General features: G+C 36.4%; 1 protein-coding gene across 1 annotated transcript; it reads left to right on the plus strand.

The window, feature by feature from the left end:
* The first annotated feature begins 50,307 nt into the window (after positions 1-50,307).
* Positions 50,308-51,389, plus strand: LOC110565323 (coiled-coil domain-containing protein 70-like). Its single transcript, XM_021662980.2, has one exon. It carries the CDS (start codon positions 50,429-50,431, stop codon positions 51,221-51,223), a length of 795 nt encoding a protein of 264 aa, XP_021518655.2. The 5' UTR covers positions 50,308-50,428; the 3' UTR covers positions 51,224-51,389.
* Positions 51,390-72,089: the final 20,700 nt, after the last annotated feature.

The following is a 72,089-nucleotide window of genomic DNA, read 5'->3' on the forward strand; positions in this document are numbered from 1 at the left end:
CTCTCCACCATGCCCCTTTCCAAGTCCACTGATAGGGAGTGACCTCCTCCCCATTCATCTGACCCTGTTTTATCAGGTATCTTCAGGACTGGCTGCAAAGCCCTCCTCTGTGGCCTAACAGGACTGCTCCTCCCTTGGGGGGTGGAGAGGCCAAAGAGCCAGTCATTGAGTTCCTGTTAGAAATAGTCCTTGTTCCCCTCACTTTGGGAAACCAATTGGTTACTGAGCTACCACAGGCTACATCTGAGCGGAGGTTCTAGGTTATATCCATACATGGTCCTTGGTTGAATGTCAGTCTCAGAAAAGACCCTGTGCCCAGATATATTTGGTCCTTGTGGAGCCCCTATCCTTTCCCCATCAGACTAACTCCCCTTCTTTCATATGATTCCCTGTACTCTGCCAAAGGTTTGGTTATGAGTCTTTGTATCTACTTTGAAAACACTGTTAGTTAGAGTCTTTCAGATGCCTTCAGTAGACTCCTGTCATATGTTCAATGCACATCCCATCTGTCCTTCTAAACGAGGATTAATCATTTTACCCCCCCTCCACTCTCTTGATTATCTTTTTTATGTGTATACATTTCATTACGTTTATAATATCGTATAGGTCTATATGAGCGAGTATATACCGTGTTTGTCTTTCTCCTACTGGGATATCTCACTCAGAATGATCTTTTCTAGATCCCACCATTTGCCTGCAAATTTCATGATTTCCTCCTTTTTGATTGCTGAGTAGTATTCCATTATGTAAAAAATACCACAATTTCTGTATCCATTTCTCCACTGATGGACATCTGGGTTGTTTCCAGGTTCTGGCTATTACAAATAGAGCTGCTATAAACATGGTTGAGCAAGTATCCCTTTTGTGTACTTGAGCAAAGTTTGGGTATATACTTAGCAGTGGTATAGCTGGGCCTTGAGGAAGCACTATTCCTAATTGTCTGAGAAAGCACCAGATAGATTTCCAAAGTGGTTGTACAAGTTTACATTCCCACCAGCAGTGGAGGAGGGTTCCCCTGTCTCCACAACCTCTCCAGCATGTGTTGTCACTTGAGTTTTTCATCTTGACCATTCTGATGGGTGTAAGGTAAAATCTCAGGGTTGTTTTGATTTGCATTTCCCTGATGGCAAATGAGGATGAGCATTTCTTTAAGTGTTTCTCTGCCATTCGATATTCCTCTACAGATAATTCTCTGTTTAACTCTGTTCCCCATTTTTTAAGTGGATTACTTGGTTTGCTGCTTTTTAGATTCTTTAGTTCTTTATATATACTGGATATTAATCCCCTGTCAGATAAAGGGTTAGTGAAGATTCTTTCCCAATCTGTAGGCAGTCGTTTTGTTTTGATGACGGTGTCCTTTGCTTTACAGAAGCTTTTCAATTTCATGAGGTCCCATTAATTGATTGTTGCTCTTAGAGCCTGTGCTGTTGGTGTTCTGTTCAATAAGTTGTCTCCTGTGCCAATGAGTTCTAGGCTGTTCCCCACTTTTTCTTCTAACAGTTTTAGAGTATCTGGTTTTATGTTGAGGTCTTTGATCCACTTAGACTTTAGTTTTGTGCAGGGTGATAAATATGGATCTATTTTCATTTTTCTGCATGTAGACATCCAGTTGGACCAGCACCATTTGTTATAGATGCTGTCTTTTTTCCATTGCATGGTTTTGGCTTTTTTTGTCAAAAATTGAGTATTCATAGGTGTGTGGGTTTATTTCTGGGTCTTCTATTCAGTTCCATTGATCCTCCTTTCTGTTTTTATGCCAATACCATGCAGTTTTTATTACTATTGCTCTGTAGTACAGCTTGAGATCGGGGATGGACATATCTCCAGCTGATCTGTTGTCGTACAGGATCGTTTTGGAGATTCTGGGTTTTTTGTTTCTCCATATGAAGGTGAGAATCATTTTTTCAAGGTCTGTAAGGAATTGAGTTGGTATTTTGATAGGAATTGCATTGAATCTGTAGATTGCTTTTGGCAGGATGGCCATTTTCACAATGTTAATCCTACCAATCCATGAGCACAGGAGATCTTTCCATCTTCTGATATCTTCTTCAGTTTCTTTCTTCAGAGACTTGAAGTTTTTCTCAAAAAGGTCTTTCACTTGCTTGGTTAGTGTCACCCCAAGGTACTTTATGTTATTAGTGGCTATTGTGAAGGGTGTTGTTTCCCTAATTTTTTTTCTTATTCCCTTTGTCTTTGGTATACAGGAGGGCTTCTGATTTTTTTAGTTGATTTTGTATCCTGCCACTTTGCTGAAGGTGTTTATGAGCTGGAGGAGTTGTCTGGTTGAATTTTGGGGGTTGCTGAGCAGGAATTCTATGTCTTCTCCATGCATGGTTGTTGGTTGGAGTATCGGTTTCTACAGGCCCCTGTGCCCAGGATTTTTGTCTCTTTTTGTCTCCTTTTAGCACTTTTGTCCCCTCCAGTTCTTTCTAACTCCCCCTTTTTTCATAACATTCAATGTGCTCTGCTCAAATTTTGGCTATGACTCTCAGCATCTGCTTAGATATCCTATGGGTAAAATCAAAACCTCAAGGGATGACACATGCAAGAGATGTTGTGGAAAAGGGGCAACAATAGCCTTCTACAGGGACCTCTGAAAGTATGTAGCATTTTCAAAGTTCTTCAGTGTTACTTATTCTTCAATGTACTCTGTTCTCTGCTAGCATTCTCATGAGAGAGAATAAGTAACATTTATTTGGGGGTCTTGGTTTACCTCACACAGAATGAGTTTTTTCCAATCTAAATTATCTGCTTATTATTTCCATAATACTATTCTTTTAAAATATTTCTTTTATTTTTGAGATAATATATTATTACATCATTTTCCCTCATTTTCTTCTCTCCAAACCCTTCTATATAGCACACTTGTTTTTTTGCCATTCATAGCCTCTTTCTCTATTAGTTTTTATGATTCATGTGTGTGTGTATGTGTGTGTAAATATTTCAGCATACTTAGTGTATATAATAATATTTGTTTATACTTGTTTTCAGGGATGATCCTTTAGATTTGGATAATGAGTTGGTGAGATTTTGTCTAGGGAAGATTATTTCTCCCGCTCTCCCAATTCCTTGATTGCCTGTAGTTCTGTGTGTATGGAGAAACAAGGGCTCACGGGCTTTTCCTGTCCACATTATCTTGTCAGCCCTTAATATTGTAGTTCTTTGAACACTCGTGTTCAAGAGACTTTATGGATGATATTCTTAGCAGGTTGTCTCACTGCAAACACACCTGTGAAATCTTTCTACCCCCACTTCCATAATGAACCCATTGCCTTAGATGCCGGTGTTGTGTTGTAGATGTATAAGCTCCACTTCTCTGCGTTTTGATTGGTTTTACATTTCTTGTAATACTCTATGTCTGTTGCAAAGGGAAGTTTCCTTGATGAGGCATGAGGACTACACCTACCCATGGGCATAAAAACAAATATTTCGGAATGAAGTTAGGCCTTATGCTACCTTGTTAAAGTGCTTGAAGGCTCCCTTTCAATATCCATGATCTCAGTAGCCATGTGAATTTGGCTTAGCATGCACTACAAAAATAATCTCCCAAGGATTGAGGGGAACCTAAGTCCAAGTATTCAGCTATTTGTTCCCACCAAGGTACATATGCTGCTATTGCATGATATCATGGTCATTGTAATTCTCAGATGTCACAGCTGAATAGAGCTCTTGGTTACTTCACTTTGAAAGTTTGCATGGTGTGTTTTAGTACAATGAAACTTAGTCCTTAGAGAAGAAGCATTCAATTGACTTTCAACTCAGATTGCCTCCAGGCCCTGCCACTGAAGTTTATGGTGTCTTTCATTTCTTGTGGAACAAAGGGCAACAGTAAGCCTAGAATGTTCTGGGAGTCTCTTTGGCAACGCTGCCCAACAATTCAAAAGTGTACTTGTCATGCCTAGTTTTGTGTTTGTTGTTGTTTATGGCGTTTGGAAGAAGTATTGTCCAACATGAAATTTATTTTTTGTTAAAAAATATAGTTTCTTTATAAAGTATCTTCAATACTTTATATATATTCGTTTTAAATATATATCTTAAACAAAAATTTTCATCTGATATATACATATTTGTAGGTATATATATATATACATAATATATTATACATACAAAATGCATACATGATAGTTCGTAAATTTGTGATATACTTAGACATAAATTTACATAGTATTATGATTTTTTAGGTAGATATTTAATACATTCTTTATTTTTACCTTTTTATTTTCTGTAGTTTTCACCCTTCGATTCCTAACTAATGCTTTTTTTTTCTATCTCTCTGATGAGATTATTTGTACCATGAAACCCCATATCTGTTGCTCCTTACCCCTAATCTCTGCAATGATCTCTTTTAATTTCCTGGTTTCTTCAGTTATTCAGATTATAACTCACATTTAAAGATAGTTTCTAGGAGCCTCTGGTAAGAGAGAACACATGGCATTTGTCTTCATGTGTTGTGGGTTACCTCACTCAATATGATCTTTCCTGGCTCCATACATTGACCTGCAAATTTCTCCACTTTCACGTTAGCAATTTTCACTATCGGTTGTTCTACTTGCTACTATTATTAGTAGTAATAGCATTTATTCTGACTAGGTCAGAAGAAATCTCAAAGTAGTTTTAATTTGAATTTTCCTGATAGTAATCTTGTTGCATATTTTGTAAATATTTCTGAATCATTTGTATATCTTATGAAAATTATCTCTTCAATTTGTAATTGAGTTGTGTTTAGGACTTTATGTTTAGTATTTTTATTCACATATATAGGAATATATATATATGAGTATATACACATATATGTATAACTTCATTTAAATTAGTGTCTTTTGTTTACAGAAATTTAAAAATTTTGCCATCATGTTTTATCTTTATTGGTCTTTTATCCTTTTGCTACTCATGGTCCTGATCAGAAAGTTATTTTGTATGCCTTATATTAAAGCATATTTCTTGCATTTTCTGCTGTCATATTCAGAAGGTCATGTCATATGGACATTTTTTGATAGATTTGGAGTTTAGTTTTGTTCAGCTGGAGAGTAATTTACTCTTCAACATATAACTATCTTATTTAGATAGCACCATTTATTGTAGAAGCTGTCTTCCCTCCTGTATGGACATTTTCTCAAAATCCACATAATTATAGGTATGTGACCTGCATTGTGGTTCTCAGTTATGTGATGTCTCAACACATACTCATCATTTTCATTTTAATACTTTAAGTTGAGAACATAAGTAGAAAACTTTTCCAGACAACACCCCAGATACTGAGTGCTTTGTAAAAAAAACTAATACCACTCCATGCCCTACTTCCCTACCCCATCTTCTTCCCTGACGCTCCCTGCACTCTGTCCAAAGTTTGGCTGTGAGTCTCAGTATCTGCTTTGATCCCAAGGGGACAGGAGCCCCACAAGGAAACCAACAAAGCTAAATAATCTGAGCCCAGGGGTTCCTGCAGAGACTGATGCACCAACCAAGGACCATAGATGGAGAGGACCTAGAGCTCCTGCTCAGATGTAGCCTATTGACAGTCCAGGCTCCATGTGTATGTTCAAGTAAGGGCAGCAGGGGCTTCCTCTGTCATTAACTCTTTAATCACTGCCTGCTCTTTCATCACTTGCCTCTGGCAATGCCACAGAGAAGGACAATGCAGCCTATCCTGATGAGACCCAATAAGCTAGGGTCAGATAGAAGGGGAGGAGGACCTCCCCTATCAGTGGACTTGGAGAGGGGAATGGGAGGAGATGAGAAAGGTAGGGTAGGATTCGGAGGGAATGAGGAAGGGAACTACAGCTGAGATAAAAAGTGAAGATAGCTTTTTATAAATAGATAGATATTCAATAGACACCATTACAAAAAAAATGTCTCAACTCTGCAGGCGTTTTAAATATTAGCAAAAAAAATATATATTTATCTAGGCAAGTGACATTGTGGAGGAAAAATCAAACATAAAACATGAAATACTAAGATTTGTGGTAAAGCTTGAAAAAATGTCAAACAAAAAACATCCCCAGTGATAAAGAATTGCCAGCTAACACTTTTGCAGGTGAGATTAGAGAACATAAGCCCCAGTTGTAAACTATTGATGCGACAACAAATATGTGGATGTTCGGGTTGCTCTAGGAGTCGGGAATAAGCTGTGGTGTTCCAATTCAATGTAAACAGCCCCAGCACGGAAAGCAGGGATAGAGAACACCACAGAGCAAGTAAAAGAAATCGATTCTACTCCCACAATCCAAACGCATGGGTTTATTTTGAAATCCTAACCGGAACAGAACACAGATTAGTCTCAAAATCCTATAGCTAGGAAATAGCATTTGTTTCACAGAGCGAAATGAAAAGGGAGAATATATATTCAGTTTCACCCAAAAACATTTTTATCTTTTAATACAACCACAGTTAAATTGTACTACAGGGTGATTTGTATCTCAGCATTAGAGCTATTGCCTTGTTCGTGTGAAGCTTTGAGGATCATGTTTAACACAACAACAAATTTCAAATAATAAATACGACTCCTTTACATTTTGTTACAAAAGGAAAACAATTTATATTTTGACCATGAGACCGTTGAGGTGAAAATTCCCAGTTCCAAAAGAAAATACAGCAGTTAAACCACAGAACCATTTTTTTCCCTATATTTAAAGGAACACGACTTCTGTTATAGATTACATTTTTTATTGTTATTTTTTAAACTGTAAGAGTTAGTAGGGGGTTAAATAATCAACTGATATATACTTAGTTTTTTAAAAATGCCATTGACATTTTATAATAAATCTGTTTGATTTTATGTTAACAAAAGATGCGAACGAAGTGCATAAAATATTCTCCTTTTGAGTCAGTTCAGTTACATTACTGAAGGGATTATAATTTCTCAGAAAAGGCATTTCCTTTTGCACACACACTAGTTATGGAGGTAAACAATCTTTCCTCCTAGGGCTTTTCATTCCTATGATCCCATGGTGATCTAATATCACCCTAGCCATTGTATGTGGCACCCAACATTTACTGCCATTCCTATAATACATTTTTTTGCAGTTTGTTGTATCTTTCCAAGTATGCTAAATTACTGACAATCTACTTTTTTTTCTTCTTAATATTTTTTATTTAACTTTATTACACTTTATTCACTTTGTATCCCCCCATAAGCCCCTCCAGATCCCACCCTCCCTCTTTTTCACACATGCCCCTCCCCAAGTCCACTGATAGGGGAGGTCCTCCTCCCCTTCTTTCTGATCTTAGTCTATCAGTTCTCATCAGAAGTGGCTGCATTGTCATCTTCTGTGGCCTGGTAAGGCTGCTCCCCCCTTGGGGGGAGGTGATCAAAGAGAAGGCCAATCATTTTATGTCAGAGGCAGTCCCTCTTCCCATTACTATGGAACCCACTTGGACACTGAATTGCCATGGGCTACATCTGTGCAGGGATTCTAGGTTATCTCTATAAATAGTCCTTGGTTGGAGTATGAGTCTCTGGAAAGTTCCCTGTGTTCAAATTTTCTTGTTCTGTTCCATTCCATTCTGCCCAACAGTTGGCCATCAGGCTCAGCATCTGCTTTGATAGTCTGCAGGGCAGACGCTTTCAGAGGCCATTCTGTGGCAGGTTTCTAGGTTTTTTCCTGTTTTCTTCTTCTTCTGATGTCCATCCTCTTTGCCTTTTGGGATGAGGATTGAGCGTTTTAGACAGGGTCCTCTCTCTTGCTTAGTTTCCTTAGATGTACAGATTTTAGTGGGTTTATCCTATGTTGTATGTCTATATGAGTGAGTATATACCATGTGTGTCTTTTTGCCTCTGGGACAAATCACTCAGGATGATCCTTTCCAGGTCCCACCATTTACCTGCAAATTTCATGATTTCCTTATTTTTCATTGCTGAGTAATACTCCATTGTATAGATGTACCACAATTTCTGCATCCATTCTTCAGTTGAGGGGCATCTGGGCTGTTTCCAGATTCTGGCTATTACAAATAAAGCTGCTACAAACATGGTTGAGCAAATGTCCTTATTGTGTACTTGAGCCTCTTTTGGATATATGCCTAGGAGTGGTATGGCTGGATCTTGAGGAAGTGCTATTCCTAGTTGTCTGAGAAAGCGCCAGATTGCTTTCCAGAGTGGTTGTACAAGTTTACATTCCCACCAGCAGTAGAGAAGGGTTCCCCTTTCTCCACAACCTCTCCAGCATGTATTGTCACTTGAGTTTTTGATCTTGGCCATTCTGATGGGTGTAAGGTGAAATCTCAGGGTTGTTTTGATTTGCATTTCCCTAATGGCTAATGATGTTGAGCATTTCTTTAAGTGTTTCTCTGCCATTTGATATTCCTCTACAGAGAGTTCTCTGTTTAGCTCTGTTCCCCATTTTTTAAGTGGATTACTTGGTTTGCTGCTTTTCAGCTTCTTTAGTTCTTTATATATACTGGACACTCTACTTCTTATCATTGCTTGACCATCAGGTAGTATTCTTCTTTTTTAATTTTAATTTTATTTTTATTAATTACAGATTATTCACTTTGTACCCCAGCTGTAGTCCCTTCCCAATCCTACCCTCCCTCCCTCTTCTTCTCCTATGCTCCTCCCTCAGTCCAATGATAGGGAAGGTCTTCCTCACCTTCCATCTGACCCTAGTCTATCAGGTCTCATCAGGACTAGCTTCTTTGTCTTCCTCTGTGGAGTGGTAAGACTGCTCCCCAGTCAGGTTGGGGTGATCAAAGAGCCAGCCACTGAGTTCTGTCAGAGACAGTCCCTGTTCCTATTACTGGGGAGCCCTCTTGGACACTGAGCTGCTAAGGGCTACATCTGTGCAGGAGTTCTAATTTATCTCCATGCATGGTCCTTGGTTGGAATATCAGTCTCACAAAAGACCCCTGTGACCAGATATTTTGGTTTTGTCGCTCTCCTTGTGGAGCTTCTGTCCCCTTCAGGTCTTCCTATCTCCCCCTCCTTTCCTAGGATTCCCTGCACTATTTCCAAAGTTTGGCGATGAGTCTCAGCATGTTTTGATGCCTTTCTGTGTAGAGTCTTTCACAGGCCCTCTGTGGTAGGCTCCTGACCTATTCCGTGTTTCCCTTCTTCCAATGTCTGTACTGTTTGCCTTTCTGAATGAAGACTGAGCATCTTACCCAGGGTCCTCCTTCTTGATTAGCTTCTTTAGGTGTACAGATTTTAGTAAATATTCTTTCTATACAGTAATTTTAAATACTTTTCCTGTCTATCTTGTTCAAGCTTCTCATTCATATGTCAAATCAAGGCAATGTGACTTTTAAATTTACTATTAAATTATCATCTTTTTCATTGCAACTAATTATTTTGCTTGTTGTTTGTGTAAATTTTAATCTCTGAAAATTTATAAAATTACAAAATTAACTATTCAAGAAATTTTACATGTTGCTTTTATGCTAACACAAGTTTTCTTTTTAAAAATATTTTTTCATTAAAGAATTGTTCTTGACTTTAGGCTTCAAATTTTCTAGATCTATAAAAACAGAGTATATACCACTGAGTCATTTACAATAAGATTTTGATCAATTTATTCTAGAGTATACAATTTTTATATACTATATAACTTTTACAATTTTTATATACTATAAAGCTTAACTCTCTTGTGCAAGGAATTTTTCTACATTTTTTACATGAGATCTGTTGACATGTTTCATAAATAAAAAGAAACAGGTTACGTTTAATTCAGTGAATTTGGACAAATGTATCCGTCTATCCAACTTACACAGTAAATAAAATTGTGCACTATGACCTTCAAACAAAACATTCCCTGCCTTAACTTTGTTAGCCTTCAATTCTTCCATACCCAGGCTATCCTGATCTGATAACTGTCATGAAAGATTAGTTTTGCCTGCCCCACCGCTTCATAATATTGAAATAACACAGTTTATACACTTTGCTTCTATCACTGCTCACAAAGCACAATTCACCCTGAGTCATTTTCAGTAGCAGCCTTCCCTTGTGTCAGTGATGTATGCCCATGGATCACAAGTTATTCACAAAATGTTGTAAACATACATTTTCACTTTTCTATGATAAATACCAGGTTTTAATTATTGGCTGTAGGTCAAATGACTACTGTGAAATTAACTAGATGTTTGGAATCACTGTACTTAGTTTCTTGGGCTCCCTTTTCCTTGCTTTCTTTTGTTCTTGCTCTCACTCTTTCTCCTGTTATGAACTATTTCTAGGATTTGTTACATTTTTGCTGAGTTTTCTTTATATAACACATGTTGTTAATACAATCCCATAGCTTTTTTGTTGTTTTTAACTATCTCATAACACAGCTAATAACAAAAATAACAGACAAGATTTTAATGTAGCGTCTAGCACATACATAAGTCTATATCCCATATTAGAATGTTTAAGCTTTATCCCAGAAGAGAAGGAATCCTACTGCATTCATTGTGTACAGAGAAAAGTCAAAAGTAATTAAAGATATTTCGGTGAACTACAAATTGTTTGAGTATAGATGCTCTAAAGCTAAATCTTGTATTTAGATTAACACTACATATGTTTTTCTCCATATCTTCCATAATATTTATCAGTATTTTTTTAAATATCATATTTATGAAAAACAAGATTGATGTGGTAAGAAAAACAGAAATTAATTATCTTCATTAATATTATGTAAAAACAATTTTCCATAGGTATTAAAAATGTTTTCAAATAGAACATAATATGTTAAATTTTAAAAATAATTCGAGTTCTTATTATTATGGAATAAGTTTCATAAAAATACATATATACATGACATTTAATAATTGCGTATACATTGATATTCTTTTCTCAAGTCCCATAACCGCCACCATTCACAAACCTATGACCCCTTTATAATTTCCTTGTTACTATGGTTACTCCATTATACATACTAACATCTGAAGATTTAGAGCTTGGAATTACATATGGGAGGGATTAAGCTGTGTGCCTTTCTAGGGCCATGTTACCTACTCAATACAACGTTTCTTTACACAGTTAAAAGGGAGTATGACACTTGAGCTGAAAATGCTCTCTGCAAGAACAACTTACACCAAATCCCAGGAACATTCATTCACAAGGAAATTTATTTTGAAAGACTAATTGCAGTAGCTCAAGTGACTCTCAGAAATATATATAGTATTGATGTAGCCCTGGGTTACTCCTCAGAGTTTAAAGGTAAGCTCCTACTCCTCACCTCACACTTAGGATGCATAAGCACATAATATCATCAGGATCTAGCCTGAAAGCCTATGAGCTATCTTTAACTGTAAACAGAAAATACTACACAAGCTGCTACAGGAGTCAAAAAAAGAAATCATCTCTAACACCTATGAACCATAACAATGGTTGGCACCAAAGGCATGGTATCTGTAAAGACACGGTACAACGCTCCCATGCTTGTGGTGACCAACAGCCTAGCTGTTTTTAAGACACATTAAGAGGAGAGAAATCATGCATGGTACTAGAAACCTAGCCAATTTCATTGGGACTAGTGATGTCATGGGCCTTGGAAAAACATATTAACACCACTTTGCTAGACCAGTGTAATTACTAATTACGTTCTAAATCTTATCCTTACACCCAGAGATAAGTGCAGCTATACCTCTAATTTAAAATAAAACTTCCCTTACTGTATATCACAGAAAAGACAAAACTGTACAGAATGCAGAGATCAGTGGTGGCGAGCCCAGACCCAGGGGAGACATCTATGCTACAGTGTCTGCATCAATAGCTCAGGAAACATCAAGGAAGAGGGCATCAGCAGATTCTCCAAGCAGAAAATCTTTAGAAGGAGCCACAGGCACACGTCAGGAAAAGTACTCACAAAAGATTTTACTTCTACCAAAACTAGGTGTAAGCATATGTATTATAAATTTAAAACAAACTTAGATTTAAAACTTAGGGAATACTCTCACTGTTAAAATAAGGTCATGCTTATATAACTGTTAGGCCAAGATGGGAAGGCTGATGATGGTGAAGACTCTTGGAAAGTAGTAGAAGAGAAAATCGAAAATGGGAGAAAAGATAAAAGTGAAGAAATATAAATTAGTAGGTAGAGATTTTATCTCTCTAGTAGCCCCTTCTTTGTCCTAGTTTAATGTCATTTAAGTAACTCATATTTTGTATTTTGAAAATCGGAAAAAAATCTAGGACCCAGTGACTTGTGATATGAAGATAATAAAGCATCCTTATAATTGCACAAATAGCTTATTCCCTATGCTACTTTCAGTATCCTAAAATAATCCCAAATCACCCATTCATTCCTTTCCAATAATTAAGAAATTACTTATAAGAAAAGATGTGTGACTTCCCTTAAACAATTATGAAGACTATTCATAGAAATGTAGTCCTGGGACTGATAAAATCTGACTCTAGATCATCATGGGAATAAAATAAAAAGAAGTTGAAAGAGCTCCAGATGAAGTCATTTCTGAAGCACTAAACAGTTAAGCCAACATAAAGATGCTGTTTATAACTCTAAGTGTGACTTCCTTATGTACCAGGTGAGGATTACTTTGAAATTTCCAATGCTTAAGATTCTGGCTGCCAGATCCCACCATTTACCTGCAAATTTCATGATTTCCTTGTTTTTTATTGCTGAGTAATATTCCATTGTGTAGATATACCACAATTTGTGCATCCATTCCTCCACTGAGGGGCATCTGGGCTGTTTCCAGCTTCTAGCTATTACAAATAAGGCTGCTACAAACATGGTTGAGCAAATGTCCTTATTGTGTACTTGAGAATCTTTTGGATATATGCCCAGGAGTGGTACGGCTGGATCTTGAGGAAGCGCTATTCCTAGTTGTCTGAGAAAGCACTAGATTGCTTTCCAGAGTGGTTGTACAAATTTACATTCCCACCAGCAGTGCAGTGGAGGAGGGTTCTCCTTTCTCCACAACCTCTCCAGCATGTATTGTCACTTGAGTTTTTGATCTTGGCCATTCTGATGGGTGTGAGGTGAAATCTCAGGGTTGTTTGAGTTTTTGATCTTGGCCATTCGGATGGGTGTGAGGTGAAATCTCAGGGTTGTTTTGATTTGTATTTCCCTGATGGCTAATGAAGTTGAGCATTTCTTTAAGTGCTTCTCTGCCATTCAGTATTCCTCTATTGAGAATTCTCTGTTTAGCTCTGTACTCCATTTTTTAATTGGATTACTTGATTTTTTTTTGCCATTTAACTTCTTTAGTTCTTTATATATACTGGATATTAGTCCTCTGTCAGATATAGGGTTGGTGAAGATCCTTTCCCAATTTGTCAGCTGTCGTTTTGTTCTGATGACAGTGTCCTTTGCTTTACAGAAGCTTTTCAGTTTCATGAGGTCCCATTTATTGATTGTTGCTCTTAGAGCCGGTGCTGTTGGTGTTCTGTTCAGGAAGTTGTCTCCTGTGCCAATGAGTTCAAGGCTCTTCCCCACTTTTTCTTCTAAGTGGTTTAGTGTGTCTGGTTTTATGTTGAGGTCTTTGATCCACTTGGATCTGTAAAAGATCATCCTGAGTGAGCTATCCCAGAAGCAGAAAGATGCACATGGTATATACTCACTCATATAGACATATAATATAGGATAAACCTACTAATATCTGTACACCTAAATAAACTAATCAAGAAGGAGGACTCTTGCTAAAATGTTCAATACCTATCCAGAAAGGCAAAGAGGATGGACATCAGAAGAAGGAGAAAAGAGGGAACAAGTCAGGAGCCTGACACAGAAGACCTCTGAAAGGCTCTGCCCTGCAGACTATCAATGTAGATGCTGAGACTTATGGGCAACCTTTGGGAAGAGTGCAGGGAATCTTATGAAAGAAGTGGGAAACAGTAAGATATGGAGAGGACAGAAACTCCACAAGAAGAGCAACAGAACCAAAATATCTGAGCACAGAGGTCTTTCCTGAGACTGATACTCCAACCAAGGACCATGCATGGAGATAACCTAAGACTCCTGCACAGATGTAGCCCATGGCAGTTCAGTATCCAAGTGGGTTCCATTGTCATATGAACAGGGACTGTCTCTGACATGAACTGATTGGCCTGCTCTTTAATTACCTCCCCCTGAGGGGGAAGCAGCATTACCAGGCCACAGAAGAAGACAGTGAAGCCACTCATGAAGAGACCTAATTGACTAAGATCAGAAAGAATGAAAGAAGTCCTCCCTATCAGTGGACTTGGGGAGGGGCATGCATGCAGAGGGTGGAGGAAGGGAGGGATTGGGATGGTAGGAGGGAGAGAATCACAGGGGGCATACAAAGTGAATAAAGTGTAATTAATAAAGAACTTTAAAAAAAGATTCTGGCTGCCTTCCTTGAAGGTGTGCTATACAAGAACGAAAAGCCTTCAAGAACACAATTCATGTATCATATTTTTTTATTTTTTATTTTTCTTTATTATTTTTATGTTAATTACAGTTTATTCACCTTGTATCCCAGCTGTATCTCCCTCTCTCATTTCCTCCCATTCCCACCCTCCTTCCCTCATATACGTTTATACCAATGAAAAAATGAAATAATTTTGCATTTCTAAGCAAATAGGACTGAGACTAATTCTTTTTAACCCCAGACAAAATAACAGAATCATTATCCAGAAATTCACTTCTCCTTTTCTTGATAACATTTTATTAAAGCAAGCAAAAATTGTTTGAAATTGTCACCAAAAAACTCACAGGGTGAGAATAACTCATAGTACGACATTATCAGAAATGATGTTAGGGTAGGCTGAAGCCGTTCAATGGCCCAAATCATTATGCAGTATCTGTGTTCCAAAAACTGCTGCCAAAGAAACTGTCGAGAGACTACGCTGCCTGTGACTTTGCCAGCCCTCTAGCTGCACCTCCATGTTGCTGTGGCTGCTGCTTTGGCTTCCCACACAGGCTCTCTCCCCCTAGATCTCCCCTTGCTACAAGCAACTCCGGTTACCGATTCAAAGTCTACCGCGAGTTCACCTAAACGGTATACGGTAAAATAAGAGTAAAATCTACTGGGGACTGGAAAAGAAAAGCTGCAAATAAGCTTTTAATGAATTGTAAAAACATTCCTGCCCTGGGTCAGACTGGCAGACAGGTGAGACCCTCTGCCCCTGAGCAGAAAACATCATTCCCCGGAGGTCACACAGTGGCTCCAAAGTCCCTCCCCCACTGTCCTTGTCCGATTACTGCTTTCAAAACATCTGACTTTCCTTTGCCCATAAATTCCTTACTCCTCACGCTTAGTTGTTGTGGCAAATAATAAAAACTGATCTGTTTAACTATATCGGTGTTCATTATTAGCTCTGTGATTATCACGGGGGTATTATTTAACAACAAATAATAATTGCAAATAATAATCTACCACAAATAATAATCTATCACAAATAATAAGACACAGACAAGGCCTACAGTTGGGATACCAAGTAAATAAATAATAAATAAAAAAAATTAAAAAAAGACACAGACACCTGTTAGATTTTATTATTGCCTTATTTACCTTGGGCTGGGCAGATATTTTTACCTACACTGCCTCAATATTCTCATCATCCATCTCCCAGACCCCATCCAATGCCATCGTCAACCATCCTATAATCTTATCCATAATCTTATAAATACTTGCTTTTATTCTTCATATGGGGTTTTTCACACTATTATTGGAGTCCTTCCTCTAGGCCCCATAAGTTTGTTTTTTTTTCTTTTCTTTTTTTTTTTTTTTTTTTTTTTTTTGCTTCAGGCTAACCCATTACGATGTCTTCCTCCTTCCTCTCTTCCTGTCCATCTACCCTTCCCATGATTCCTCTTGGGGAACCTTAGCCACACCTACCCTGTACCTGTGTAGGTATAGGCTGTTTGATTAGCCAATCAAGTATAACGACTTAGGCAACTTTATACAGAGGGCCAGTAATTAGCGTAAGACCAACCTCTGCCTCAGAGCCAATACCTGAAGTTTCCATGGGATCCTAATATTCTCAGAACAAGAGCCCACACTTTGTAAAAGATGCTCACTTCTTCTGAATAGCTGAGTCGGATCACTCAGTAATCTTTATTATCCTGTCTTGGCATAAGTCCATAAATACAATTTTATGGGATACCAGGTTGTTCCTGCTTTTCTTGGGCTGACTAGACTTAGCTCTGAGTCAGCCAGTGTTTTCAAGGAAGGGAGGTGAGGCGTTCCCGTTCTTTCCTATGTTTTCCTGTTTGTATATCAGAGCAAGGATTTGTATTTTTCAGAAGACTCATGGAGTACAGAGTGTTGTGAAGAGAGTATTGCCTACAGAGTACAATTCACAAAAGAGTACAAACTCCGTGCTTGTCTATCAGTATCCATTTCTGATTTTCCAACTTCAGTAGCACATTTTCTTACTTTCCATACTAATCCCGCACATTTATTGTGTTATTCATAGTATGAGATAACATCTCAGTTAGTTTGGTGTCTGCTGCAATTCATTCATGCCACACTAGCTCAACTTTCAACAAAAAGTGAGGAATGAATGAACCACAGGCTGAATCTGACAGGTTTTATTGGCTTTCTTAACTACAGTTTTCATGACCTTGCTTAGCCATTTATAAGTTTGCCTTTATAATAGAAAAGTATGTGTTTTTATAAAGGAAAACTTTCATAACATTGGGTGCTGAATAAAGTCTCAAAAGAACTCAAAAAAGAGGGTAATTCTCACTATCAGAAATTTGCTACTTAATTCTCTGGTTACATTTGACATTTTATAAAGATGAACTAGTTAATCTAAAAGAATGTTCCTAATACATTTGTACTAAGTATTTACTAAACAGATAAGGCTAATTAATTTTTAAGTTTAATTAGGTCTTGAATGAAATAATGAAGATTTTTCCTTTTACTCTGGGTTAGTAACTTGAATCTTTGGAACACAGTATTTCTCTTTCATCGCTGAAGATAAACAACTCAAAGTTGAGTATGTTTGTTTCACATCTCCTCCCAAGGAAAATCTATGGCTTAAATTAATTAATTGGTTACAAACACATTTATTGAAGTTATTTAAAAAATATTATATATAATTGAATAACAAATACATAGTTCTCATTATAAAAGAAAGAAACCAAATTTTTGTTTTATTTCTGAAAATAACTTTTAAGCGTTTAGTGTACTGTATCAGATTGTAGTGATCTATACTTAAAACGCAGATTTTTAGTTTAGGATTTTAGGTTACATAACATTGTTTTATAGTAGGGTGCTGGCTAGTGCGTGGGCTACAATATTACAATGTGTATGACAGGCAGTGCAGGGTTTAGTTAGATCGAGTTAAGATGGACTGGTCAGGGAGATATTTACTAGTACATGAACAAAAACCAATGTGTTTGTTGTTGACTCCTTTGTTAAATTTATTTTGTATATGGAGCTGTCAAAGTAAAAAGTGAAAAAGAAAATATGATCTAGACTGCTGAAGTCGGCAAAATGATAAAGACAAGACCTTCGAGCTGAGTTAATGGTTTTATGATGTTTGTCCTTAGTTGTCACCTTCATGGGGTGGCGAATCTAGCAGGACATATGAAAGATGGCGGTGGGAAGGTATTTAATGGATGACTTGCTGAAGGGAAAAGTCTTCCTGAAAATGGCCTGCTCCTTCTAGCAGCAGGCAGAGGAGGTCCAAGGGGAAATCTGCTATTATTGCACACTTATGGCTACGACTAGCAAGTGTTCTACGTTATTGTTGCTGCTGCCACACTCCTTTGCTCACATCAGAGCCAAATTTCCTTGGGGTTTACTAGTTTCCCACATAACACATTGGTTCTGTTGAGTCATCCAGTGGCAGGTTCTAGGAAGGTCGCAAATTCTTAACCTCAATCGTACAGACAAATACAATCGGCCTACCTAGCTCACATTGTGTAAGGTAATCTTACTTGTCCTTTTCATATAAACCCTACAGAGTCCTCACTATGGTAACCAGTCTAGACAATCACTGCCTAATTACATGATGACAATCCAAGGTTATTCCAAGTTTTCTCAAAACTTGGCTGAATTTCAGAAAGGCTTCATTTTGTTTCTAGGCTCTTGACTTTCCCTTCAGGAGAATATATCTTTAAATGAACACCTATAAATTCTTTCTCTATCACTCAGACATGTAAGGAGATTCTTTAAGAAAGCAAATACAAGAAACAAAGGACAAAAAAAATAGATCTCTTCTTTACTTAATAGCACAGCAATATCTTCCATGAAACTTGAAGTCATCTTTGAAATTCAGTTAGTAGATAAAACGTTTGTGGGAGAATCAATGGGGAGCAATCAACAAGCACAAATATTCTATTAACTAATAGAAACTTTTAAAAATTCAAATATTTTTAATCTTTTCTATTTAGGAACTTTGCCACAATCTCTTCTTTACTTATTTCACTAGGTGACACAATACTTAGAAATTTACCTGTGCTCATTGTTTCAGAAGAATTGTCTACATGCTTAGTTCTGGTCTCTCAGCTTTATTTTAATCAGTTTACAAAAATAAGTCTTTCTAGCTTGTTTAATGTTATCCAGATCAATTCTGATATGACATAAGAAAGGTTGAAAAAAAAACAACAACCTTGTTTAATTTGACCACCGGTGACAAAAAAGAAAAATGTTCCTTTACCTACTAACTACCATTGCACTGGATACAGTAATTCCTTATGCTAGTATGGACAGCTAACTCTGTCCTCTGGTACTAGTGCTAGAAATAAAAATTCAGAACAATATTGAAATAGGAACATTATCTAGTCTATGGCAGTTCTTTAATCACCTCAGTTACTATGTCCTTTTCTTGATTTAACAACTATATGATTAGGGTGTGGGCTGCATTTTTAGCTCTATAGTATAAAGAAATAACCTTATTTTTTAATTATTTATGGATTGATTGATATTTATTCACTTTCTATCGCAGCTGTAACCCCCTCCTTCGTCTCCTCCCAGTCCCACCCAGCATCCCTCTTCTCCTCCTATGCCCCTCCCCTAGTACACCTATAAAGGAGGTCCTACTCCCCTTCTATCTGACCCTAGCTTATCAGGTCTCATGAGGGATGGCTGCATCATCTTCCTCTGTGGCCTGGCAAGGCTGCATGCCCTAGGTGGAAGTGATCAAAGAGCTGGCCACTGCATTCATGTCAGAGACAAACCCTGCCCCCCTTACTAGAGAACCCACTTGGAAAATGAGCAGCCTATGGGCTTTCTATGAACAGGGGGTCTAGGTCCTCTCTATGCATGTTACTTAGTTGGAGTATGGGTCTCTGCAGCCCTCTTCCCCTCCCACCAGGGCCCAAGAGTTTTAGAGCTGTTGGTCTCCTTGTGGAGTTCCTGTACCCTCTTGGTCTTTCTACCTCTTTCTTCTTCCATAAGGTTGCCTGTATTCTGCCCAAATTTTGCTTATGAGTCTCAATATCTCCTTTAAGACTCTGATGGCTAGAGTCTTTCAGAGGCCCTTGTGGAAGGCTCCTGCCTGTTTCTTGTCTTCTCCTACTTCTGATCTCTATCCTATTTGCCCTTCTGAGTGAGGTTTCAGTCTCTTCTAGGGTCCTCCTTGTTGTTTAGATTCTTTAAGACTATTGACTTTAATATGTTTATTTTATATTCCATGGCTAATATCCACTTATAATTAAGTATATACCACGTGTCTTTCTGCTTCCGGGTTACTTCACTCAGCATGATCTTTTCTAGTTCCCACCATTTGCCTGTAAATTTCATAAATTCTTTGGTTTTAATTGCTGAGTAGAATTCCATTGTGTAAATGAACCACAGTTTATGTATCCATTCCTCAGTTGAGTGACATCTAGGATGTTTCCAGATTCTGGCTATTATGAATAACACTGCCATGAAAATAGTTGTGCAAATGTCCTTGTATGGTTGAACATCTTTTGGATATATGCCCAGGAGTGGTATAGCTGGATCTTGAGGTAGCACTATTCCTAATTTTCTGAGGTGCCAGATTGATTTCCAAAGTGCTTGTACAAGTTTACTTTCCCACCAGAAATGGAGGAGGGTTCCTCTTTCTCCACAACCTCTCCAGTTAGTGTCATCCCTTGAGTTTTTATCTTAGCCATTCTGATAGTTGTAAGATGGAATCTCATAGTCATTTTGATTTGCATTTCTCATATGACTACAGACTGGTGGGTCAAAGGAATTGAACTGAAGACCCAGAAATAAACCCACACCAACCCTACATCTTCACCAACCCTTCATCTGACAGAGGGCTAATAACCAGAACATATAAAGAACTGAAAATGTTCAACACCAACAAACAAAGTAATCCAATTAAAAAATTTGGTACAGAGCTAAAGAGAGAATTTTCAACTGAAGGATATCAAATGGCAGAGAAACACTTAAAGAAATGCTCAAAGTCCTTAGTCATCTGAGAAATAAACTTATAATTACCTTGTGTTCTGTCTTTTCCCCTAGATAACATGATAGACAGTTATCTTTAATCTGATAGATACAAGATGCTTATTTGAATATTTAAGTTCATAAGTTAGCTGCAATAGAAAATTAAAACTCCATATCAAACCTTCCACTTGATACATATATACATGCTATATAATATTAAACATTTTACATATTTTTCAAAGTTGATATACTTAAAATGACATTAGTTTTGAGTCTTGCAAATGTTTTATCTCCCAACTTTTGTTTTCTATTTCTCTAAAGAGAATAAGAATTTGTCTACCAGTTATAACACTAAATTTACAGGATCCATGATCAATCACTGTAAAACTTAGCTTCAAGTCTATGAAAATCTTCTATGACTTCCTCCTGCTTTATAAGTCACATTCATTTTCACTTTAGGTTAGGCATAGTTCATTAAAGAATGATTTCACAAGGGTAATTTACATAGTTAGAGAATTTTTTTTTTTTCTTTTTCAGTAGTATAGACTTGACGATCCAGGCATGTCAATGCCTACAGTCACATGCCTTTTGACAGAAATGTCGTAATTACACAATGGAAAATAAAATGGCATGTTTGCCAACTGGTGCTAGGAAACTGCAAATCTACATGTCAAAAATGGAATATGGATACCTCTCTCTCACTCTATTTTCAATCAATTCCAACTGGATTAAAGATCTAAATATTAGATCTAGATTTCTTAAACTTCTAGAAGAAACCGAGAGTATGCTTCTTGATGTTACTTAGAAAATGGCCTTTTTAAGAGGACCTTGGTAACCCAGGAAATAGGGATAATAACAAATAAGTAGGACACCATGAAACCAAATCTTGAATTTCAGTATCTTCGTTATCTGTCTACACAATAACAAAAATATGTAGTTTTGCAGGAAAAATTAATTATGGTTACATTATAATGGGTTTCTTTTTGTTTTTCTATACTATTGTACCAATGTGTGGTTAGTTATAAATTTTGAAAGATACCTTAACGGTTTAATGATGCATGAAAATCTTACCATGATCATATGCATTCATCATTCCCATGCATTAATATTGTTGCATGTACTAGTTAGCTTCAAAAAACTTATAGAAAGTACAGAGCTACATCATGGTAGTTTATCATCTGTGTGACATTTGTTCCTGATATTAATTTTTATTTTTTATATTCAGAAAAAATACTACAAATCTGAATAAAAGCAGATGTTTTAGATAGTTAGGCATATATAACCTAGAATGTGAAATTTATGTCTAAGAGCTATTTTCAGATTAGAACTAAGTAAAGTCTTTCTTAAGTATGAGCATTTGAACCATACAAATATGATGAAAAATATTTTTGAGTTTTTAACCAAAAAAAATGCTGTATTAAAATTATTAGCCTTATATGCTACATTACAGAAATGTGATTTTCTTTGCACAAAATCTATAAATAATCTTAATTGAGGTTTGTGATCCTAACAATAGAAGCCACCTGTTCTGAGTACATTGACATTCAGCAACTCTCAAAGTTTCATGCTATACTATGAAAAAGCATATACCATTATAATCATCTGACTATACACACTGAAAAAAATGGAAAATTCAATACGATGAAGAAAATGAGGGAAGAAAATCACATCTGTGAAGAGAGGGAATGAATTTCATTTCAGAGAAAAACCTAAAAGAAAGCACTTTGACTATATCAAGCTTTCATTGCCAATTTCATTTGCAAATCATACTTGAAAATCTTACATATGTTCTGCTATTATGTAGCACAATACATTTAGATTGTATATTCATTACCCAGTTGAATTACTGTATCATTTTTGAATTTAATGAAATACATAATTAAATGAAGATTGTCATTCTTTTTTCTCTGTTCATAAATTAGCAACAGTGGGAAATAGCTTATAAATAGATAAGTTAATAGACTTAGAAAAATAGACATACTGATTAGATATTGATCTATACATATTGAAACAATTATTTTCTAATACATTTTAGCTGTACTTCTATATTAATATTAAATGTCATTAACTGCTCTAAATATCTAGCATGATAAAGAGTACTTCCTAAAATTGATAAAGCATTTCTAGCATATCAATAAAACTTGGAATCTTATAAAACACATTTTATAAAGATATTAATACTGTCTTAATGAGAGTAATATTAACAACATTTCAAGAATATCTCCCAATTGGATGTATTTATGTATTTTAATTTTATTTTCCTAATCAAATATTTTTCTAAAATATTTTGAAATCCACCTGTGTAAAATTCTGATAAAATACAACCAAACATTTTTTATTATTATCCTATCATTACTTAGCCATGTATAACTTATAACAGCTATATTTTAACAACTAATTATCTCTCAAATAATCAAAAATAAAATTGAAGTACACATTTCAATATAATTTATCATAATTATTATAGTTTCTTTGTTATTTCTTTAGTTTTCTATTTTGTATTGCCTTAAAGTAAAGGAATAAATAATCTTTAGTATAATTTTTTATATTAATTAAAACACAATTATATATACCCCTCATCATGATCCTTCTTCTAACCTTTTAGATACAGTGATCACAGTCCTCTTTCTCCCAGTAATCTGAAACTCATGGTCCTTTATTGAGAATTTTTAATTTTACATATGCACATATAAATGTGAATAAATATACACACACCTCATATAACCTACTAAGTTTATTCAGTGTTGCTTGCACTTAGTATGGGATGTCCTAATTTTTATTTATTTAATTTTTGAAAGCACCACTATTAGGCCTATTCAACTAGAACAGGAAAAGGGAATTTGCTTAAGTGTAATATGTACTATCATCTTGGAAATCAATCTGGTACCTTCTCAAAAAATTGGGAATAGTGCTATATTTAGACCCAGCTATATCACTCCTGGCCATATCTCAGAAAAGATGGTTCCCATACAACAAGGACATTTGCTCAACTATATTCATAGCAGCTTTTTAAATTATAGACAGAATCAGGAAACAAAGTAGATGTCCCTCAACTGAGGAATGGATAAAGAAATTGTGATACATTCACACAATGAAATACTGCTCAGCAATTAAAAACAATGACATCACGAAATTTTCAGGCAAATTGATGGAAATAGAAAAGATTATCCTGAGTGTGGTAAGGATAAAGAAGCAGAAAGACACACATGATATATACTCACTTATAAGCAGATACTAGATATATAACACAGGATTGTCATATTTAAATCTACAGATCTAAAGAAGCTAAATTACAAGGAGGACCTTAGGGAGGATACTTAATTCCCATTCAGAAGGGCAAATAGAATAAACACTGGAAGAGTTGAGTCCCCAAAGAATCTCAAAGGAGAGAATGTTGTGTCCATTATTACTGATCTTCACTAAAGAATCATGGAGGACCATAATTTACTCTAGGAAATTCAGGTCTGACAAGGTCTGAAGTGTCACAATTCAATCATTTAAGTTTTAAAAAGAATGTTGGGAACAAGAGTGATGATTCAGTGTTCAAGAGCATGTAGAGTTCTTTCAGAGGACCCAAGTTTAGTTCCCAGTACCGACATTAAGCCACTCACAGCTGACTATAACTCCAGCTCCAGAGGAGAAATTCTGGTCTACTTGCTGTATACATATATGTAGGGAAATATAATGCAAACACATATAATAATGTAAGAGACTCTTTAAATTGAACAAATACCTTAAGAATAATGAAATGATTCAGATAAATAGAATGGCTTCAATTTTTTTCCACTTCATGACATCTTAAAGATGTCATTTCATGCGTACCAGTAAAGATAATTGTTCCTTTTCTCTGAGAATGATTTCCTAAAAAATTACTCATGGTTTAGAATTAGCTATATTAATAATTTTTGTAGAGCACAGCTATTTAAATATATGATTTTTTTCCCATGAAAACAATAAAACAATATGTTCCAGCCATGTTGGTATAATGTTCTTTTGGAATGTATACACCTTACCCTTCCTTGTTCATTCAAATGCTGATTTCTCTCCCCCACTCTCTGTTTTCAATCCAGACATTGCATTGTGATACTTATTCTAAGCATCGCCTGTCTCAACTTTGTGTAAACATGCCAAAATAAAATGACAAGCCACAATGTTGAGCAAAGGAGAGGAAAGAGTGGGAGGCAGAGGAGGAGGAGAAGCCGGAGGAGAAGAAGCTCGGAGAGAAGCTGGAGGAGAGGTCTTGGAACGACTTGGAGAAATGAACCAGTCCTAAGATATCACTAAAACAAGTATAATGGGTGAATCTGAGTGTTAGGAAAGTACGTGAGTGTGGAGGTTTAGGATGGAGTAACTACTGCCCAATATTGTGTTCTAGGTTAACTAAATAAATCGTAGTCTCCATGTGATGATTGGTTATACAGCTGTTTAGAATTAACCACTGTTTTACTAAAAGATATATCCATAGTAAATATTAATAACAAATACTACAAATCCACTGAAGATGAGGGCATTAATAACAGAAGAAACAATGTCATCAGTTAATATTATGTCACAGCAGTAGTCAATGTAATTCTCTTCTTAAGATCTTGGAAATGGATACAATCTAAATGAATTTCAATTAATTAATGGATAATAAAAATGTAATACACATATACAATGAAGTTTATTCAGTGAAAAAATGAAATCACAAAATTTTCAGGCACATGGCTGCAACAAGAAACTTACTAAATTTCTAATCTGGAATAAACACCTAAAACAACTTTAGGGGACCAATTTGGAGTTTGTAACATAAAAAGACTTTATACAAGCAAATAGCTTGTGGAACAATGACTAATGTCTAACCTTCCAAACGTATGTTAAAAACGGGACACAAAGTTGTCCTTAGTATTGTTCATTAATCATTGAAGAGCATATGTTAATGAGATTCACCAGTAAACAGCTAGTGATAATTAATATTATTCTCAGGTATGTTTGTTGTTAACACCAAGCCTTTAAGTAAAATGCTCCTGTGATCGTAATTGATTAGAAAAGTGTTTAAGTAAAGCTCATCTAATCAGAGCATGCTAGTTTTCTAGAAACACTGTTTTGTTACAGATGTTACGATGTTTTGTTACAGATGAGTTTGAAAAATGACAAGTGACAGTAAAACTTAGTCTCCGGAATGAGAGCTCCGCTTGCCTAGTACAGTGGGGCTAAGCTGTGAGTGACTTCCATAGCCCCTTTTTATATATTCCACCATACTCAGAGTAGCTGGGTGACAAGAAACACAGTTTGCTTAATTTCATGTGTACCATGACTCCAGACAGGAACCCAGAAAACATGAAGAAGAGTGTTTGGAAGAAAGTAATGAAAGACAAGGGGCAAGGGAGAACTAGCAGGTAAAGAACAAAAAACCAGCTTCCATTTCACAAGGAAGCTGGGTAGAGAGTTGTCTTTGATATCTTTTTTTTTTTTTTTTTTTTTTTTTTTACTATGCAAAGAAACAGGAACATAGCCTAAATATCTTTGTGTGGATTTTGACAGTAATTCGGTGAAATGGGAAACCCAGCTAGCAAGTTGGTCAAAAAACTACCAAAGAGACTATTTTCTACTTCAGAATCCTGGGTCAGATGTGACATGCTTTCTATAGGTTGGTTTTATTAATGTATCTGAATTGGCCAAAATTAAAAAATAAAAATATAGGATTTGAGTAGCCTAGAAATGTCTCCATGGTCAACACACAGCCGACAAATTTAATTATTCATAACATTCTTTAAGTGTTCTTTATACACTCGAACCTGTATAGAATTGTCATTTACATGGTGAATGGAACTAAGTGTTTCAAAGCAATGCTTTTAGGAGGGTAGACATTTTACATTTTGGAATTTGTATTATGTTTTTGAGTAAGCTGGTAAAAGTGGAATTAAAACATTATAGATGGGTCTATGGAAAGTAACTGTGTAGCATCTCATAGATCTGAGATTTCCCAGAAGATTGCTACTGCAAAAGGGTGGAGAAATCAAGGCTTTGAAATACAGATCACCTCCCCCTGGGGTGGGGGGGCGGGGAGCAGCCTTACCCAGCCACAGAAGATGACAATGCAGCCACTCCTGATGAGATCTGATAGACAAAGATCAGAAGAAAGGAGAGGAGAACCTCCCCTATCAGTAGACTTGGGGAGGGGCATTCATGAAGGAGGGGGAGGGCGGGTGGGATCGGGAGAGGAGGAGGGAGGAGATTTGGGGGGCTACAAAGTGAATAAAGTGTAATTAGTAAAAAAAATCATATTAAGAAAAAAAAGAAATACAGATTCTTTGTGAGTAAAGAGAAATGAACATTACAGGAAAACACACACATTCAGATTGAACTATGATACCAAATAAGGTGCAATCTTGACTTCTGTAATGTTATCAGAATTTTAAGATATAGAATGATTCTTCAGTTACTGGCACATGCTGAGTAGAAAACTTGCTAAGAGAAAGCTATGCCAAAGAAAGATCTTGACTTAACTTTTAAAATGTTTTATTTTAATTGATAAGTAGTAATTGCATGTATTTGGGAGTAAAGTATGATAATCAAATCCATAGGTAAATGTATAAAGATTGAGGTCATTAGCATATATAACAAAGATATTAATTTGGTTAGGGACACTCACATTCCTCCCTTATAGCTATTTTATTTTTTGAAGTTCAGATTTTTTTTGTAATTTTTTAATTAGTACAACAAAAAGTATTGATAATATGAGTACTAAAATTTAAAATGGTTCATGTGTGCATGTGTGCCTGCGCCTGAGAGGGCACATACACACTTTTCAAGTTGTTTCCTGGTGCCATACTATCATTTTATTCTGTAGCCAAAAGATCATCAGAAAAAAAAAAAAAAAAAAAAAAAAGCACTTTGCTTTAACCTGGGAAGAGAGTTTGAATCTAGGAATTGTTTAGATTAGGTTAATTTATGCGCATGTCTATAGAGGTTTGCCTTGTTAATTTATGTGGGAGGACCCAAATCACTGTAGACAGTTCACAGGCTGCCTCCTCACTGTATGAGAAAGCAAGCTGAGCAGTAAGCAAGCAATAATGTATTTTATTCTTTCTTTTCTCTTCACTGTGGATGTAATTAACTACTTGAGTTCTTCACAATGATGTAACTTGTAATTACAAGCTAAAAAAGAAAACAAAACCTTTCCTCTTAAAAAAGGAAAAGGGAATTTGTATTTTTTCAGCAGTTTTAATATATTTGCATATTTTTGTGTTGCTTGGTGAACACAAGGCTTCATGTATTCAAGCCAAGTGTCCTGTCCTTGAGCTCCATCTTTAGTCTTCTTAGTCTCTTATAGCTATTTTAAAGCAGCCAGTTAATTATCAAAAAAGTCATTACTGTTTTTTGTTTGTTTGTTTTTGTTTTTTTTGCAAGTTCACTGTCTTGATGGGGTGAGGTCTCTCAACTTCTGTAGGAGTCTTTCCCTGAGTCTTCTTATTTTGATTGGCTAGAAAAGGTTTTCTTTTTCTAACTAATATTTCTATAAAAATTTCGAGGACTACATTTTATATTTTTTCTAACAAAGTATTTTGACAATGACAATAAATTGCTCTTATAAAAGTTGTTGACAGTATTACATATTTAGATATTTTTCCCAAAGAAGACTGTTTTGCCCACTGTTAATTTTGACTTGACAAATTTTGCAACAAAGCTTTACCAAGTGCTTTAGATTAAAAAAAAAAAAATGCTGTAAGGACGGGAGAGATGACTCAGCAAGTTAAGAGCATTCTCAGCTCTTCTACGTGGTCCAGAGCTCAATTCCCATCAACCACATAGTAGCTTATACTGGGATCTGATCCCCTCTTCTGGCATATAGGCTTACATGCAGATAGACCACTCTTATACATAAAATAAATAAATAAATCTTAAAACATGCTGTAAATCCACCTCCATGAGTACAAAGTTTAGAAGTGTTTATAAAGCAAAGAATGTCAGTATCAAGCATGGAAAAAAGTGATTGACAATGAGAAAATAGAAAATAAAATGACCTGTAGAACAATCAGTCTGTGAAGAACTAAGTGCCGTCTTCCAGCCATGGAAATTATGCTTATTTCTTTCTATACTAATATATATTCTCTGGTGTTTCTGGAATCTACTGAGTTTTATGTTATCTCACTTCCTACCCATCCCATCATTCGAAGAGCTTACTTGGTTATGTGTTCTCCATTGGCCCTACACATCAGTGACATAGAATCAGCTCCTGCAAGCAACCTCTGAAAGAACCCAAATGACATGGCAGACGTACATTGTTTCCTTCACACTAAAGTGTCCTCAAAAAAGAAAACAAACTTTCATTTTCATGTGCCTTTAGAGGTGTATGGATATAAGCAATGGATTGCTGTGTGATATAAAATCAGTTTTCTTATTTCACTGCAAATATCCTTGGACTTGAGCTTACCAAGCCCCTGTTTCTGCCATTGTTATTAGGCCATCATGGACAATATAGGCTTATTAAAATAATGTTCTGTGGGGAAGCACCCTATATGGTTTTTAGTCTTGAGGACATCTTAAGACTATTTTGTATTGAAAGGTTCCAATGAACTTCCTACAATATTTATTAAAGGCAAATATCAATATTAAACATTAATTTTAAGTTGTTTTTGGTCCAGTTTATTGAAATAAGTTTTGGTTGTTGCCTGTGGCGACTTTGAAGTTATGAGGAGAGGTGGACTTAGAGAAGAAAATTAAGTCTTTGGGGCATATGTTTTTCAAAGGAATCTTAAATTAAATTAAACATCAAAAAATTAATTTTTGGATAATTTTTTTCTACTTGTATCAAGTAGGAAAAGTCATACAAAATTGTACAAATATCTACAAATTATTAAAATAAACTATGCAATGTGTTATGTAAGTCATATTTAAAGTGCTATCGAATCATTTCCAAATATATTATGTTCTTATTAAGTTGCTTTGGTTTTTATGGTTTTATGGTTTTTCTGTTAAAATTATCAATATTACATTTTTACTTTCATCATATCAATCATTCTATTTGTTTAAAAGTTTTGACTTACATTGACACTATTTGATTTTCCTGTATATTTTATTTAATGTTGTTTATCTCTCTTTTTTTTATCCTGCTTACTACCTGATAAACTCTCCATTATTCATTTCTAACAACACAGAGAAAGGTCTGTGTGATGTTTACTTTCTTTTAGTGGAATGTCACTATACCCTAAGAGACTCTTTGAAAATAACCAAATGAGATCATGTAAAAGCAATAATGTCAGACTCCACAATGGAGGCAAATAGTGTGCACTGTTTCTGAAGGGCAGAGGTTCCAATACTGGTGAGTGGATGGGTGGCTGAAGCCAGAGCATTGACCTCAAGGCTTGATCTGGGACAGATTGTACCCAGTACCACGCCTCCCTTATGGATGTTTCCAGGGGATCTGAGAGTGGAGAACTATTGACTTCCTGCACTTTCAGCTGCCCCTTCCCTGCTCCCTCTTGCCTCCACGGTGCAGCAGCAGCAGTAGCGGCAGCAGCAGCAGCAGGAGTGCATAACCCCAGGTACATGGTGTCTTACTGTAAGGCCAAACAGGGGACCCACTTCTGAGAGTATAAAACTTCAGGCCCTCTGAGCTTATGGCATAACCCTGCTCCTGCGTGCTCACATGCCCTCTGCAATCCCCCCCCCACCTGCTAGTGAGGGGGGCTACAGCTGGGATACAAAGTGAACAAACTGTAATTAATATAAAAATGAGAATTTAATAAAAAAATGGGAAAAAAGATTTTCCAAAATTCAATGAAAACGAATGTATAACTTACCCAATCTTATGGGACACAATGAAAGCAGTGCTAAGAGGAAAGTTCATAGCACTAAGTGCCTTCATAAAAAGTTTGAGACATGTCATACAAACAACTTAATGGCATACCAGAAAGCCCTGGGGGTGGGGAGGGTAGAAGAAGCAGACACACCCAAGAGGAGTAGATGGCTGGAAGTAATCAAACTCAGGGCTCAATCATCATTCAGAAGGACAAATATGATAGACATTGGAAGCAGGAGAAGACAAGGAAAGGACAGGAGCCTACCACAGACAGCCTCTGAAAGACTCAACTGATTGGGGTATCAAAGCAGAGGCTGAGACTCACACCCAAAACTTTGGGCAGAATGTATGAAATTTTATGAAAGAAGGGGGAGATAGAAAGACCTGGAGGGAACACATGAGCTCCAAAAGGAGAACAACAGAGCCAAAAACAAAAACAAAAACAACAAAAACAAAAACAAAACAAAACAAAACCAAAAAACACCCTGGGTCCCAGGGGCCCTGCAGAGACTGATACCCCAACCAAGAACCATGCAGGGAGAGGACCTAAAACCCCTGCTAAGATGTAGCACACAGACTCAGTCTCCAACTGGGTTCCCTTGTAAGAGGAGCAGAGGCTGTCTCTGGCATGAACTCAGTGGCAGGCTCTCTGATCTAATCCCCCTGGGGGATGCAGCCTTACCAGGCCACAGAGGAGGACAATGCAATCAGTCCTGATGAGACTTGATAGGCTATGGTCAGATGGAAAGCCGGAGGACCTCCCCTATCAGTGGACTAGGGGAGGGACATAATGGGAGAAGAGGGAGGAAGGGTGGGATATGTAGGAGATGAGGGAGGGGCAATATACAGCTGAAATATAAATTAATAAATGAATAAACTGTAATTAATGATAATAATAAAAAAGAAAAAAGCAATAATATCCTAAGGTCAAGACACCATCCTTACCTATAAAATTGATTAAGTTTAAGTCTGTAGTAGACCTTTAGTATTTAAATTATATATATATAATCACCTGTGAGTTTCCTATATGAAGAGCCCTGAAATATCTTTTTCCCCCAGCCATCCAATGACCAAATTTTCTTCCAACACTGCTTTCTGGCTGTATTTTCATGGAGGGCACATCACATCTGGATAGCCTTGTTTGTTTGTTTGGTTGTTCTTTTGTTTGTTTCTCAAATTCCCTTCTGTACTCTAGGTTCTCAGACAACTTCACAATATGCATTAATAAAATACCCATCTCTATACTTTTAGCAGAGATTTTGGGATGAAATAATTACCTGCATATCATATTAAGTATTTGTTTGAGAGGACAGATAGTTTTTTTCTATTTTCATTTATTCAAGGATTATGGCTAAAAGAGTGTTCATATTCATGATATTTTAGAGAAAGTTAATCAGGTATAGCATTGTCACAATAACTAATTTTACTATATTATTCTCCAGAACAGAATAAAATGCATATGCATTTTATTGTGTTTGATTGTATCATTACTATGGGATTTTCATATACAGCCAATGTATATATGCATATAATACATGTATTAATAGAGCTTTGACATTAGCTGAAGATGTGAAATAATTATCACATCCTTTTTGATTTGGGCATTCTTGAGTAAATTTATGTTACTTCAAATGTGTCCTGTGACTTCTGTAAAAAAGTCTCCAAATACTGCAAACCCTCCACAAGGGCTTACTATTGGGTATCTTGCTAGATCTACACATGAGCATTTCTTTTTTTTTTTTTCTCAATATAATATTTTTATTGATTCTTTGGGAACTTCACCTCTTACACCCTAAAACCCTCACTGCCCAGTCCCTTTATGCCCAACCCCTGCCCTTGTCACCTCACTCCCTCAACAAAATACCAAAAGTTGAATTAAAAAAAAATTATCACATTCATTACTGGTTAAAATATTTGCTGATTATTTACTTTTAAGGACATAGGTGCTCACTCATAGAAAACCACATTATTACTTACAGGTAAATTGTGTAAGATATTAATTTCAAGAGAAATTGTCATAGTCTTTCAGGATTCATAATGTGAAGAGAAACATTCATTAACTTCTTTTATGAAACTAAATATGTAGATGGATAGCTAAGATTTAAATTCTTATGACAAAGGTCAGTGCAAGTGACAAAAGAACAATTAAATATTATGTCATTTGGAGAAGAATACAGATTCTATATATAATAAGGTTCACTTGACACACATTTCAATATAACATCATTTCTCTGGTACACGATTGAAGTAAATGAAAACAATAAAAAGCTGAGCTAAAGTAAGGTATTATTTTACAGTTTCTAGAATCTCAAACAAATCAAAACAATGAACTTGATTGAAGACTAAGTTTGAATACACAAACGAATGAATTTGCAATCACAGAATAGTCCACAATTTTTATGATTTACAGCTGTGTTTAAATAAATCTATCTAATTACACTGAAGCCTGCCATATAATCACAGGCTAATCCCATTCACATGCTTAGAAAATGATAACAGTGAGCGCCACCGGGCTCTGAAGACTTAGATCAACAAATTGCAAAGTTTCTAGAGAAATCCTAGGTATTTCTTTTTCTGATTTGTATTTGGCTCTCTGCTTCTAACAGATCATGTTTTTGACCTTAAACCAAAAAGTAAGAAAGACAGATAAGTCAGAGCTTGACACTTTCCCGCAAAGACTACACCATCTGGACACTTTATATTTGTAACAGGTGCTTCTGGGATTTAGAGCCTAATTCTGGCCCAGATTCTGTTCTGTATGGGTGACTCTGTTGCTATGTGCAATTGTGCATTGCATTAATTGGAGAGAATAGAAAAGGCCAAGTACTGCAATTAGTCAGTTGGTCATGCAGAAAAGAGCCTGGTGGCTTTGAGCCACGAAGTGCTGGGCGCACAGATGCACCCCACCATCAGTTTTGGTCTGTGATGTGCTCCTAGCCCGTGACAGGTAAAGTGCCACTGTGACTTGATGCAAGCTTTCTGTCCTCTCTGAAAAAACAAAAAAACCAAAAAAAAAAAAAAAAACCACTATATTCTCCAGCCACTGAGAGAAAGTGCTTGTGTTGAGTAGCCTAAAACCCAGCTATTTTTACCTAATATTGTTTGAATATTTGTGAATGATATAAAATGAATATAGTTGAGAGAAACTATATACATATGTACATGTAAAAAGCTTTAATATGTTCTTTAATTATGTATGACTTCAGTGTGATATTTATTAGCTAAAACTACTAACTCTACTTTTTAATTAATCAACTAGAAGAATTGCCAAAAATCAAATGATAAGACGAAAAACAAGCCTGAAACATAATTAAGTAGTCTACATAATAGCAGTTACACAAAGAAACAACCAACAGAATATTCTCAACTGAGCATGCCCTTTAAACTCTTTATTTTATGAGACCAATATTTATAAATTTGTTAGACTTGTCATAATTTTTAAATTTTAATTTTTTATATTCATTACAGTTTATTCACTTTGTATTCCAGCTGTAGCCCCCTCACTCATTTCCTCCCAATCCCACCCTCCCTCATCTCCTCCCATGCCCCTCTCCAAGTCCAATGATGATGCCATAGTTTGCCAGTATTTTCTATATTCAACAAATAGAACTATTCTATGCTGTGGACAAGGAATTGAACAAAATAGGAAAAACTCTTGTTAGCATGGAACAAGGATATATAAGCAACACATGGTGTATATTAAATGCTTTGTTTTACATGTTTTCATATCATAGAAATAAAATTATATCATGTATGAAATAGTGAGGTCATAGCAGGTGGGAATTATACAGATGCTGCTTGAACTGTGAGGATGAAGAACTCAAGCAGGAGGTGATATGTATTTAGAAACTTACAGTGATATGAAAGTATATAGCATGATTTTATATAAACTATCACCTATAAGCTTATAGATTTATAAAATTTGGTAGTCAGCTAGTGGACTTGGAGTGGGGAGACAAATGTGGAAATTTGGTGAGGTGGCCTTATCTACTTTGGGAGGTCTCTGCTGGATGGTCCTTGAGGTATATAATCAGACTAGGCTTCACTTTCTGTTTGCACCAACTTTCTGTCTTTCAAGACAGAGAGTTCAGGTTACCTTATCTACAGCCATGAAAAACACACATGTGCACACCTTAGGTCATAAGGAAGCATATTCTCAAATCGTGAGCTCAAATGTCTCTTCTCTGAAGTCACTTCTTCTCCATTGTTTTATTCAGAAATATGACAAGTTTAAAACTGGACAACACACAGCAGGCCAAGGAATAATCAGAGAGACAGCATTGTGTCCTTATCAATGTGTGTGTGTGAATATAAAAGCCACATTTTGTATATCAATCATACTTTTTTTTTCTTTTATTTCCACTGAGCTTATGAGTTACCTAGTATTTGGTGAGTTTTTGTTTAAGAGCTTAGGATTTAAAATTAAACAGGACAGAGTGACATATAGAAAAATTCTTTTACCTTGGACCATCAGGAACCACTTTATCTTCAATTGATCATATACTAGGTAGCCAACTTACTAAACATTAAAATTCTGAAGCTGAGGAAAAGGACATGCAATTGCAGACAAAGCGGGCTGATAGATGTGCTGTTTTAACGGCTATAATCAAAGAAAAGAAGTAGGACTGTTAAACAGATCAAATGGCATAGCTGCAGCAAAGTGCCCTTTGAAATACGAGGTATATGATACGCACTTTATAAACATCAATAGTCACAACCATCAGTATCAACTCCTATGAAACATTGATCACACGATTTTGAGCAAATTGCAAGTAACATTTGGTTAATTCTGGTTGATTTTACTGACTTCAAGACACCTTCAAATAGCTATTGACATCTGTAGTTTACGCCAATTCTATTATTTTCATTGAAAGAACTATCCTGGTATCATTTATTCCTTTATTTGTAATGGCGAAGTCTTCCACAGAAAAAAAAAACATGTTAGTGCTTAGAACATACTTTCTTATACATTTTAAGATATCTGTATCTGATTTTTAATCATATTGCTTTCATGTGTGTAAACATGAAAAGTATTTATTGTTCAATATATAACAGTTGATAAAAACATCATATTTTCTTGGATTGCCTGGATAACTCCAAACTCAAACTTCAAGGTCTTAGGTTTATTTATCTTTACTTCCATCTTTTAAAAAAAATAAAGCATTGAAATTCTTTAAAAGAGGTGATTTTTTTTTCTTCTGAATTACTTGAAAAAACAGCACAGCAATGATGCTGACAATAATTTATGCAGCAGAAGAGATGGTAGGAAATGTGTGCTCATTTTAGGGGTTATTTATTACTTATTTGCAGAGTTGTAGAGATGCTGAACAATACATCTCTTTATTTTAAAATATCCTGACTTGAGAAAGAAATTTCATATACTCTCCACATTGTGGCTCTTAGTCACAACTAATGTTGCTTCATGAAGACAGTGCCTAAGCTTTTACTCTCTCCATAACAGCAGCTTGGCTCCCCTTAGACCGCTGCTCCTAATAGCCATTAGAAGCCCTTGGAAGAAGCATCTCTTAAAGCTACTCTCGTTGCATTAGCAACAAACGATAATGGGTATTGTTGACTGTCTCTTTTAGGCTTTTTGGTAGGCTGCTATAACCTGAAATTGTAAAAGTACCATAATAAAAGTCCTGTAGGAATCTGCTGGAATGAGAGGCTATTGTTTTACATTCTGAAAAATTTCCTTAAGGTGGATGTCCAAAAATTATAAGAAGCGGATACTTGAAGCCATATATCGAGTAGGATCATTTATTCTCACCTCTTTTTTTCTCTCTCTAAAGACTGCAAATTTGCTATGTTTCCTCACGGGATGAACTCAGGAATGTAATATATCTTTCAACATTCAGCTAGTACTACAGGTGTCTAAGGAAATTCAAGATTCAGAAAATGAATACTACTCTTATAGCCAGTCAAAATAGATATTAAAGAGACAAATACAGACATTTACTGCATGTTTCAAAGGGGAGAAAAAGAGAGAGAAAAGAGAAAAGAAAGAGAGATCACTTCATTCATACATATGCTCAAGAATTTTTATGTGTACATTATATTCCCTGACAATATCAATACTTACCAACAAATTTCTTCTATTATTAAGATATTCAAGAGAATACTTCAGTATACTTTCCCTTCAAACTCTGTAAGTTTTCATTCATTTTAACACACATTTATATACTGTTTGTATTTTTCTCCATGGAAAATAACAAAGTAGCCAAAAATTTCCCAATTCTCAAATTTGCCATTTAGTTGCTCATAATTTTTCTCATGAATATCTTTGTCTGTGTCAATTTCTTTCAAGTCTGTAAATTTCTTTCAGGTCTTGCTCTCTGCTCCTGTTATACAAATTCACTTTACTGTGACAATCTGTATCTGTACTCCAAGCTACTCTTATGGTTATAAATGTAACCCCATTCTTTTCTGCCCTGGCTACTTATCTTAGACATACACTATTTTAAATGGGCACATTTGTCTATAATCATGAGTTTTATTCAGACTAAATGTTGGGAAGCAACCTGGCTATGAAAAAATGTTGTTTCTAGATGACCTGTAGTTCCCAAACAGTAGATTGAGCTGATTTTGTTGTGTTTAAGTCTCCCATGAAGACACTGCAATAACTATATATTCACAATCCCTGTGTCCATTTAATCCCTGATGTGTTTGCTAGTCTCTATTGTCCATAATTGCAAAGTTTCCTTTCAATTTGTTTTCTGAAATACCTACACAAAACAGAAATATGGTAAACCATCAAAAATATCTACTAGAACTTAAAAAATACTTCTTCCTAAATTATAAAGGTTAATTTTGTCTTACTCTATTTTAAAAATGGTGCCATCAAGAGCACATGGATACATGTGTCAGTGTGGAAGAATGTAATGTCTTTTTCATCTCTGTCTTTTTGTACTTCTTTGCAACCTCATCGTCTTAAAACAGTCTTTATGTGTACAGATTTTAGTAGGTTTATCCTATATTATATTTCTATATGAGTGAGTATATACCCTGTGTGGCTTTCTACTTCTGAGATGGCTCACTCAGGATGATCCTTTCCAGTTCCCACCATTTACCTACAAATTTCATGATTTCCTTGTTTTTCATTGCTGAGTAATATTCCATCGTGTAGATGTACCACAATTCTGTATCCATTCTTCAGCTGAGGGGCATCTGGGTTGTTTCCAGCTTCTGGCTATTACAAATAAAACTGCTACAAACATAAAACTGGTCAAGTGGGAGGAACCTGACTAAAATCCTCAATCCCCATCCGGAAAGGAAAAAAGGATGGACATCAGAAGAAGAAGAAAACAGGAAAAAAGTTAGGAACCTGCCACAGAGGGCCTCCTAAAGTCTCTGCCCTGCAAACTATCAAAACAGATGCTGAGACTTATGGCCAACTGTTGGGCAGAGTGAATGGAATCTTATGAAAGAAGTAGGAAACAGTAAGATCTAGAGAGGACAGGAGCTCCACAAGGAGAGCAACAGAACCAAAAAATTTGAACACAGGGGTCTTTCCAGAGACTCATACTCCAACCAAGTACCACGCATGGAGATAACCTAGAACTCCTGCATGGATGTAGCCCATGGCAATTCAGTGTCCAAGTGGGTTTCATAGAAATGGCAGCAGGGACTGTCTCTGACATAAACTGATTGGACTGCTCTTTGATCACTTCCCCCTGAGGGTGGAGCAGCCTTACCAGGCCACAGAAGATGACAATGCAGCCAGTCCTGATGAGATCTCATAGACGAGAATCAGAAGGAAAGACAGGAGGAACTCCCCTATCATCGGACTTGGGGAGGGGCATGAATGGAGAAGGGGAAGGGAAGGTGAGATTAGGAGGGGGAGAAAGGGGTTTATGGGGGGATACAAAGTGAATAAAGTGTAATTAATAAAAATTAAAATAAAAAACAGTCTTTATAATATGAGTATTTACTCATGGGAAATTTCACATGGGTGTACTAATGCTTTTAAACTTTCATGTTAACAGTTCTATATTATTTTTAGGTGTATTTAAAGTATGCATTCCATAGAAACTATCATTTATCACCAAAACTAAAGTTTTTACAGTGAGAATAAAAATGAAAAGATTTTAAATTAATTGCTGTGTTGTAGAAAGAATCACTGCTATCAGCTTAGTATGGTGAATATAGGGAAATTTCACAAAGGTTCCATTTTAAATGAAGTGCTACAATCACTCAATGGCTGATGTCATCTCAAGGTGATCAGCCCATACACTTGAGAGGACACCACAAAATGGATTTAGTAGAGAGAGAAAGAGCAAGAAAGAGAGAGAGTAACAATAAAAGCCATGGGAAATTGGTAAGGAGGTTGAGAGTGAGTAAACACTACCAGAATTTACACATGAATTTTAGAATATCACTACTAATTTAAATGTATGCATATAGTTAACTTATCATATATATGTATGTGTGTGCCTCAGACTATATATGCCTAAGAATATTTCTCAATTTATGGGCTTTATAATTTATTAACTTTACATCCTGATTAGAGCCCCCTCCTTCGTCTCCTCCCAGGCCCTTCTTAGTATGGTTCTATATACTGTAATGCCTGTGCTGGCATTTAAGGGGAAAAGCAAGCTGAAACAATCATTTCAAGAAAAGTGCTTTACGATGTCAAATAACTCTCTTGACTCTATTCCCCGAAAACAATTTAATGGCTACAATGCATTGCAATTTATTTAACTGAGGAATGAAAACTAAAACTCTTTGTCTATTATTCCTTTATCAAACCACGAGGTCACATATACTTTTGAATTTGAGCCTCTTTTAAAATAATATTGATGATATAGATCAGTTTCCAAGAATTTAATTTCCATAGAGAATGATGAAGAACACAAGCATTGTAAATAAAGTTATGTGGCACGGGTTAATTTACAAAGTTCTCTGGCAACAGCGTTAAGAAAGAGCAATATTTGGCAGAAAGAGCAATCTCTTTTCTGAGGTTAAGGCCTTGACATTTTTTCCTTTTTTTTTTTTATGTAACTTTTCAACTTAAGGCAATGTGTCTTTAGCAGGAAAGTTTTGATTTCCTTTGGTTATATTAACTTACAGGTGATAGTTATAAACCCAAACATAGGAATTTGTGGGCCATTGTTGTTTCCGAAGATACAGGAAATGGAAATGCAGATAATGCATATAATAAGCATAAGAAATATGAAAGGCTGAAATATGAGGCTGACTTGCTATTCAGACTGGACTACAATATTTAAACAGCCCAATAGTATAAAAAGAGTAATGCAGGTTAAAAAAATAAATAAAAGCAGACTGGAGATCTGGCCAATCTACTGTTCTTCCAAGGTAAGGGTGACATGCTTTACAAAGTGGTTCTGGTCCAGGGGACAGAACAGGTCTCTTTAGAATTTCATTTTGTCTTGATTACTGAAGTGCTTGCTGTTTATTTTATTTCTGCCTCCTTTAATGTTCCTTACACTGCTTCCTGCACTTATTCATTCTGTCAAATTGTGTTAGTTAAATTGTACCTTTTTATTCAAGTCCTAACGTAACAGCCTCTCTTCCCTTGCATTAGCCTGCAAGCATTATGACAGTGCTCTCACACTCCAGGCCACTGTCTGTATCTTTCCACTCAGATTGCATTATGTACCATTTGCTCACTGTTTTTGTTTTCATTCTCTCTTAGTTAATGGTATACTCTGGATTCTTCCTGTTTGGTAATGCAAATCTCAATTAGTTGTTCCTATTGAGGTAAGAAAAGAACTCTCACCTAAAATGGAGCTAGCAGATAATTTTTTTGTTTTTAAATTTTATTTTTTATCAGTTACATTTTATTAACTCTGTATCCCAGCCCTGTCCCGATCCCTCATTCCCTCCCAGTCCCTCCCTCCCTCCCTCATCTCCACCGTGCCCCTTCCCAAGTCCACTGATAGGGGGGACCTCCTCCCCATTCATCTGATCCTGTTTTATCAGGTACCTTCAGGACTGGCTGCAAAGCCCTCCTCTGTGGCCTAACAGGACTGCTCCTCTCTTGGGAGGTGGGGAGGCCAAAGAGCCAGTCATTGAGTTCCTGTTAGGGAAATAGTCCTTGTTCCTCTCACTTTGGGAAACCAATTGGTTACTGAGATACCACAGACTACATCTGAGCGGAGGTTCTAGGTTATCTCCATACATGGTCCTTGGTTGAATGTCAGTCTCAGAAAAGACCCTGTGGCTAGCAGATAATTTATTTTGAAGGCAAATGTGAGTGACCATAGCCTGGGAACAAAGATCTGACTTACTCCAAAGTCCTGTTCCAGTTAATTAACATTTTAAGAAGACTTTATAGTTACAGGACAAAGAAAACTCTAAATCAATAAGGCAGTATGTTTTTAGAAATATCAGGTTACAGCAATACAGGGAAATCTCTGCTAAGGCTTCAGACATATCTATGGCATTGTTAACCTTTTAGTTGGTAGACACCAGTGTTTTGTTAATATAGCCCAATGGCTTTGCATTATTTCCTTATGGATGTTAGGTCAGACATGGAGGTGCACAATGAATGTTGTTAAGAAAGAGATAGACAGATAGAAGTTGTAGTTTGTCTAGCCAGACAACATTGTGAAATGTCTGATAGTTCATTTAAAGAGAGTGTGTGGGAGTGTGTGTGTATGTGTTTGTGTATATGTGTGGTCTATGTGTATGTGCACACACATGCATGCAAGTACATGCATGCATGTTTCTGGAACTTCTGTTCACATTCCTACTTTAAAACAGGGCACACATTTTGGTTTGTGTAAAAATATTCTATGTGCTTCTGTGCTTTTCAAACTGTACCTTTTAAACTGTACCATTTTCCTCACCATTCATGTCCTCTACTGGGTCTCTCAAGTATAGGTACATCTGTTCGACACTAATTTCTCTGTTATTCCTCCACTTTTCTAACAAAAATGTTTAATCTGTCAGACACAGGGATATCTTGAGATTCTCGAAACTGGAAACAAGCACTTTGTATCACAAACATATACTGTGAGTCACTGGAACATGTGGCTAAAGAAAAGGTCTGATAGGTTTTCTAATGAAAATATTGAAAGGACTTTTCTTTAATTTATTTTTTGTTTATTACAATTTATTCACATTGTATCCCAGCTGTAGCTCCCTCCCTTTTCCCCTCCCAATCGTGCCTTCCCTCCCTCTTCTCGTCTATACCCCTCCACCAGACCACTTCTAAGGGAGGTTCTCTTCCCATTCCATCTGACCCTAGCACATCAGATCTCATCAGGACTATCTGCAATATTTTCCTCTGTGGCATGGTAAGGCTGGCCTCTCTCAGAGGGAGATGATCATAGAGCCAGCCACTGAGTTCTTGTCAGAGACAGCCCCTGTTCCCCTTACTAAGGTACCCACTTGGACACTGAGCTGCCATGGGCTACATCTGAGCAGGGCTTCTAGCATGATACTTGAGCATGGTACTTGATTGGAGTTTCAGTCTCAGTAAAAAACCCTGTGCACATATTTTTTGGTTCTGTTGCTCTCCTTGTGTAGACAGTCCGCTCCAGGTCTTTCTATCTCCTCCTTTTTATATCATAAAATTACTTGCACTCTGCCCAAATTTTGGCTATGAGTCTCAGCATCTGCTTTGATACTCTGCTGGGTGGTGTCTTATAGAGACCCTCGGTAGTAGCCCCCTGTCCTGTTCCCTGTTTTCTCCCTTTTCTGATGTCTTTCCAGTTTGTCTTTCTGAATGAGGATGGATCATCTTATCCAGGGTCCTCCTTCTTGCTTAATTTCTATAGGTGTACAGATCTTAGGACTTTCATTTTCTGACTTAGGAAAAAAACAAGGAAACATACAATACAAATTGAGGGGTTTAAGAAGAATTTTCATTATTGAAGAAGAAATAAATTATCAACCAAAATAAAGTTCGCTATGACATTCCAAGAAATGATCCATTTCTCTCTGTGGGAGAAGAGGGATTTGTGACAGCTCTGTGGCTGACCAGCTACATGGGCTTGGGCAAGTTGCTCAGTGCATTCCACCCAGGGTTCCTCCTCTAAAGGAGACTATTGGAATTTCTTATCTCTAAATGCTTGTCCTATGCAGATGTTATACTAAAGGCAATGTTACTTTTACTATAAATTTGTAAACTACTTTTCATTCACTAATATTTTCTTTCCATATTTTCCGCCCTCTATATCTTGATGTATTTCATAAATATGCTAGACATATAGATTATCTTTCTCTACCTTATACATTCCAACATATATAAACATCATAAATCTGTAAGTTTTGAGCCTGACATCGTGTAATATATCAGTAAGCTCAGAACTCGGTAATCAGTGAAAGGAAATTCACAAATAGCTGAAGGCCAGTTTAGACTTATTATTAAGTTTAAGACTATGAGGACTACATACAAAACCTTGTCTAAACAAACAAACAAACAAATAAATGTAAAGATAGATATAGATATAAAAAGAATTTGTTAGTTTCACTAAGCTTTTTCATTCTACTGAATTTTAATCACATTTCTAAGGAGAATTTCTACAACATATTCTGATCATATTTATTCTTCCCTTTATCTTTTTCTAGATCTTCCACACCTCCCCATCCATCCTTTTATCCATCCATCCATCCATCCATCCATCACCACTCTGTCAGTCTCTCTTTAAAAAACAAACTGGCTTGATCATCTTACCCAGGGTCCTCCTTGTTTAGCTTCCTTAGCTGTACAGATTATAGTATGTTTTTCCTATCTTATAAGTCTAGTATCCACTTATAAGTGAATATATGCCATGTGTGTCTTTATGCTTCTGGAATACCTCACTCATGTTGATCTTTTCTAGTTACCACCATTTGCCTGCAAATTTCATGATTTCCTTGTTTTTAATTGCTGAGTACTATTCCATTGTGTAGATGTACCACAATTTCTTTATTCATTCCTCTGTTGAGGGACATACAGGTTGTTTCCAGGTTCTGACTATCAGGAATAAAGCTGCTAAAAACATGGTTGGGCAAATGTCCTTGTTGTGTGCTTGAGCATATTTTGGATATATGCCTAAGAGTGGTATTGCTGGATCTTGAGGAAGCACTATTCCTAATTGTCTGAGAAAGTGCCAGATTGATTTCCAAACTGTTTGTACAAGTTTACAATCCCACCAGCAATGGAGGAGAGTTCCCCTTTCTCCACACCCTCTCCAGCAAGTATTGTCACTTGTGGTTTTTATCTTAGCCATTTTGATGGGTGTAAGGTGAAATCTCAGAGTCGTTTTGATTTGCAATACTCATTAAGAAAGACAAACTGGATGGACATTGGAAGGAGGAGAAACAGGGAACAGGGCCAGAGCCTACCACAGAGAGAATCTGAAAGACTACCTAGTGGTGTATCAAAGCAGATGCTAAGACTCATAACCAAACTTTTAGCAGAGTAAAGGGAATCTTACAAAAGAAGGGGGAGATAGAAAGACCTGGAGGGGACAGGAGCTCCACAAGGAGAGCAACAGAACCAAAAAATCTGGGCTTTTCTGAGACTGATACTCCAACCAAGAACTAATCATGGATATAACCTAGAACCCCTGCTCAGATGTAGCCGCTGACAGTTCAGTATCCAATTGAGTACCCTAGTAAGGGGAACAGGGACTGGTTCTGACATGAAGTCAGTGGCAGGCTCTTTGATTACCTCCCCTGAGGTTGGAGCAGCCTTGACAAACCACAGAGGAAGACAATGCAGCCAGTCGTGATGAGACCTGGTATGCTAGGGTCAGATAGAAGGGGAGAAAGACCTCCCCTATCAGTGGACTTGGAGAGGAGCATGGGAGGAGATGAGGGAGGGAGGGTGGAATTGGGAGGGAATGAGAGAGGTGACTATAGCTGAGATACAAAGTGAATAAACTGCAATTAATATAACAATTGAATAAAAATTAAAAAAAAAAAAACGTTATCACCAAATCTATTAACACCAAAACTATTACAATAAAAGTGATCAAAATTAAAAAAAAAAACAGGCTAATTAAAGCAAACAAAAAGTGTAAAACACAAGAAACAGACAGAAATGAGAAAGACACATGTTCATGGGTTTTAAAAGAAAGATACACATTGTTCTCAGTTCTGCATCACAGCTCAACAAAGGAGAATGACTGAGAAATAGCTATATATAATATAATTAATTTTCTATTACTTAAAATTTCCTAACCAATTGATTTAGAATAAACAATCACCTGTATTCTAGACTCCTTTAAACTTATATATGAAAACTTGAATCTTTAACTGTATAATGCTGAACCAACTGATGCAACTCACTGTTAATAAATATTAATGGAACAAGAACCTGATTAGTACTAAGAAGAATTCTATTTGGCTTTTTACCCTGGGAATGTACAGGATTACAATAATTTAGAAAGACTTTTTAGTAGTGTTCAAAATATTTATTAAAACTCTTTGTTTGACTGAAATTTTGAAAATAAAAATTTGTTCCGCAGTCTGAGAATTTCCAATTCTGTGGGCTAGAAAATGCATTGCTCATTAGCCAATAAAATAATTATATAAATTAATAATGAGAGTTTCACTTGGCAGGAATACTTTCAGATCTCAGTTACATATTTCCAAAGAAAGGTGAATAAATGGTGTGAAATTTAATTTTCTAATAATATATGATACTCATTAGTGTATCTAAAGTAAAAGGAGAACATATTTTCATTCACAGTTATGACATGAAAATGACTAAAGACCTGAGGGAGGTCCTGAATGACAGAGCTAGCAAAAACAGTTCAATCAAAGTTCATGGTATCAATTCATTGCTCTAACTAAAATGTTAGATAAAAATCACAGTTTTACTTTTTAAAATTTAGTGGCTATGAGTAATCTGTCCCCTTTTCTGATCTTTATTAGCATTTTCTCACTTTAATATCTTAAACGTTTACATTTATCATTGAACATGTAGTAAGGAAGTACCTCTCCAGAGGTACTAACTAGTCATACATAGTAGCTGAGGGGAATTGTCCTATTCTGCATGCTAAGTAATCTGAACTCATGCCTCCTGGAGCTTAAAGCCTCCAATGCAGCCAATCTGAGAGCTCACAGTTTATAGCAGACTCATACTGTAGTCAAAATCCCAGGCATACTCAGTAGCCAAGTGACTTAAATGGTGACGAAAGTATTCTTTTAGTTTATGAATAAAATGTCAATTTAAACCTATAAAATTTAATTACTCTCAGTACATAACCTTAGGCTCACATGGATTATAAAAACTTTTTCAAGTTCAAAATTATCATAAACACTTAATATATATTTCTTCATGCTGATTCTTCTTCCTTCAAATGAGAATTGAAATTATCTTGTCTTAGCTTGGTTCCTTCGTGGCTTAATAAAGCACTGATCACAACCAACTTGAGGAAGGAAAGGGTTTCTTTGGCTTACAGGATACATTCTTATTAATGTGTATTAGAAGCCCAGGTAGGAATTCAAGACAGAAGTCTTGGAGGTATTCTACTTGCTGGTTTGCTCCCTGGCTTGCTCAGTCACTTTTCTTGTGCAGCTGACGTCTACCTCCAGGAGGCTGAGTGCTCCTACACCAAAGAGAAATTAAGAAAGTGTCTCACATACGTGGCCCCAGATATATCTGATCCAGGTGATTCCTTCCATTGATGATGCCTCTTCCCAAGTTACTATGGGTTGTGACAAATTGACAGCTAAAATTAACAGTGACTGGCTCTTGCAGCTAATTTCATCATACATATATCATGTTCGTATTATATATATTAATATTTCATGTATCTTGATTGATTCACAATTCCAAGTAAACATTTGAGAATAAAATATTTCTAACAATTTGCATTCTCAAATTTTATTTTTTTTTAAAGCACAAGTTAAAATAATTTTCAAGACAGGGAGAGAAAATAGCTCAAACACATGGATAAAGAGAAGGATGTGGATCCTCACTTTGTAGTCCAGGTTAATGGATTATTGAAGGTGATCTTATACACACAAAACACTTACAAATGTAATCTGTGCAGTTTTTCAAATTCTGCTCCCCAGGTTTCTGTGTGACAACTGAAGGGAGCCTTGTGCCCTGGCGAGTTCCTTTCTGGACCCCAGATTAGGCACAGACAACAGTCCACAAACCGATTTCCACCACAAAGGGATCCTTTCTTAAACAAGAGGGGAGACTGGATGGCTGAATCTGAATAGAGCAGAAACAGAAGCAGGTGGCTCTATGGTTTTTCAGGAGGAAAAAAGGGGAAGCCCGCGTTAGGGTGAGTTGGTAAACTGTTAGAATGGGTTGGTCAGTGTAGCCTAATAAGGAGTTTTGCTAACTGGACCTTTATGGTCAGGTTCAGGAATGAGTCAGGCATGAGGCAGTGGCCAAGTAAGAAGTGCTCAGTAAAAACAAGTTGGGGGAAGGGCACCATATTTTCTATGTTTGCCCAGTTAGAACCCTTCAACAACTGCAGACAAAACAAAACAAAACAAACAAACAAACAAACAAAAAGTGTAAAAAAAAATTACTATCAACGAAAACAGACAGTGAGAGCGCAAGACGTGGTTAGGTCACTGTAAAATGTCCAAATCACATCAGAACCTCACACTGTCACTTCTAAATTATCACTTCTCAGCAGGGTGGAAATACAGACTCAAGCTGCCCCGCTTGCATCCAGCAGCACCATCGCTATGCTACAGAGAATGCTTAAGTAACTTAATTCTTCTCACAAAACCTGATGTTGTTGGCAGCTTCTAATCTGGCTGGGTGCCCTGACATGAATTGCAGATTCTCTGTGCTCCTTTGGAGAGGAGTTTGAGGAGGATGAAAGCAGATGCAGGGAGACACAGATGGAGCCCAGAAGCCAAATAGCATGAGGCGCCTCACTACAGCAGCGGGTTTGGCAGCGTCACACTGTTTTAAGGAAGAAAGGTAATTTTCTGTAAAGTAATTAGATCTTCACTTAAACAAACCATCGCTGTGACTGTATTTTGTTTTCATTGACTTTGGAAAATATCCTTTGAATATAAGTAAAAATTAAGTGGCTAATTTGAGTAGTTACGGGTTGGATTTTTGTTGTTTGAAAGACAGTTATGGGACCTGGGGGTTGAAGGCGATTATTCCTTTGGAACATATCTTGCCTTGTCTTCACAAGCTAAGTCAGTGTCAACATTTCCAAACACGAAGCACAATGAAAGGCTGCTGTTGCCTGGCCTGTGAAAAGCCTTAAAACAATGCCAAATGTTTCTCTTTCTACCACTAAGCCTCTTAGGGCTGCCATTGGGATCTTAATTGGGGCTCTTGTAGAACACTACACTCTCACTCCTGTGGCTGAATGCCATTCCTGCAGTAACTTCCCCCAAGGACAGAAAGAGTTTCTTACTGATAATCTACCATGATTGTCCTCGGTCTACCTTCTGTCCTTGAAGGAAATCTAACCATTCAACTTTGGGAAAGTGGGGTGATCTATCTCAAAGGTGTACAGTCTACTGCCTTTATTGCCTGTAGTAGTAAGTGCCCATTGATTTGCTGCCTACATGTTATGCAATGTACTGTCTTTTGTTTGGACATTTGCAGTTTTATCCTATTAGATTCAGAAATGTCTTCAGCTTGTTTACTGGTTAGATAATCTTCAAATGGCAAAAAATAAAGTAGAACAAAAACAGATTATAGCTGTACATAGAAAGTTTGTAATTGTGTCTTAAGTTTTAATTTGGAGATGTGGTCTATTTAGGTCGTTTTTACAGGTGAATATGTCCTGCAGCCTAGAAGAGATATCTTAGTGATCACTGTGGGATGGCAGAAATTTAAACAAAGATGCTTATGCTGCCAAGAAGTATAGGTCATCCATTTGGCAATCACATGGACTTCAGAAAATGCTTACAAAAGGCCATTTGAGGCCTTGTAGTAGTAAGAAAGACAGACTCTGTGTGTCTTTGCTACTGTCAGAACCCAGCTGTGATCTGACTGTTGGTGGCTTAGCAAGCAAAGTGTAGAGACTGCAGGATGCCTTCTGCAAAGGGTAGATTACTTATGACCCAACAAGCTCAAACTTGTATCTGAAACAGACACAGGTGGCTTTAGCCTGCATGCTTTAATTGCTTACTTCATAAGCTCAGAATTTTTAAAGTAAATGTAGACGAAGTAAAGATTTCACGTTAGGCAAAAGGAAAAAAAAAAAAGCAAGCAGTTAAGCAAGAAAGCTCACATTAGTGCCTTATAATCTCTTTATTCTTTTTCAGAATTTTCTGACAACATTTGATATTGGGGAAGCTGAATTTAATGGATACTTTAAACATCATGTGAGGCTTCACTGTAATTCATATTAGTTGTGTGATTAGGTCTTCTGGAAATGTCAGAAGCTACACCCATAAATTTTCACCAAGATGGTGACCTAAACAGAGCCCAAAGAAGGAAGACATTAATAGAGACCCTAATGAGGGTGGAGGAATGTTCCAGAAGCTTAGAGTTACCTGAGAAAGAACTGTCCATTGAGGGGTTGCTTGAAGACACACTGTCCTGTGAGCAAGTCTGTGGTAGATTGTCTTGATTGTCTACTCATATAGGAGGATCCAGCCTTCTGTGAGCCAGAAAGCTAAACGTGAACATAACATCAAGGGAGCAAGCAGTTCCCCTCATAGCTTCTGCTTCAAGATGCTGTTTGACTTCCCGCCCTGTCTTCTCTCAGTGAAGGACAATGCATGGAAGCATGAGTCACAGGAATCCTTTCCTTACCTACGTCAGTTTTGATCAGATCAACTAGACTGTCAAAGGTTTGGAACTCTGAAATTTATAATTTATCTATAGAGATGAGAATATATTTGTCAATTATTGCCTTCGCCACATATTACTACTCCACCCATGCTTAAGATCTGTATTTCCTCCGACTATCCAATGGCTTCTTTCTAGTTTTCAGATTCTATAGGTATTGCAAGATAAGACTGTGCTTTACATCTGCATATGTGTGAGACCATTTGTCTTTCTGTCTTTTGCTGTTTGCCTTTTTGGGAGACCTAACTCAATATAATGTGTTCCAGTATGCCCTTTTAACTAATTTCATAACTCATTTTGCCATAATTTCCTAAATATATACATATCTATTCATATAAAATAATTTGGGCTTACCCTATGTAAAGTTGATTTATCATTTGAAATGATGTTTAAAAGCCTAATAAATAATCTAACTAGAATTAAAATGTCAGCATGTCTATTTATTGACATACAAATTTATATCATTCAGATTATTAAACAATGGTCTTAATATTTTTTTAATACAAGTGGGTTTCCCTAGTAATGGGAACAGGAACTATTTCTGACATCAACTCGGTGACTGGCTCCTTTACCTCCCTCCACCCCTGAGGGAGGAACAGCCTTGCTAGTCCACAGAGGAGGATATTGCAACCAGTCCTGAAGATACCTGATAAGCTAGGGTCAGAAGGAAAGAGAGGAGGACTTGGAAAGGGACAGGGAGGAGATGTGGGAGGCAGGGTGGGATTGGGAGGGAATGTGGGAGGGGGCTATGGCTAGGATACAAAATAAATAATCTGTGATCAATATTAAAAAATAAAAATTAAAGAAAAAAGAAAAATATTTTTAATAAAAAAATCTCAACTATTTAAGGTTTTTACTATCTACCAATAGCTTCCAATAATGGAATACTTGACTACTGAAGAAAAATATCAGTTTAAAATTATTTTTGATCATTTACATGTAAGTTGGCACTATATACACATTAATTTAAAAATATCAAAGACATCAAATATAAGCTTTCTTACTTTCCTAAAATACATGCCTTATAAGGACAGACTATATATGTAGCCTATGACACCACTAATGTTGACATCACTATAGATGACATAAAATGTTGATTATTGGTTTTCTTTTAGTGACAGAAACCAGGCTTACAACTGAATTAGTAACACAGCAATGTAAGTATGGCTGGTTGCCTCCATCTTTATCTCTCCTAGCAAGCTAAATAAATGCTATAATCATTAGTTTATATCACCTTAAAATATCTTCTCCATCTTTTCTTTCCTTTTTCTTTTTTTTTTTTTTGAAGTTGTTCAAACAGAAACATTCTTAAATGAGTAGTAAGTGTCAGTATTATTAGCAGGTAACACATTTAAAGACAATGAATCAGCATAACTAATGTATACTAAGGTAAAACACTAATATTAGTTAAAAATAGCTTAGCTTATGAGTACAGATAACAATTAAGTTCATTACCTTTGATCAACATAATGCTTTATGTAGAATAATGTGATTCAAGTCTAATTTATATGTGTTTTGATTTAACTGAAGTTTTGACGGAATCATCTAATCGTAAACCTACAAACTCTTTTTTTCTGTTTTCACTTTTCTCCAGCGGGCCTGACTGAGCTTTGCCTGGATACCTACTGCATTACTCAGTAAGAACTCAACAGACAGCCAAGACTACATGAACAGATTTAGGACATTTTCTGTTTCGATTGTCAGTAGTGAACCAACAAACAATGGATGTCTCTGGATCAAAACAAATATATAGAAGGAAAATACTGCGCTTGCTTTCTTGTTTCTCTTGTACCCGAGATCAAAGTAAACGCAAACATAGATCCCATGAGGTGGGAAAACACCTCTGTAGAGAAAATAAGGCGTTGAGAGAGGAAAACAAGGCTCTGCGAAGAGACAACAAATGCCTCTGGGGGGAAAACAAAGCCCTGGGAAGAGAAAATGAGACCTTTCGGATGGACAACCAGTTCATCAGGGAAAGAAATCATATCCTAAGGCAGCAAAACCAGCTACTCCGGAAGGTGAAAAGGTTGATTTTAGAGAACCCAAAGCTGCCTGGCGAAGAACTCAGTGCCTTGAACACAGAAGGAAATACTTTCTGGCAGCAGAATCGAGCGATGGAGGCTCAGATCACAGCTCTCCGACAACAAGAGAAAGCCTTCCAGAATGAGGCTAAGGCTCTACATGAAGAAATCAAATCCCTGCGTGAAGAGACCAAGGCTCTCCAGCACCAGGAGACAGCTCTCAGATTGGAAGAAAAAGCCCTGATGAAGGATAGAGTGGCTGCTGAGCTGGAGGAGGCCCTGACGAAAGAGGGGGTTGCTCTCGAGATGGAAGAACAAGCTTTGTGGAAGGAGGAGGAGGCTCTTCGGGAGGAGAACAAGGCACTGAGAGAAGAGCACGGGGCTCTACAAGATGAAGAAACTGCCCTGCAGGAGGAGGCTAAAATCCTGCAGGAGTGGAATAATCTTCTTCAGGGGAAAATCACAACCACCCACTCAGGAAAAGATGCACAATAATGACCCAGAGAAGTGTGACCTAAGAATACAAACGCAATGTCATGACCATCGCTGTATTTCAGAACATAAAACCTAGAATTCGAAGGTGAAAGATTATTGTCAGAAGCCTCAGAAATTGAAGTGCTCGATATTTGGTCCTAAATATTGGAAACTAAATAAAGGCCTGAGAAATCAACAAGAATATATGGCTGCGTAGTTTTCTCTAAGTTATAGATGATTGTTGGCAGCATTAACCAAACATTTGATTTGTAACTTTATTTTACCCTTTGGATGAATTTTGGTGGAGATCATAGACCATTGTAAGAAATGAATGGCAAGTATTTTCCTTATATTTTTCTTTTTTTGTTGTTGTTTATTTAATGTTTTATAATCTCCATCATGTATCTGTATTCTCAGCACCCGGGAAAAACATTCTTAGGGATCAGGGACTTAAGGTTGTTCTTGATGCTACATAGAGTTTTCAAGGTAGCCTGTGCTAAAGGAGACCGTGTCTCCAAAAACAAGGCAACAATATTTTTTCTTTTATAAATTAAATGAGTAAAAAACAAAAGTGTGCCTAATCTGGATATTGAAGAATATTGCTTCTGCCTCTTTTTCATGCTAAATACATATCTAGTAAAAATCCTTATGCTAGTAAGTATTTTAGATGTGTTAGTACAAACAGTTAGTGTTCCCCGTTTCCGTACATTTTAATTTTTATTTATTGTATCCCTTTTAATTATTGAAAGGAATAGTTCTTTTCACAAAATCTTATTAAATATCGGGAAAGAAAAAGAGAATGAAGCTTTCCAAAATCCAAGAGAATTGTTATATGTTGAAATGTGAATACTTAAAAAAAAATTCTGTTCAAGAGAAATTAAAGGGCCAGATGTGGTGGAGGAGACCTATAATTTAGCCACTCTGGACAAAGAGGCAGGAAAAGCTTTGAGACTGAGTTCAAACTGGTTAGCATCCTTTTACCTCATCAGAGGCTACATGTGAAATCTTGCTTTAAAATTAAAGAAAAAAAAAGAAAGAAAGAAATAGAGAAATACTTGAATTTTTATATTAGTAATAACAGTTGATCTAACTGTGCTTTAAAAAAATCATTCTTCACAGTTACATAATTCATTGTGTATCAAGTTTTAGAATATTAGAAAAGAAGCTTTAAAGGCTATGTATTATATTCATTGCTTTACACTTTAAAAACTTAATTCACTGTAAATAAATAGCTTCTATTGAATATATCTGAAATAGCTTGTCTGGCAGTGTGCTTTTAGGAAATGGGAATGTAAAAAAAAAAGCGTAAAAAGGGAACACATGCTTCCATGTCTGCAAATAATCATACATGTCTATAAAATGTATCTCATATCTTTTTCAACTGTGCTGTTCAAATAAATTTAATAAAAATAATGCCATACTTCAAAATTAAGATACCATACTCTGAAAGGATCTGCCCTGCAGACTATCAATGTAGATGCTGAGACTTATGGGCAACCTTTGGGCAGAGTGCAGGGAATCTTAGGAAAGAAGTGGGAAACAGTAAGATCTGGAGAGGACAGGAACTCCACAAGGAGAGCAACAGAACCAAAAAATCTGAGCACAGGGGTTTTTCCTGAGACTGATATTCCAACCAAGGACTATGCATGGAGATAACCTAAGACCCCTGCACAGATGTAGCCCATGGCAGTTCAGTATCCAAGTAGGTTCCATTGTAATAGGAACAGGGACTGTCTCTGACATGAACTGATTGTCCTGCTCTTTAATTACCTCCCCTTGAGGGGGAAGCAGCACTACCAGGCGACAGAAGAAGACAATGCAGCCACTCCTGATGAGACCTAATTGACTAGGATAAGAAGGAAGGAAAAGAAGTCCTCCCCTATCAGTGGACTTGGGGAGGGACATGCATGCAGAAGGTGGAGGAAGGGAGGGATTGGGATAGGAGGAGGGAGAGAACCACAGGGGGGATACAAAGTGAATAAAGTGTAATTAATAAAGAAAAAAAATACCATAGTCTGTTCATTGGACTTTGACTCAAATACACCACTTTAGTCCTTATGCAGTCTATCTAAAATTTTATTGGTCATTTTTATATTATGTTTAGTTTCCACATTTGTGATCTGACCTTGGAGGAAAAGATGATATGGCATGGTGTATATATGTATTTGACAGAGTTGTAATCTGTTTAGAACCAATAAAAAAATTCAGTAAATTCACAATTGGTTCTACTTCAATGTTGATAAATGCCTGAAAGCCAACTTTAGGAATCTAGACATGAGTGGAGTGGCTCCTCTATAGTTTATATATTATTATATGACATTCTTTACAGATAATAGCAATAGTACTTTACCTCATAACGTGCTAAGAGGACAGGAGGCATACTCCCTCTGCGTGGAAACAGTTGCCAAGGGCTTCTTTCAGTCATAAATTTCTCATTATTGCATCACAGCTAAAGAGTAATAGTTCCTCTGAAAGTGAAGGTACTGACTGGCAAGCCTAACTTTTTTTTTTTTTTTTTTAATTTACGTCATTCAATTTTATTGCTAGATTATTACATGATTCATCTTTTTTAAACTTTTATTAATTACACTTTGTATCCCCCCATAAACCCATCCCTCATCCCCTCCTAATTCCACCTTCCCTCCCCCTTTTCATGCATGTCCCTCCCCAAGTCCACTGATAGGGGAGTCCCCCTCTCCTTCCTTCTGATCTTAGTCTATCAGGTCTCATCAGAAGTGGCTGCATTGTCATCTTCTGTGGCCTGGTAAGGCTGCTCCCCACTCAGGGGGAGGTGATCAAGAGCAGGCCAATCAGTTTAGGTCAGAGGAAGTCCCTCTTCCCATTACTATGTGACCCACTTGGACACTAAACTGCCATGGGCTACATCTGTGTAGGGGTTCTAGGTTATCTCCATGCATGGTACTTGGTTGGAGTATGAGTCTCAGGAAAGACCCCTGTGCTCAAAATTTTTGGTTCTGTCGCTCTCTTTGTGGAGCTCCTGTCCTCTCCAGATCTTACTGTTTCCCACTTCTTTCATAAGATTCCATGCACTCTGCCCAAGAGTTGGCCCTCAGTCTCAGCATCTGCTTTGATAGTCTGCAGGGCAGAGCCTTTCAGAGGCCCTCTGTGGCAGGTTCCTAACTTGTTTCCTAGCCTAACTTTTTACCAGGGGACCACAAGCCATATACAGACAAAGATAGATATATAAATGCAACATACAAAAAGTATTAAGCTTATGAGAAATGTTTGCCATAAGGTTATTCTTTGGCTTGTAAACATTGTAGATGACGTCTTACTTCCGTTTCTAAAACGTTGGATATGTCTCATATAGAACATACGTCAGATTTTCAGTCTCTTTTCTTGTAATGCAACCTTCCACAGTTCCAGGCTTAGTCTCGTCTAGAGTGGCGAAGTAATGAGGAAAAAACAGACACAGATAAAGAAACAAACAAAAGAAGGTATTGGGTTATTGGTCTTTGATGAAGCTACATCAGCATCCTTGAAGCTTAGCATAGTATACACAGTTGAGCAGTGTGGAAGGTTGATAGGTTGATGTACGCAAGTGAACAAGAAGATGATATTACATAAAGATAAACAAGTTTATGGTTTATAGTCCATGGTTTGATCAAGAAAACAGGTTTGGGATACATTTAGCACATTCTCATTAACTTGTACATGTAATTTTAAATGTGTTGTATAGGAAAGTCAATAGAATGTAAACACCTGCAGCAATCTCGCAAAATTACGCTCTCTGAATTTCCCCATTATTTATTTTTGAATCAACTTATTCTGATTTTTCTTCATCCAGTAGTAACTTTCATATGTTAGATATAATAGATGCAAGCTAGTTCTATGTATTCAGTAGGAGACAATAGAAAATTTCTCATTTTCTTTTTTGTTTCCATAACTTGTCTTTCTGGAAGGTAAGAGCAGCAGATTGTCATCAGCTTGAAGAAATACTAGCTTCATAGGTTCTATCAACATCTTAGAAATGGTAGATTAGTTAACTTCTTTAAGTGACCATGAAGTTTAAGTTCATTTATTAAGCTACTTAAAGTGAAAAGTTCCATCCTTATTCACGTGTGTGTGTGTGTGTGTGTGTGTGTGTGTGTGTGTGTGCTCCATTATGCTCTCCATATACTCAGGTAGGTTTTGTTTTGTTTTGTTTTGTTTTAATTTTTATTTCCAGATCATTTAGGAGTTCAGCATCTTTAGGCTCTCATCTGCAATCTTTCTTTAATCTTTTTATCCTGAGTTATGATTTGAATTCAAAATGCTGTCAACACAGTCATGCTTGTTCTCCAGTTGGTGGTATTCTGGAATCAGGGAACCTTTAGGAGTTAGGAGCTGGCAGAAGTAGTTCACTTGGACAGGTCATGGAAGGTTAAATTTGGGTCCTTTTTCCTGCCTTGCACATTTTGAGTCCTGGTGTTATGCAGTGAACTTAGCTGTGAGCTCTTGCTCCAGACTTTCCAAGTCATAACTTTCTCAAACCATTTGATTCAGTAAATAAAATAGATCTTTCCTCCTTTAAGCTGTCTGGTATTTTATCACAGTGAAACAAATGTCATAACATAACCAGTGTTTATCTTGATATTTTTCTCAGGCTTATATAGTTTTATATAGTTTTCTTCTCAGGAATAACAGTATTTTTATGATATCTTTCTTCCCCCTCACTGTATTTCTGATAACTTACTCTGTTTTCTGTAAGGATGATACAGCTTCCATGAAAGCAAAATGATATATATCCTATATGATAAGTCATCTTCATACTTCTGTTTAAGCTTTCAGACACTCTAATCTCTGTTATATGGATGGGAGTGTCAGTCCATACTTTATTCTTAGACTTCTTAGATTTAGGTTATACATGGATGGTTGCTTCATCAATATGCTATTCACCTCTGTTCTTTGATTTTCTATTGTCAAAGCTCACTGATTTCATGCCTACTTTAAAATTTTGTGATTGTCAAACTTAGCTTGAAATTAGAAGTGTGAATTGCTCTTCCCAACCTTTAGCTTATTTCGTTCACTTAACTAACTCCTGTGGCATCAAATTTACTTTACCACCGGCCTCATTTTATTATTGTTGCTCCTCCTTTCTCTTATCCCTCACCTCCAATTTTGGGTTACCATAATGCCTGATTAAAAAAAAAAATTATCAAGTCCTGCTCCTGCTTTTTTATTTTTTTTACATAAAAATTTTATTTTATGTACAAGTGTTCTATCTGCATGCACATCAACATGACAAAAGAGGGCATTGGGAGGTATAGAAGGTTATGAGCCACCATGTGGTCTCTGAGATTGAACTCAGGCCTTTTAGGAAGAGCATACAATGCTATTAACCACTTAGCCATCTGGGCAGAGTGCAGGGAGTCTTATAGAAGAAGAGGTGGGAGGATAGAAGGACATGGAGGGAATAGGATACCCACAAAGAGTCAAACAAAGCAAAATTTTCTGAGTCCAGGGGGTCCTGCAGAGACTGATACACTAACAAAGAAACAGATGGAGAGTACCTAAACTCCCTGCTCAGCTGTAGCCAATTGGCAGCTCAGTCTCCAGGTGAGTATCCTAGTGAGTGGAGCAGGGGCTGCCTCCCTCATTAACTCGATTGCCTGCTCTTTTATCACTTGCCTCTGTGTGCAGTCTTGTCAGTCCACAGAGGAAGAAGATCCAGGCAGTCTTGATGAGACTTGATAAGCTACAGGCAGAAGGCATAGGAGGCGAACTTCCCCTCTCAGTGGATAAGGGGAAAGGATAGAAAATATGTATGGAAGCCAAGCACTGTATGATGAGAATGTAACCACAGTCTCAGAAAGAACACCCAGCTCTCTTAATTACAGAGCCATTACTCCAGCTACAGTGAAAGGGTTCTAAGCTTTTTAAGTTTTTGTGCCTTGTGGTTTATTTGCTAACTGTGACTTAATGTTCAATATGTTTGGGTACTATTTTAATTATAGTTCAGTGTTCTCATGAGCTATTTTTCTTTTACAAATAAAAATATAACGATAAAACAAAAACTAACACATTGCAATTGGACCAAACAAACAAGCAGAAAAAGAGCCCAAGAGCCCAATTTTTGCTACTAAATTGGTAGCAAAATTTTATACATATAGAAATAGATAGATAGATACATGGATGGATGGATAGATAGATAGACATTTTAAGGGAAAGTCATGACACTGTGAAACAAGGTGCCACTGAGTTCATTTTCTGTTGCCCATCTATTGCTGAAATGCAGTCTTCCTTTAAGAGTAGTTTGTTTCTCCATGAGACTTCTTTGGAAAAAAATAAATTTTTATTTGCAAGTTGTTATCAATTAGAGATTGCTGAAGGATTAGGGATGAGGGTATGTGTCCATTTCTCCTTTCAGTTCTAGGAATCTGGTAGAGACCCATGCATGCTGCCTGGGTCATTGTGAGTTCAGATGCGCTTTGATCATGTGATTTGGAGAGCCTTATTTTCTTGGTATCTTTATCCAATCTGGTTCTTACGTTCTTTCTTCTTCCTCTTCTAAATGATCCCCTGAACCCTGAAGGGAAAGATTCAATGAAGACATCTGTTTAGGGCTAAGTGTTTCAAAGTCTCACACTCTATAGAAATACTTTTTTTTTCTTTTCTTGTTATTATTTACAATATTTTTCACTTTGTATCCCAGTTGTAGTGGACTTTCTCAACTCCTCCCGGGCCCCATCCTTCCTCTGTCTTTCTCCCCAACCTGTTCCCCCAGTCCAGCGATAGGGGAAGTCCTCCTCCCTTACTGTTTGACCCTGTCCTTTTAGGACCCTTCAGGACTGCCTGGATACTCTTCCCTTTGTGGGTGGGCTAGGTTTTCCCACCTCAGAGAAGGGGTCAAGGAGCGGCAACGGAGTTTATGTCACAGACTGTCTTTTCACCTCTTACTAAGGAACCATGTGGAGACTGAATAGTCTATGGGCTACACCTGAGCAAGAGGTCTAGGTCCTCCCTATGCACGGTCTTTGGTTGATGCATCAGTCTCTGCAGTTCCACGTGGGCCCTGCTTTTTTTTGGCTCTGTTGATCTTGTGTGGTTCCTGTTGCTACCTGGTCCTTTTATATCCGCCCCCCTTCTTCCATAAGATTCCTTGTGTTCTGTCCAAAGTACGGCTGTAAGTTTCTGCATCTGCTTTGATCCCCTGCTGGTTGGCGTCTTTTAGAGGACGTCTGTGGTAGGCTCCAGTCCTGTTCCCTCTCTTTTACTGCTTCCAGTGTCTATCCTTTTTTTTTCCCTTCTGAATAAGAATTAAGCATCTTGCCTAGGGGCCTCATTGTTGTTTAGCTTCCCGTCCATGTTTAAAGTCTTGGAGAGATTAGGGATACAAGGCACATACCTAAACATAGTAAAGACAATATACAGCAAAGCTATAGCCAACATCAATTTAAACAAAGGAAAACTTAAAACAATTTCACTGAAATCAGGAAAATAGCAAGGCTTACCACTCTCTCTATATCTTTTCAATGTAGTATTGGAAGTCCTAGCTAGAGTAGTAAGACAACTAAAGGAGATACAAATCAGAAAGAAAGAAGTCAAAGTATCACTATTTGCAGATGCTATTATAGTATACACCAGTGACCCCAAAAATCCAACCAGAGAACTCCTTCAGCTGAGAAATACCTTCTGCAGAGCGGCTGGATACAAAATTAACTAAAAAAAAAAAAAAAAAAATCAGTAGCCCGCCTCTATACAAAAGACAAAAGGGCTGAGAAATTAGAGAAAACAACATCCTTAAAAATGGTCACAAATAACATAAAATACCAAGCAAGTGAAGACCTTGTATGAAAAAAACTTCAAATCTCTGAAGAAAAATTTGAAGAAGGTATCAGAATATGGAAAGATTTCCCGTGCTAATGGATCGGTAGGATTAACATAGAAAAAATTATCCATCCTATAAGCACTTTTCAGTTGACTTAATTTATCTGATTCTTGGTAGTAAATCAATTGCATCATGTATAATTAACTTAATGTAATTATTTTAAATCCTTGAAAGAAGACTGTTCACTCTTCCATTTTGTCAAAAAACTTAGGAGAATCTTCTTGCCATTTTAATGTTACTTTAATTTTAAAAATATGAGATTAGTATTCATAGTACTTAGAAACTAACATCTTTCCCTGTTTTTGCACCCACATATTAATCATTATTTCTAGGCAATTACGAAGTATCATTTACTGCTAGAGATTACTGGATTCTATGCACATATTACTTCATCCAAGAATTATTAGAAATCTGTATCTTTATAGAGAGAAATATCCAATTAAAATGATTTTATAGAAAAGGAGCCTTAAATATGTTGTTCCAAGAAATGTTTTTTCTTGGAAAGACACGTTCTCTAGTATTGTTCTTATCATGTTTTATTCAATCTGGCCATGCATAATAACTACATTTATTATGAATATCTTGAGTTAATTATGTTGCCAGAAAATAAACTATATCTCTAATATCATTTTTTTGGCAGAAATAAGACAAGAAAGCCAAAAACCTTACAGCATGACTATATATACATATATATATATATATATATATTCTAACATATCCATAAACTATGTTGCTGGATTAAACTCACTTATAACAAATTAGACTCTCATATTTTAGGACCTTACATTCTTATCAAAATACTAAAGAATTACATAAAGAAATCAGTAAAATCTGACTTATTTGCTGTTCTTTAATTCCCAGAAATTTTACCAATATCAGGTAATCTTAGAATCAACTATTACTGAAAATAATATCATCTACAAATGATATGTGGGAAATGATTTGCATTATAAAAAATAAAAATTATGATAAAGCAAGTCATTTTATTTTAAATTGCATGTTATTAATATTCATCGACTTACCCACACCATACCTTAGCATATTATGGTTTGTTTTGCATCTTTAAAATAGAGTAATATACTGTTTCATTTATAGAAAATGAAGGGAGGAAAGTAACTGGAAAATGACAGGCTGAAGAGGAAATTTAAAATAGATTAGAAGTTATTTTATGCTCGTGATACTGTCCTTATGTTTAACAACTATAATAGGACAGGCTGCAATCCTGTGAAAATGGTTCATTAAGGTTCTCCAAGGAGAAATAATCACATTGTTAGAGAACTAAAGAAATATTACAATTGTCAGAAGTAATTGCCTTTATACTGAAGGAATCATAACAAAATATAGTAATTTCTCATTGAAAACCAAAAGTGCAACTAATTGGATGAACAACTAAAAAGAGTTGTTCTTGTTATTTGTTTTCCTAAATAAAGAAACAGTGACAATTCACTTAATTTTTATATCCATATTATTTCTGGAAAAATTCATGAAAGAATGAAGAATGTTAAAATGCTCCCATCTTTACTTTTTAAACAGCAAGATGTATATTTGAAACAGCCATGACTCTATGTGTATATTTCACTCCCTAAAGGTATACTGCATGTTCAGATTTATAGAAAACATGATTACTGTCATTGCATAGAGGGAATATGGGAATATAGGTGAAAACACTTACCATACAGCAAAAATAATTTTCAGTTGACTAAAAAAATTAAGGTTCAAATACAGCTAAATTAACAATATCACAAAGAAGCAAAATGAGCATTAGCTAAAGTTCTCCAATCTATTTCCGTTAGCACTAGAAAATCTGCTTTGAATTTTGTATTTTATGATAATGGCCATCGTTATTATCAGTCTGTATGTACCCTCTGGGTGCAGCCCTACATAGAACCTACCCAGAACCCACACTATCCAGCTGGTAGGGTGATGTTTGCAGTTGGTTGCAGCTGACTCCAGAAACTCTCATCTGTGTCTGTTATTAACCTTCTCTGTTATCCTCACACTGTTTTTGGGCTAGCATCCTGTAGATGAAGAAAAACAGAACATTCATTTTCCAGTAGTCAATTCAGACACATCCAACAACCCATGTAGGACAGGAAAAATCAACTGGAGTCTTAAGATATCAAAACATAGCCCTGTAAACCAAAACGTGATTGTAGATTTAAATCACCAATGACCAACTTGTCTGTACAAGGTGGCTGACGTAATATAATAATAAGCCTCTTACAAACCAAACAAATTATTTTTTTCCATTATGATCATATGCATTATATTTGAGTGTTCTAAAGCATTTATACACTTAAGACATTATATAAGTTAACACATTACATGTGTTCTACTGAGTTCATTTCTAGCAATGAAAATCACCTTAAATATAAATATTTAAATTAGATAATTACATTTTGTTAAATTAGGAAAATATCAACTATCAAAGACCTTGAGTGATAGTGCTAGTCACAAGTATTATATATATATATATATATATATACATATAAATATAAGTATGTTTATATTTATATTAACTTTACATCCTGGTTATAGCCCCATCTCTCCTCACCTCCAAGTCCACTCTACTTACCTCCCCTCTCCCCCCTCCCCTATTCCTCAGAAAAGGGAAACACCGTTCCCATCCACCCAGATCATCATGTCACATCAGGGATAATCCTGTCCTCTTCCTCTGGCCTGGCACGGCAGTCCAGCCAGGGGAAAGTGATCAAAATGCAGTCAAAAGGTCATGTCAGATACAGTTCCCATTTCACTTACTTGAGGACCAACATGAGGCTTAAGATGTCCTTTGGCTATAATTTGTAGGGGGCATAGGTCTAATCCATCCGTGGTCCTTAGTTGATGTTTCAGCTTCAGCAAGCCCCTTCAAGCACTGATTACTTGGCTCTGTTGGTCTTCCTGTGGTTCTCCTGTTACCTCCAGGTCCTTTTCTCGTTCCTCCTACTTTTCCACAAGACTCCCTAAGCATCACTCAATGATCAGCTTGAGTCCCAGAATCTGTTTTGAGGTATGGCTGGGTAGAGCATCTCATAGACAATTTTGATAGGCTCCTGTCTGCAAGCTTGGCAGAGCATCCTTTATAGTGTCATGGGTTGGCACTTTCCCATAGGGTACGTCTTTGGCTGGGCCAGGCATTGGTTGGGCATTTCCTCAATCTCTGCTTTATCTGCTCTATCTTTAGGCACATCTTGTAGGCAGGGTTAATTTGGTTCAAGGTTTTTGTGGGCAGGTTGGTGTTCCTCTTGCTCTTCTAGGAGACTTGTCTAGTTAGAGGGTGTCCACTTCAGTCTGTTACTAAGATTCTCTGCTTGAATCCCCCTCATATCCTCCCAGAAGCCTATCTTGACTTACATCTCCAGCTTGTCACAGATATGCCCCCACCCTCAGTTTCTCTTTTCTCTATATGGCTTCTGTCCTCTTGCCCCTGGCCTCCCCAGGTCTGATCTCCACCCTCATATTTTTCTACATCCTTTCTTCTACCTTGTTTCCTGTCTTCAGCCACTACCAATGTCTATTCTCTCTCCCCTTCTGAGTGGGATTGTGCATCCTCCATTTGATCCTCCTTATTACATATCTTCTTTGGGTCAGTGCCTTGTAGATTGTTTATCCTGCACTAAATGGTTAAAATCCACTTATAACTGAGTTTATTCCATAAGTATCTTTCTGGGTTTGAGTTACCTCACTCAGGATGATCTTTGCTTGTCCTATCAATTTGCTTGTAAATTGCATGATCTCTTTGTTTTTAATAGGTAAGTTGTATTCCATTGTGTAAATGTGCCAGTTTCTTCATCCATTCTTTAGATGAGGGACATCCAGTTTTTCCTGGCTATTATGAAGAAAGCTGCTATGGATATCTTTGAGCAAGTGTCCTCCTTTAATGGTGGAGCATCTTTTGTGTACAGACCAGGGACATTTTAGCTGGGTCTTGAGTAAGAGCTATTCCTATCCCAATTTTCTGATAAAGCATCAGATTCATTTACAACATGGTTATACAATTTTGTACTCCCAAAAGGAATGGAAGAGTTTTCCCCTTTCTCCACATCCTCACCAGCATGTGCTGTCACTTGGGATTTTGATCATAGGCATTCTGAACAGTGTAAGCTGGAATCTCAGAGTCCTTTTGGTTTGCATTTCCCTGCTGACTAAGTACATTGAACATTTCTTTAAATGCTTCTCTGTCATTTGGGATTCCTCTGTTGAGAACTCACTGTTTAGTTCAGTGCCCCATTTAATATATATATATATATATATATATATATATATATATATATATATAGAGAGAGAGAGAGAGAGAGAGAGAGAGAGAGAGAGAGACTGTGCTGTCTGTATTTGCAACTTTATGTTTCTTGTCCCTTATTTTTTTTAATTTTATTTTTCTTATTAGTTACATTTTGTTAACTCTGTGTCCCAGCTGTATTTTAAATACTTATTTATTTATTTTTAAAATTATTTATGTTTTAACAAATTAGAGTTTATTCATTTTGTATTACCACTGCAGGCCCCTCCTTCAACCCCTCCCAATCCCACCCTTCCTCTTTCATCTCCTCCCATGCCCCTCCATAAGTCCACTGATAGGGGAGGTCCTCCTCCTCTTCCATCTGACCCTACCCTATCAGGTCTCATCAAGAATGACTGCATAGTTTTCCTCTGTGGCCTGGTAAGGCTGCTCCACCATTAGGAAGAGGTGATCAAAAAGCCAGCTACTGAATTCCTGTCAGAAACAGTCCCTGTTCCCCTTACTAGGGTCCCCACTTGGATACTGAGCTGCTATGGGCTACATCTGAGCAGGGGTTATATACATGAATTGTCCTTGGTTGGAATATCAATCTCAGAAAAGACCTCTGTGCCAAGATATTTTGGTTCTGTTGCTCTCCTTGTAGAGCTCCTGTCCCCTCCAGGCCTTCCTATCTCCCCTTTTTTTCATAAGATTTTCTGGACTATGCCCAACGATTGGCCATGAGTCCCAGCATCCCCCTCTATACCTTGCTGGTAAAAGTCCTTCAATGGCCCTCGGTGGTAGTCCTTCAATGACCTTCTTTCCTGCTGCCTGTCATTTCCCTCTTCTGATGTTCATCCCCTCTGCCTTTCTGCAGGAGGATTGATCATCTTACCCAGATTCCTCATCATTGCTTAGCTTCTTTAGGTATACAGATTTTTGTATGCTTATCTTATATTACACGTCTAATATCCACTTATAAATGAGTATATAACATGTGTGCCTTACTGTTTCTGGGATAACTCACTCAGGATGACTTTTTCTAATTCCCACCATTTGCCTACAAATTTCATGATTTCCTTGTTTTTAATTGCTGAGTAGTATTCCATTGTGTAAATGTACCACAATTTCTGTATCCATTCCTCAGCAGAGGAATATTTGTGTTGTTTCCAGATTCTGGGTATAACAAATAAAGCTGCTACAAACATGGATGAGCAAATGACCCAGTTGTATACTTGAGTATGTTTTGGATATATAGCTAGGAGTGCTATAGCTGCATCTTGAAGAAGCACTATTCCTAATTGTTGGAGAAAGCACCAGATTGATTTCCAAAGTGGTTGTACAAGTTTCCATTCACACCAGAAATGGAGGAGGGTTCCCCTTTCTCCACAACCTCTCCATCATCCTCTTTCACTTGGGTTTTGATTGTAGCCATATGATGGGTATAAAGTGAAATCTCAAGATCATTTGTATTTGCATTTCCCTGATGACTAGGGATGTTGAACATTTCTTTAAATGTTTTTCTGCCATTCAATATTCCTTTATTGAGAATTCTCTGTTTAGTCCTGTAGCCCATTTTTAAATTGGGTTACTTGATTTTTTACTGTTTAACATCTTGAGTTCTTTACATATTCTGGATATTAGTTAGCCCTTTGTCAGATATAGGGGTGGTGAAGGTCCTTTCCCAGTCTGTTTGTTCTGACCACAGTGTCCTTGTGTTTTAGGAGCTTTTCATTTTCTCGAGGTCCCATTTATTGATTGTTGATCTTAGAGCCCGAATATACCCCATTATTAAATTGGGCTATTTTGTTTATTTGTGTTTGATTTCTTGAGTTAATTATATATTTTGGATATTAGCCCAAATTATAGGATAGAGGATTGGTGAAGATCTTTTTCCATCCTGTAGACTGGTGTTTCATTCTATTGATATTGTCCTTGGCCTTATAGAGGCTTTTCAGTTTCAGGAGGTGTCATTTATTAATTTTTATTAATTGTTGATCCTAGTGCCTAAGCTGTTTATGTTCTGTTCAGGAAGTTTTCTCCTAAGCCAGTGATTTCAAGGCTCTTTCCCACTTTCTCCTCTAATAGATTCAGTGTATGTGGCTTTATATTGAGGTATTTGAACCACTTGGACTTGAGTTTTTGGCAGGGTGATAAATATGGATCTATTTGAATTTTTCTACATGTACACATCCAGTTTGCACCATTTGTTGAAGAGGTTGTCTTTTTTTTTTTCTCTTTGGCTACTGTGTCAAAAATCATGTGTCCATAGGTCTTATTTCTAGGTCTTTGGTTTGATACCATTGATAAACTGGTATATTTCTAAGCCAGTACCAGCATATTTCTAAGCAGTTTTTATTATTTTTCCTCTGTAGTATGCTTGAAGTCAGGGATGGAGATACTGCCAAGAACTTCTATTATTGATTAGGATTGTTTCAGCTATTCCATGTTTGTTTTTTTATGAATTTGGGAATTTTTCTTTCAAGGTCTATAAAGAACTGTGTTAATATTGTGATGAGTATTGCATTAAATCTGTAGATTGCTTTTGGTAAGATGACCATTTTTACTATGTTGATCCTACTGCTCTACGACCATGGGACATCTTTCCATCTTCTCATTTCTTCTTCACTTTTTTTGTTTAGAAGTTCTTGTCACATGGGTCTTTCATTTTCTTGGTTAGAATGATACCTAGACACTTCATATTAGTTGTGCCTAGTATGGAGAGTGTAGTTTCCCTAATTACTTTTTCAGCCCATCTGTAGTTTGTATACAAGAGGGCTATTGATTTTTTTAAATTAATCACAAGTATTTTCAGTACAAAGCCACGGCCAGGAAGATGGTTCATCCAGTAAACACACTTTCTGCCATGCCTGACAACCTGAGTTTCATCCCCAGAATGTACATGGTGGATGAAGAAGTTACGCTACCTCGAGTAGTGTAATTCTCCACATACATGCTATGCTTTTGCATGACATTCCCGTGAATAAATGTAATGAACGAGATTATACAAGAGGAAAGAAAAACAAATCAAGATTATGTTGTTCTTTAGTATTCATCTAGGGGAAATTCTGACAAACATGATCTGAAAGAAGATTTTTCATTTATTTCACAAAAGCCAGAAGACAGCCTAAATGAGAAAATTGTTTTTTGTGTGTTTGTTTTTTCTGGACTATATAAATTTCATTTCCCAGTGGAGATGGCAATTATTTACTGGATCACTTGACACCTTGACCAAATGATGCACAGAAACATCTAGCCTAGTTACAGGTTCTGCTGTTCCCTAAGAACATACACAGGATGCTGGTGATATCTTTAAAAATCAAGTTAAACACTACGGTTTTCAGATGGGAAAGTTAATGACATTCATCTGTACATTCATCTATCTTTCTCTCTCTATTTATCTATAATTCTGTCTCTGAATGTTTATGTGTTACAGCATTGAAAATGGAGTCAGAGCTGATTTATACCCACAGAGCTTGGTGCCACTGAACTATACTTTCAGACCTTCTGTGGTTTCAACTTCCCTTCACTGTTAAAATTCCTATTTGGTTTACCAGAGACAAATTAAAATGCAGCTTCTTTCGTTGTAAAATATAAAGTTCAGAATAAGAAACAGAAGAGAGTATCAACAATCGTACACAAAAATGTAGTAATTGGTGTTTTTATACATTGGACATAACGTATGAACAGTCTCTTTTTTTTCTTTTTTTGTTATCATTTATTACAATTTATTCAATTTGTATCTTGGCTGTGGCCTCCCTCCCTTGGCCCCTCCAAATCCCACCCTCCCTTCCTCAAGTTCTCCCATGTCTCACCCCTAGTACACTGATAGGGGAGGTCCCTCCTCCCCTTCCATCTGACCCTACCCTATCAGGTCTCAACAGGACTGGCTGCATTGTCTCCTTCTGTGGCCTGGCAAGGCTACAATCCACCCTGCCTGGCCCCCAGGGGGAGGTGATCAAATAGCCTGACAATGAGCTCATGTCAGAGAAAACCCCTGCTCCCCTACTAGAGGCTAGTATCGTGGAATATGGCAACGTGGCAGCAGGAGATTCAAGCTTCCAGTCTGTTCAAGAACTTCTGCACATTTCTGGGATGTAGATAGTAGTGTGAAGAGTGCTCCTAAACGGATTGGCAGCTACCACTGTTGTAATTATTCAGGGCAATTAATTTGTAAGTATGATATACAGACTCAACTACTATGTGACAGGGTAGAATGATGAAATAATGTGAACGATGGAAGTCTTACTAATACAAAATACCATGAACTAAAAAATTTGGTATATGGGGAGTTTGAAAAAACTCACAAATATTGCCACACGACGCTAATATGAACTAGATTGCTGTTTTACAGCTTGCAGCTTGTCCCCATAAGGTTGATTTCCAAACTGTTCCATGTCCTAACTCTAACGATAATGAATAAGGACTGATCTTAACTAACCCTTTAGAATGGTGTCCGTGGGACTTTTCACTGTACCTAGGTATAAAATTTCATTACAAATATCCACTATCACTTTAAAATTCTTGTTTTTATTTTCCCAAATTTCACATTTTCAAAGTTTATCTGGAAATCTAAGTAATTTTCTTTCTAAATGGTGTATTACTTTATTTTGTTTAGGACTTTGCCAGAAAATTAAATACCTTAAAATGTTCTTCTGAATGCACTATAAATACCACATTAATATAAACAAATTTCTACAGAAGTTATATAAATTTATATAACATATTGTGTTTATTATTTTAAAAATTAGAATACAATATAGAAAAATAATTTCTTGATAATGTTTTTAAATATTAAAATATATTTGCTAAAATATATCTTTTATTGTCATTCCAGGATTGCAACTGAAACCCTGATAGGACAAGCCTCCCAAAAGAATTTCACTAAGAATGCTTTATTGCTGTAGAAGTCACAGCTCTGACTCATGCAGGAAAAAATATTCTTTTCAATCCACTTTTTGAAAGTTGTTAGTGAACATATTAGTTAATGACCTGAAGGCAAATCTCTGACAATGTGATTTTGTGCTAATTGTGTGGAAAAATATTTCTAGCTTTTAAAAAGCAGCAGTCTGGGTGGCTATAGGGAATTTATCTTCCCTGTTTGAGCTCCTCTATTCAACCTTCCTCAAGGGCACTCAATCACATCAAATGAGTTATCCAGCATTCAAATCACGTGTGAAATCAAGGAAAACTCTCAAGAGTCAATGCGATGGATTAGACCTTGTCTGTCTGTTTGCATTCAGTAGGCATTACAATGACAAATAAGATAAAATTATTTGGAATAAGCACATGCATATTTTAGCATCTCATTTTCATATGTTTTATGTTAGAAAGTCTGTTTCAGTTATAACATTGTTTTGTGGCTCAAAACATTCCCATTTTAAGTTTATCATGTTCAAGCTATTTTTGATTATTAACGAAATAAATATCAGTTCCTTGAGTACATTTATCACTGGAAGACAGCTGCTTAATAGGCTTTGGCAGAAAGTTATATTAAGGTATGATTAAAACACATGTACACATATATACATATGTATGATATTTGCTACTGGATATATTATGAGTTGAAAAGCTTATTTAAATTATGTTGACTCTTTCAATCCACACCTGAACAACAGATAGCAAAGGAAATTATATAGTAAGCATATGCATCATAGTTACACTGAGCCAAGTTGCCATGTGTAATCTGTGGGGAAAAAAAGATTGGTAAATATCCTGATCCTCTTATGTACTGTATCCTATATATTATAAGTCAAGATAAGTATATAAATTTGAACATAAAATTTGGCTTACAGTGGATTAGTTGGAGTTTAGTTATTGACATGTTTTTATAATAAAATTGATATTATCCTTAATATCATTAATATTAAATGTATTTGCATTTTATCTCAATATATCTGTTAATATATGTCAAAAAGTATAAATTGTATATATACTTAATTTTGCTTATTGGTTTTAATCTGCCAACAATTTCTTCTATATGTCTATTTGAATTTAGATGAATATATACAGACGTTAGTGTAGCTAGCCAACTGAAAATGAAGGAACAGGTTAACTTAAAGCATTCCTTGTGCTTTTCTTTGAAAGGTTTAAGATAATGCAAAGTTCACCTTTTAAATTCATTCCCTGTAACTATAGGTTTCCTTCACATCAACTTTTATAATAACGTAAATGTTCTAGACAAATTCAAAGAAGAAAGACATTTTGGAGTTCCCTGAGAGGTAAATAGTGCTCTCTTTTCTTTCTTCATCACTATAAAGCAAGAAGATTTACAGTACACATGTAAAATTTGCATTGATCCATGAAGCACAGCATAGATAAAAATGAATCCTTTCGATCATGAAATAGTGTTTATTTTTTAATCTCCTAAATTTACAAGTAAAGCAAACTGTAATATGTTCATATGAGAAATTATGCAAATATTTGAAAAGTCAGAGTAGTATATAATAAAAACAAACCTATATACTCTTTAGGAATATAAAGACTCAAATTGTCAGTTTATGCTGGCTTAACTCAGACATTTTATGTAATCCAATTAGAAGTTCAGTGAGTTATTTTATTGAGAAACACAAACTATTTATAAATGATATTGATGGAGGAAAAAACCACAATAACATATAAATTATTGAAGAGCAAGCAAGAGTTGCAGAATGGCATTACTTACCCCTAAGACTTGCCTTATTTTGGTATTATACGGTGACACATAGCTAAAGTAAATTAATGCTTTAAAATTAAGTAGATCTATAAACAGAGATATAAAAATAAGATAAATCCATGAGGCAAATAGTGTGTAGGAAAAATTATGTACATATAGTATTAACATTCTTCAAGTAATTAATTCAAAATAAGCTCCTGACCTAAATGTAAAATGCACGGTCTTAAAACTACCATGGCACAACATAAAAGCAGAAAAGTTTGGTACAATAATAACATTTTAGACATTAACGATAAAAGAATGATACATGAAATAGGAGTAGCTTCATTAAAAATGATAAATCTTCCCAAAAGATGATACCAAGAGAATAAAAAATAAATAAACCATAAAATTGAGAAAATGTTTTCAAAAGACTCTGATAAGAGTAGTGCAAATAAATCTCAATACTAAGCTACAGCTAATCTGAAAAAAAAAAAAAAAACAAAGAAACAACAACAAAAAGACAATCACAAAATTGCTTCCCCCTTTTTGGGGGGCTTAAACAAGCCTCATCGCTTGCTATAGAGAGCGCAAAGTCGTACTGACATACGAGAAGCCATATTGGCATTTCAAGCTTTCAGTGCTTTATTCAACAGCCCCACTCTTGGACATTTACCAAGGTAAACTGGGTGCTGTGTCAGCACCAAAATAAGAAATGTGGATCGACATGTACCAACAATGCAGCTTTGTTCATAACTGAAAAAATGTGTTAAATTAAAGATGAATAAATGGAAAAGACTCATACATAAGGCAAAACATTATATGTAATGCTATAATGTGAATAGTATGTGATATAACACAAACAGAAGTGTGTTGTTACAAGAAACAAGTAGAAAAACACAATTGCTAAATAATTTACCCGAGAAGAGGACAAAGAGAACATGGACTCAAAGAAGGAGAGTTAGAGGCCAGCAAAGTTAAAAATAACCTGAGAGGAAGAAGTTTACAAACATGACAAGGGAAAAATCAATGCAATCTCAATTACATAGAATTGTATGTTAAACACTTGCTTACAACGTGACTGTAGCTAATAACAGTGAACTATAATCCTGAAAAATGCTCACAGTCAATTTCAAAATTTCTCAGATGTAGCCCATGGCAGCTCCAAGTGGGTATCCTAGTAAGGGGAACAGGGACTGTCTCTGATATGAAGTCAATGGCTGGCTCTTTGATCACCTACCCCTGCAGGGGGAGCAGTCTTGTCAGGCCACATTGGAAGACAATGAAGTCAGTCCTGATGAGACCTGCTAGGCTAGGGTCAGATGGAGGAGGAGGAGGACCTCCCCTATCAGTGGACTGGGAGAGGGGCATGTCAGGAGAAGTTGGAGGATTGAGGGTAGGAATGGAAGGGAATGAGGCAGGGGGCTACAGCTGGAATACAAAGTGATCAAACTGTAATTAATATAAAAAAATAAATATTTTTTAAACATGACAATATTTTATATAATATTAATGAAATTTAGTCATTGCAGATTATGCATGTGTATGTGTATGTGTATATGCATACATATGAAACATAATATTACATTTGATAAAATGCACATATTATGGGTTGTTTTTTTAAATAAGGAAGGTACAGTGAAATGCAGCACTGAAGCATCTTTCCCAAATATCTAATTTGTAGTACAAATTTTCTTTCTCTTTCAAGTCTTTTTATTTCCGTTAACAACATAGACATATTAAATGTATCACAGAACACAATGTGAAAATATTACCTGTGTAAATGTATCTTTAAATTAGAAACATATAAAACACTTACACATTTTTAAAAACATCACCAAAATAATAGCATCTCTAAGCATGTATGTATATGTATGTATACATGTGTGCAGGTATGAATATATATATATATGTGTATGTGTGTAAGCACATACTGTGTGTACCATAGAAAAGAAGATAAGTTCAATTTTCTATAACCATTAACAACTTGGCGTGTCTGCTCTAAAGCCATGTGTCCACTTACCTACCCTTCATGTATCTTTCCTATATTGCAGTTGTACAACTTTTCCTCATCTCTGATGAGGACATGAATACTAGTTGGACTGCCCAAATATTTATTCTACAGAAGCTTAAGTAAAACTAAAGGACACATTCAACCGAAATATGATAATATATTTCCAAACGAAATGGTAAATGTAGCAAA

Source organism: Meriones unguiculatus, chromosome 9, assembly GCF_030254825.1.
Source record: "Meriones unguiculatus strain TT.TT164.6M chromosome 9, Bangor_MerUng_6.1, whole genome shotgun sequence".
NCBI classification, from domain to species: Eukaryota; Metazoa; Chordata; class Mammalia; order Rodentia; family Muridae; genus Meriones; species Meriones unguiculatus.

Coding starts and splice junctions, on each gene's coding strand:
- LOC110565323 (XM_021662980.2), top strand. CDS start 50,429: ATGGATGTCTCTGGATCAAAACAAATATATAGAAGGAAAATACTGCGC.